At 29.1% G+C, this 63,216-nt stretch overlaps 1 protein-coding gene across 1 annotated transcript; it reads left to right on the top strand.

The window, feature by feature from the left end:
* Positions 1–17,411: 17,411 nt before the first annotated feature.
* On the top strand, positions 17,412–62,413 carry LOC112594015 (semaphorin-5A). The gene is made up of 13 exons (XM_025338604.1): positions 17,412–17,624; positions 30,246–30,353; positions 39,019–39,118; positions 56,675–56,882; positions 57,468–57,767; positions 57,985–58,184; positions 58,688–58,870; positions 59,598–59,868; positions 59,956–60,324; positions 60,920–61,109; positions 61,208–61,561; positions 61,728–61,898; positions 62,076–62,413. Exons 2-13 carry the CDS (start codon positions 30,272–30,274, stop codon positions 62,396–62,398), a joined length of 2,751 nt encoding a protein of 916 aa, XP_025194389.1. The 5' UTR covers positions 17,412–17,624; positions 30,246–30,271; the 3' UTR covers positions 62,399–62,413.
* The last annotated feature ends 803 nt before the right edge of the window (positions 62,414–63,216 follow it).

Below are 63,216 nucleotides of genomic sequence, written 5' to 3'. Positions count from 1 at the left end.
ATATTATACAATTTTGAATCAATAAAATATGCAATAATATTTTTTAAGAAATGTATTAAATAATTTTAGTAAGATGAATGCATCCCCTCTCTCAGACCTCCCTATATAATGCTTGTATGAGGGAGGCCGTTTAAAATTTTGCTTCCAGGTCTAAATTTTAAAGTTACTCCACTGCTGAATACTACCATGAAAAAATTATAAGCGTATTGAAAATGTGTACCTAGTTGAAATATTGCAACAATCCTGATAATAATATTATATTGATATCGTAGATATTTTGCTTTAGTAATCTAGTCCTAACCTAGTTATCTAGTATTATTTGATGATCAAACTATTGTATGTAAAATTGATTAGGTACCAGGATAAGACAGATTTAAGACGTGATTTAGAAAACGGGTTGGACTCCTGGGCTTTTAAAATAGATCTTGTACAGTTGTACATAATGCATTAATACGTCACCGATTCGATTGCCCTCTTGTCGTAGTGTTCTAGAAATTCAAAGTCAGTCGCAGTTTAACAATATGCGAAAACATTGCTTTGACACTTGTCTCCTATTATTGCAATAACACAGTGAACGGTACAGTCGAGCATTAATCAATATCATTGATAATATTATAATACATATTTATTATTTATTATTTTATTCTAATTCAATAATACCTGCAAGGATGCAGTCACGCGTGTACCTTATTCACAAGGTACAATCACGAACAGTGTAGTTATACAATTGCGAGCGATGATGTCGGTTGAAAACATATTTGTAAACAGAGCGGTTGCATTCGTTGGCCGATTTACAATCAAACCGATATTGGACATCAGCCCTCAGCGATATGTCGACGACAATTATTATTCTTATAAATGGCAAAGCAACCGTGTCGTTATAGGGAAACCAGTGCGATTTCACTTGAATATGTCATTGTGCGCCAAACAATAAATTGTTGTATCATACATTATCAATAGGTTGTCTATACAGCGCTACTGTTTTGGCGTGTACAGCTTTGGAGGTTAAACGATTGGACGAAAATGAAAGGTAATTTAACAGTCGGTAGCAGCTATAATTTTCGCGACATGCCGAAGATTTGTTTAATGGGATTCTTTTCATGGTGGTCGGCAACAGCACTTGAGATACCACTAATTAAACTGCAATTAAACGTCGGTTAATATTTCAGTTTTTATTAATAATTGTGCCTGCGAATTTGGGCGGTCTCTTTTAGGTGAAACAATTAATTTAATTTTTTTGTCTAATAAACCAAAGACATATATGTATGCGTCTGCATTTCTAAATTCTCTTGTCATGGAAACCGTTTGTTATTTTGTCAAAAAAAAAAAAAAAAAAATGCAATAACGACCTTACAGCAGTAATATACTGCAGTGTTGAATAGACAGTTAACTAATAAAATTACATTTAACTCGATATAGCTGAAGAAGCCGTGTTATTCCTGTCCGACGAAAAGATTCGACGATTTTTTCATACGCAGCAAATAAACATTATACATTTCTAAACGATTAAAAAAAAATAAAATTATGATCGTTTTCAATACATAAAACGATTGTTTATGATTATTATTATGACGTTATAACATTTTAATAATATTATATTTGGGTATTTATTTATTTATTTTTTGTTAACACCTTAATCAAATTATTTTATTTAAAAAAAAGTGTATGACTATAGACTGTCATTACATTCATTTAATAGTTTGAATAGAAATAATAAATTGACCAGGAGGTTCGAGGAACACACCCAATAAATAATATAAAATGTCAATTGAATGTTATTATGCAAAGTAACTTTACAGAATACATTACGTTTGTGAGGAAAGCATACTGCATTTTACCGTTTAAACATATTTATCATGATTGATGTGCTGTCTAGCTATTCATTTATCCGTGTTAAGTGAGCGATTATTCCGTCTGGACCTAATATATTTTTGTTTTGATCTCTTAAATTTTTAATTTATAAAAATAATAAACTAGAAGTATATTATTTATTTACAACTAATTTTATTATTTAATAGGCTAATTTTGGGATTAAAGATATTTAAAATATTGTCATACTCTATTAGTTCTTAAAACTGAATTTAATAGAAAATATGTCATATAAATTTATTGACCATAAGTATTTATTAGTATAATACTCGTAATACAAATGTTTTAATAAATAATAAATACGAGTATATTATAATTTTAACCATATTCACCATGGTTTTTCTTATGTTGGATAATATTAGGTAGGTATATCATAAAAATATTAAGTTAAATAAACAGATATATTATTATGTCTTGATTGAGAGACGTATGAATTTAAGCCTAAAGGTACATAATTACATTTTAATAATTTATAATTTTATAATTATTATATGGATTTTTTAATATTTGTTTTTTGATTTTGATTTAATAAAAATATTAACTAAAAAAATTAGGTACCTACTTGGCTACTTATATTGGTTTAGTTGGTTGATATAAAACAAATATTTAATTCGATTTATTACTGACAATTTTTATGGTCAATTATATTTTGGTAATCACAAACTATAAAAATATTTAAGTGTTTATAACATACCTATACGTTACATTACACACTACTATTATAATATGACGTATAATATTTTCATCTAAGTCAAAAATTACATTTGTACACATTTAAAAATGATTTAATATATGTATTATTATTTTCCTTGATAATCTTTGAACTTAATTATTGATAAGAAGAATGACTATATTAAAAATACAAATTGGATAGCATTTTATCAATAACTATTATTGAATATAAAATATTATTAATATTACGAACACGAGGCTGCACCTTACGTTTTAAATATAATTCACTCATACTTCTTTAAAATGACAAAATATCAATACATTATTTATTGCAATTTGCAATATACTGTACAACATTTATATACTATATGTATTATATGGATAAATTGTAATCCATTAAATTGAATCAAAATCACTACATACAAATAATAATAATAATGGTAAAAAAAAAACAATTGTGTCGACAATAGTTTTAGAAAATAAAAGTTGGTGGTTTATATGGATAATATTAAATATTAATAATAATAATAATAATACGATTTCTTGTTGAGTTATCACTTTTTAAGATGTTATGACGTTATATCCAGTTATCCAGTTAAAACGCATTAAGTCGTGACATAATACCTGCAAGATGTTAAGCATTTATCACTAAAAATATTTTTAATGGTATGTATATTATGTAATGCGATAGAAATCACAAGATTATCATGCCCTACTTTAGAAGCATCTAGTAAGGACTATAATATAGGTTTTCTGTAAGCAATGCACAATCCGCGTGACAGTTAACAATGCCTCTACGGCTCTACGTCACTAGGTCTTAAAAAAACGTTTATTTTTAGATTTTTCCAGTCAGTAGTCATTAAAATCGTAGAGAAATTCTTCGGTTTAGTTTAAATACATAGGGTTATAAATCGTTGCTCGATGTTTTGGAAATATATTATTTTTAGAATGCAATCATGACGTTCCAATGAATATTTAAATTTATAATAGTCTAGTGATCGAATTAACGACTCAAAATGTTATGTACACTTTATTGTTACTACTACGCCACACACTATTCACATTGCGTCGTGTGTACCGGTCAGCAACTGCAGGATAATGATATAATTCACGAAACAATAATGTTTTTACGAAATCCAGAGGTGGTGTTTTAACACAAATGTATAATAAAATGTACACACGTATAGTTACATTTTATATTATTATGTTGATTTTTAGTGTTCAGATTTACTGCACTAGTGAAACATGTATATTATAATATTAACATCAGTATACGAATATGCGTTTATAGAGTGGTACGTATTATGAATATTGCGCGATTTTATGCCTTAGTGTAATGCCATCGGCGCGGTGTATGACATTTTGGTAGGTAGTACATAGTGTAATAATATAAAGCACGTATACCTACAATATTGTGACATGTGGTGCGCACCACGATGAGGTGTGTCAGGTATGTATGGTTGGCGGTTGCTGACGAGAGTATTATAGCCTTCGTCCTTCCACCGTATTGTGTCAACTAAATTGAAGCCCGTTTGAAATTGCATGCGCGTTGCATAAAACGTAGTGCGTAGGTACTAATCGAATAAAAAAATTTACCGGGCTCCAAATGTCTATTGACTGAACAACTGTAACAACAACAATAATAGAACTATATTTAAAAACAAAAATGGAAGCGGTCGGTTTTTACTATTATTATTATTTTTTTTTTTTGAAGATCTAAACGAGTTGGCTAATATTCTCCGTTTGATCAATTATTGTGAGCGTAAACTTTTGATAATACTTATCAAATAATAAGTTTTAGGACTAAAGGTACAAGTAATAAAATCGTCTAAAACATAATGTGAACGTAAATCAATATCATTATATTTTTCATATTTAATGTAACATTCCTTCCATAAAAAAAAAAAAAAAAATAATTAAAAAATAAAACGGAAGTAAATCCCTACAAGTAAGTACTTAGGTACTCAAAGTAGTTCATTATTTGAATAATTCATTTTTAGGTAACGTTTTAAACAACAACTGTTGTTGATATTTGTTTAACTTGATTTATTTATAGACATTTATTTAAAAGATTTCATAGAAATTTAATTTTGCTTTTTTTAGTTGTTTTTTTTTCTTTTTATAATCTATATAATTATAAAATGATTTCGAATACAAACAATATAAAATAAAAATATCTGTATAATCTGTTTGTAGTCTGTACCTTCATAAATTCGATTAATGTACGATGTTGGTATTAATAATAAATTGATTTCATGTGTAAATTAATGATTATCATCTATATAATATTTATTTAAATAAAATAATGTGTTGCATTATGTATAAAAATTCTTTGTACCTATCACAGATTACCTTTAAAATTATTTTGTCGGCACAAAAACAATAGAAACGATTTTACATCAGCTTTCATTGGTTATACCGATTAATTTTGACATGCCCATGTAGTGCCTTTAATTTTATTAAGTCTTATTATAAATCTTTACTCTTTTATAAAGTTGGTTTACTATAAAATACGCTTAATATAAAAATATACAATAGATGTGATTAATTTGTTCAATTCAATCACTCTTCATATATGTTGTACTAAGTATAAGCCTGATATTGAATGTGAGGTAACTACCTAACCTACCTATAATATACCTACAGTTATTATTTATTACACATATTATTATGTATTTACCATTGTGGTTTGTATCATAAGAATAATATTGATAATAATTGTATATGTTAACTAGACAAATTTTTAGAGCAAATAAAATTATAAAGAATAATTTAGTAGTATAATCATTATACTTATGTTTTTTTTTCCTAAATTATATTAAAATAAGTTTTTTTTTTAAATTTTAATGTATTTATACATTAAGTATCACCGTCGGATAACCTTCTTCGAGAAATTCTAATGTATTTTGTTATATTCTTTAGCTTATACGATTAATTTACTCAATTATGAGAATTTGTAAATTATTAAGAATGAATGCTGAAAAAAACTAAATTATATTAAAAATAAGTATTATAAATATATTTAATACTATATGAAAATATATTTATATTGTTGTTAAGCTCATTTATATTCATTAAAACAAATGTCATATTTGTTACAAGTTATCTAAATCTTTTGTAACACATTTAACCCCCACAATTCGGTCATAATCATATTTGGTTGTCAAGGATAATAATATAACAATAAGGATATTCTAATATAGCGTGACTGTACAGTTGTCTCTCCCCTTTATGTATATCTATTGTCATAAACATCTTTATCTTTCTTCGAGGATTTGCTCGTGTGTCGTTATTTATTTACGACTTATGATGTTTGTATCGAATATCTATAATCTATATTATAGTACTATTTTTGACTACTCGTACTAAACAAGTGAGAGTCAAACATGTCAAATTTTAAATGTATTTAATTATGGTATTAGTATCAGCGTTTACAATTAAAAAAAAAAAAAAAAAAAAAACATTAATAACTGTGAAAAATAATAGCAATAATTCATACTATTTCAATAAAAACAGACGGCTGGAGGCTCATTAAAAAGATAATAAAATAACAACCATAATTGTATTATGCATATTATAATTTATCATAAATCCAATAATAATAACATAATATATAATATAAGTTAATGCGCAGAGTTCTAAATCTTCGTAGAACAACTATTCACTGCAAAGAAAGTTAATTTAAAAAAAATAAATACAACTCCTAAAGCCATTTGCATATGGAATTAATGAAATATTTTGTATTTGATATTTTCATATTAACATTAATTTTGTCATGTCAATTTTTCAGTTTTGAAATAATGAAATCGATTACAATGTACAAAATATACTCAGACAATTTCAACTGACAGTTCAATTTATATTTAAAATGGTAGTCAATGTACAATATGTATAATATAGTTACGCACTTGTCTACACAAACTACGTAATTCAATTAAAGTTGTGCTAATAAATACCTTGTGGTTAGATACACTGATAGGTAGGTCTGTAAAAGAAAATGTCTTCAAATTAGCTTTAAAAATCATTGATGGATGAGTTCACAGTAAAAAAAAATATCAAAAACGCAGTTCTAAAAGTTAAATTTGAGCGAGATCGGTAAACTTTTGAGTGATGATTGAATACTTATACGTACGTACATTATAACAAAATATCATGATAAATTTTACATTTTTTTTCTATAGAAAACTAAAACAGATTGTGTGTATAAAAATAAAAAATAATTTGGGTATAATCATAAAATAAATTTGAAATAAATTTTGTTTAAAAAATGTTTTTTTTTTTTTACATAAAAACTAACGTTGAACATTTATAACAAGGCAAACTAAAAGCACAGTTTTTTAAACGATCCACATGAAACATAAGTCTGAAATATATTTATTTATACATAAAGATGTAATTTTAAGTAATTGATTAACTTCAACAACATTATTTAAACAGTATCTATGTAATTATGTACATCCATTTAAAGACCTTTGAGACTTCAAGGTAAAATTTTTTCACCATGAAAAAGTTAATAATAATATGCTGTATGACGATGTTTCAAATTATAATGAGTATCCAACCATAAATTGTAATCCTTTTGTGAGATGAATATCGAATTATATTCTAGTGACTAATACCTGTCGTATACTATATAGCTACATGCTTGCATACTTACAATTGAAGATTCGTTTGTAATTAATGCGTCATGGTAATCCGTTAAAGTTTGTGTTTTTCTCAGTGATTGGCCGTTATATATACAAATAGATCAAAGGTGAACGCTTTATCGTATCATAGGTACACAGATTAGGTGTACCGTTTGTAAATATTTTGTAGTTACGCAAACCGTGGCTGAAAAACGTGTTTATTACTGGTCTTGTTGTAATAGTTATTGTAATAGGTTATACATATTGTGTATAGAATACATTAAAATATATTTATTTGTTTATTTAAATTGAATAAATGTTTCTACGTTTTTAAGAAAACTAATGATGTGCGTAAAAATCAATTGAATATAATCATGGCTAGGTACATGGATACTTTATTCTTAAAACTATAATTATTACAAGTTAAGTATAATATGACGGCTGGTACGTGGTTACATTTGCGTGTTTTGTTTTAACGCTACAATTATTCAATGATGAAAAACGATCAATTTGTGGCGAGTTTTAAGCGAGGTCTAGCTTGTGTAGATAATTTTGTAGTGTAATTATCCGCATATTTTGGCTCTAAAATAATATATTCAATGTTATTATGCAATTTAACCGATATAAACACCGCCTCTTCATATTATTAATTTGTTGTCGAACCTATTTTGAGTATTATAGCTATTAGGTTAACATTTTATTATATCTGTATTATTGTGCTCAATTATTGTTTTTTTACCTACATATTTACAAGTTATAACCAGAATATTTAAAAATATTATTATTATTATTTTGTATGCATTTAATTTTACCTGAAGTTGAAAATCAGGTAAAATTTTATAATTTAATTACATAGTGATTTAAATATGTATAAAAGTATTATAAATACATTTTGTCTAAGGTCGTACAAATAGCTCAAAGAGATGAGATGTAGGTAAGTGAACTGTAAAATGATTGAGAACAAAATCACATTGCTAACCATAATCTAAAAAAATAAATAATTTACACTTGTGAATAATTTTGAACCACGTAATACTAATTAATTTAGTAATTAAGTCCCCTAAAAATATTGAATAAGAATAACACGAGGCACTCATTCCCTCTACCATCCATCAACTATTTTAAATTTACACAATTTTATATTTATTAGTCTTTTTTTAATCTATTTATATTAATTAAATTAAATAAATAAAATACGCAGTTATAACAAACACAATTTAATCTAGTATGATAAAATATTACACGGTCTGGTCATATTATTATCAAATAATCAACTTTAGGTTACTGCTTTAATATTTATGACTATCTTAGTTCTAAGTTTAGTAAGTTTATTTAGAAGATACTTTTTTATCTCAGTCATACAAGTGTATAATATAGGAATTGCAGTTTAAGTTAAAACTTTGTTATAGTTTTAATATTAGGATGAATAATTGACCTATTATTTATATTTTATAGGTAACTACATGGTCCGTGGGCTTAATTTCGTAGTTACTAATAAGCATTCTTAATTGTATTATTTTAAATACTTAAAACAATTGTAATAGTTAGGTTGTATAATAGGAAAGCTAACAATGTAAGAATTGAATTGCTGAACCTAAATTTGCTAAGTTACCTACTTGTAAAACAAAAATAAAACCTATGGGTGTGACGTAGGCCTTCTTAATAGTTTTATTTAATTAGAATAAACTAAATTTATAAGAGCTAAATAATTGTTTTGATTTTTTGAATACAATTTCATATATTTTTATTAATTACATTAAAAATTTAACAAAGCATTATAAGAGAAATAGACATTTAATTATTTTTTATGATAAAAACCTACATAATAAAATGCAAACATTAAATCCTTCTTTTTTCTAATTAAAATTAATTTCACACACAAAAAAAAAAAACAATAACATATAATTAAATCTGTTAATGAATAGTGAATTCAGTATATAAATTAGTTAACAAAAATTGATTATTCGACTATCAACGTTTTCAAAGAAAAAAAAACTGCCAGAGTAGTTGTCAATCATTAAAATATTGTTTTTATTGTTGATATGATAACATATTAAAATTTTTATTACTTGAAAAAAAAAACTCGATAAACTAAAAAATACATATTTTTGAAATTTTGTTTTATCGACCTGAAATTATTTATAAAAATTATACTTAAAATACAACTATAATATTTTTATATGGTGCACTATTGACTATAAATTATAATGGGTATTATTATTTAGCAAATACTAAATAGTCATATTATGCTTTATTACATTTTACGGTTGCCACGTTTTACACGAATCTAGCGGTTATGTATCATATATGTATCAAGTCCACTGCATAGTAAGTAAGCAATGATAATAGTTTAATACTAATCAATTAAATATTAATACTAATTAATGGTGAACATTTTTTAATTTATCGATATTTTTACACTTTATTTATAATAAAAGTTAAAACTTATTATTATTTTTTACGTTTTTGCTTTGTTGTTTTTCAGCGTTTGTCGTTATAGAAAGACATAATTATTTACAGCGAACTAATTTTTTGTATGGAGTATAAGTTGGTCCAGAGAACGTATGACAAAAAAAAAACTTTTAATTTTCTTGACTCAAGTACCAAGACTGCATCATCAGTCAGATATACAAACTAAAAACAACAGTAGGTGGATTGTCCTCTTATACAACCGCATGACCGCTTTTTTTTTTTTTAATACACATATACGTGGTCGTACATGGAGGTTTTGTAGTCAGGACGAGTGGCAACTAGACATTTGTATTAAACTCAATAACATTGCCTATAACTTCCTTAGACCGTAATCTCGACAAAATGCACGTACATATCCCCCTCATTTCGAGGAGATGAAGTTATTCGTTAGGAGTTGAGTGTAGCTGCTCAGTGTGGTGTTATTGATCAGTATCTTGAGTGGCGTTGTCGGGCGGAGGTCTTGAAACTGCGTTGTTCGTGTCACTACAGGAAAGATAACGTTTGACACTTTTTAATTCGATGAAATCAGCCTTCAATGCGTTTAAGTCCCTTTAAAGCACGATTTAAAAAAATATTTGATATATAGTTATACTTCGTATAATATATTATATACGTATAGATAAACTACTATATTCCGTAATAATTATATATACCTACGTATGTATTCTATTTTGTGATGTCAAAGCTACAATATTTAATAAAATATTAATTAATTAGAACTTACTGATTATTGTAAGCATAATCTTATCTAAATTATTTTTTAAGTATTTTTGCAGTTTTAATTTGTATATATTTTTAAAATATACACTATTTAAATGTCTTAACTATAAAATATGTAAAAAGTGATAAAAAGAAAATATGCGTATATTAATTATCACGTTGGATAATACATACTGTTGATATAAGTACTGATGTAAATTTAATGTATGTAAAGATAGCATACAAATAATTTAATCAAATATAACTCCAATAAGGGTATCTCTGCTTAAAAACATTTTACTACGCAATTTTCAGAATTTATTATAACTTATTTTTTGTAGTGTTTACCACAAATAAACATGCCGGTATATTGTTGTGATATTATTTCATCGGAACTTTGTTTTAATAGATAATACCACTTTGGAGTTGTTCGGAGAGTATATACCGTCATATAACATGGGAATCAAGAATAAAGTTGATATCAGAGATGAATCATAAATAATGTAAATAGCAGAACGACAGGATAGGAAGAATATATCTTTAAAAATCACACACATGTATGGTGATAATTATTAAAAGAAATAACGATTTTAATTTAAACTTCATATGATTATTTCAATAATAAATAATAAATTTAAAGATAATCATAATAAAAAATTACAAATCTTTTATATTTTTTGCTGACTTTAGTCGCAATTATATTTTTTATACTTTCTGTAACTTCCATTATAACTAACCCAGCGTTTGAAATATACCTACATAGTAAAACGCAAGTTCATCAATATACTTAAATATGATAGTTAAAAAATTATAATTTATTAGCTTTAATTAAATTAATAAGTAAAGTTTACTAGTAAACGTATAACGAATATATTCTAGCGTTAATATACGCAAAATAGATTCGCAAGATTGCAAAAACATTAAATAGTTCCCAATTACAATATTAATCATTCTAAAGTAATTCATATACGATATCGCACATTTACACTTTATATTTATTTATAATATGTTGAAAATATTAATTAATTGTTAATACATTATGATTCAGAATAAAAGTTTTATTTTCGTAAGAATTATATTAAATTATACTGCAGTTATTCATAAATCTGCAATACCTACTTGTCTTGTTTACACTTAATAATTGTATTTAACTCCAAAATATAATATATATATATATATATATATGGAATTTCAGATAGGTACTTATTGATGATATCAAACTTTAAATTTTTAGTGAATAATAAATTTTACTCTATAGAAACGATTACTGATAGCCATAATAATGTACATAGGCATTATATAACGACCTATGATATCGCTAAGTATAAACATTTTATTGTTACTTTGTTACACATTACATTACAAATCATTATTTTTTTATACAATAAATATCGTATAAATTATTCAAAACACTATTCATCATAAAATATTTATTACGAAAACTGTATTTATTATGTTATTATTCGATAATTGCGTTTTAATCATAATATCCTCCCTTCTTTCAACAAAATAATTAATAAAATATAAATGTGACCATACACCTATAGATACTTAATATTTTTATATTATATATGCGTAAAATATATTACCTATAATATTTACTTTGATATCATGATTTGAATAAAACGATCAAAGAATAAAAAAGGAGTCAATAATAATATTTACTTTCGCATATTATACGTTTGAAAATGCGAACTACAGGGGACAAAACAACAGTATCTAGATTGGAATCTCCTGGGGGGGTTTCGACATGGTATGGTTGCCACTTGCAGTACAATATTGTAAGGTATATACAAATATATAAGCATTTAATGAAATATCGATTCGCAAACCCGTGTCGTTGCAACACGGAGTTCAGACCACTCATATTTATATAAATCAACTCATACACACGCGTATATATACGGCACACACATGCATACATATGGGAGGTCCGACGACCATATGGCAACACGGTGTATCTTTCAGCGTGCCTCGGAGAAACCGTATGCGAATTCATCACTGCAACTATCAATTACTATATTATGAGCACTTAGTGCTAACTACAGCAGCAGATTTTATAATAATATGTTTTATCGACTACCTACCCATACAGTGCAACACGCAGTCGGAGAGGCATGAAAGTGGCATATATGTAGCGGGTATATATTATATTGACCAATAGTAATATAATAATGACAGCTTCAAACTAGATCGTGTAGGCCGAGCTCGCAAATGTCGAGTGTTATATAGTTTGTACCTTGGGTAGTCAGTCTCGGTGCTCGGAGACAAAAAATTAGTCCCACCTTGAACAACTGATGTATCCGTACGATAACGCACTATGTTTTTTTTCTCGCGCGTTTACGTGTATTTCCTTTTATCGGTCTAATAATATCATGTAAATGGAAAGGAATAATGTTCTAACAAGAATACACAACGAATGTGTTTAAGTATATATAGTACATTTATTAAAAAAAAATTATATCTAGTTGAGAACGATCAATTATTATTCTTTTAAATGGATTAATGTAACAGGTCTCACCCCACGGACCAGTTACACGAAGAGGTAAATGCATTGTGATTTCTTCAACGTATAGGTTAATTTAATTTGAATTATATAAAAAAAATGTTTTATATATAATAGGCTTGAATATATCGTGTAAAAAAAACGTTTCGTGCATTCATATTTTTTAAATATCTGGATGTATACATATTTTATATTTCAATGAAACCGGTTGAAAAATCATGTATTTTAAACAGCGGGGTGAGAAAAGGTTGGAATAATAATATATCATAATTCATAGGTATTAAACAATGTTTGATGTTCAACAGAAAACTGGAAAAATGAGTTTTTATACTAAGTATAATATTATAAGAAAAAAACATATTATGTTTATTAAATGAAGTTACGTCATACATCAAACAAAAACAATTATGGCCTAAGGGATATAATTTTATACATTTTTAGTAAACTCTAATGCACTTATAAATTACATCCTAAATTTTAAGTAACATTGAACAGTTATTGTTGAACGATATTTAACCCTTAAAAAATATATAAAACTATTCATTTATTTATTTTGTATGTTCAAATGCTTTACTTTTAATACTTCACTCAAAAAAAAAAAAATTTTAATTTAAAAATTTTTAGGTTTTGAAACTTTTACGTAAATTATTTTATTTTAAATAGACAATAATATTATACAAATATTTAGAATCAATTTTAGTTATTACCTACTTATACGACAAACATATTATTGGTATTAATAATATAATATACTGTTTTAATAATTAAAAATTAAATGCAATGTTTTAAACAAAAATTAAATTATTTTGTGCATATATAGTACACAAAATCACAAAAAATATTTAAAAAATATAAAAATGTTCTTATTCTATTGTGTGGCAAATGGTAAATATAGGGGACACTTAATACACCCACACCCATACATGCACACACACCAGATTATTTTCAATATTATCTTATTGATTGTTTCATTGTTACCATATTATAATATACATAAGTATATTTTACGTGCTATCTATTTTTCGAATCCCATAACATAATTGGTGGAGTTTTCTGACTACCTGCTTTTTATTATCAATTACACCTGTGTAAAGTTTACACAGTTATATCACAATGATCATAAATTATCGAAATTTAATGTGTTCCTCGATAATACAAGATGCTATTAATGTGACATAAACAGGAATTATTTTCTCACCCAGGCACTGATAACGAAGACGGTAAAAAAGATTTAACTATTTTAATCAAAAGACATTTACAACGTTTGTACGGATTCGGTCGAAAGAACATCCGGTTAATTCTCCGGATTGACCGATAAACACTCTGCTATAATGCAAACACACGTCGTGTATTTTTAAATAAATTCTTTTATTATGGGTAATTTTGTTTGATTTGATCGTAAATCGGAATACAAAAAAGTTACCGAATGAGCTCCACTGTATAATACGCCAATACACGATTAACGTTGTGGAACATTTTTAATTACGATTAATTGTTGTGGGAAAAAAGCGTCCGATGATAAAAATTAATCAGATTCGACGACCGTTTTTTGTACTTTACACGCGTACACTTCTTAATAAGCCTTCACAAACTCGTTTTTAACATCTCGGACGGCTTAATGATAGACTGCAATAGTAAATAAATGCGGCACCGATCGGCAGTGTATAATAATAATATTGTATGTGTTTTGTATGATAATATTGTTTTAAAAATTTTATGGATGTTGACCTCCTCTTATAGGTACAATAATTGCGTTGTACAATAATAATTACCGTCGCAGTGCGTCTTGAGTTGGAGTGTTTTGTGTATTCGAGCAAAAATACTAAATAAATCTCGCCCATAGGTCATATTATGGCCACATGGTATTATGATAAAAAAAACGAACGAACGAACAAACGAAACGTTCCCGTTGTATCAATATCGTCGATCATTCGACAGAAACAATCGATGACGAACATTGTTTTACACAACACGTTCTCGTTTATATTATTATAGAGGTACACGCGCACAATAATAATAATAATAATAATAATACAAATTTAGCGTTTAGCCGTTTACAGCAGCAGCAGCAGCAGCAGTAGCGAATCGACGCGCGTAATCTCGTGCGCCTCGTTTGTTTAAACGACAAATAATATTATATTATTATGCTTCCTTTGTTTCTTGCGCTTCGGTGACTTGGCGGTTTTTATTTTTTATTTTTTATTTTTTTTTTGGTCATAATTTTCCAAACGCGATCTCTCCTCTCGGACGGACGTTATTGCTTGCGTACGTGCTCGACGTTAGAACAAACATGCTGCGCCGCTCGCAAATACGATATTTTAACATTGCTAATGACTAATGAGTATGTATAATATAATACATAATACTGTTATCGCTTTATTATTATATTGATATGATCACGGGCGAGATTTCAGAGGGGCGGGGATACGAGTTCATAACTGTTTCAACTAACATAATATAATATTTTATGATTTATTGTACCTATAGTTATTATTATTATGAAATATGATTTTTAAATTACCTAGTAATTAGATTTAGTCTTTTTTTTTTTTGGACAAAAATTTTTAGCCGGTCACGGATTTGGCATGGTTGATTTACAACTTTAAGTACCGCCAGACTTATATTGAAACCAATGTTCTAATAAAAATACCATAAAATATCGGTACTTATATCTCTTCCAAGTGTAAAAAAATATTATTGTCTCCTGTAGTTGTTAAAACGATAATATGTATTAATGCCTATAATTATATGCTGCAGCCTGCAGGCTTTTGTTTTACAACCATGCGTTTTGTGTTTTTCTAAAAAAATAAAGACTATACCGATATGTTTTGATAAAAGTTTTTCAAAGTACGATCGACTAACTCAATTGACTGAATCTCAGTCAAAATTTATTTAAACACTTTAGTAAATAAAATTGTATGTACTTGTTTTTGTCCTAAACTATTGTTTATATATGTTACGTACCTTACTTAATATTATATACGAATTTATATTATGTTGCATACAAAGTTCGAAATTGTCCACTTTAGGGCGTGTAAAAAAAATGTCGAAGAAAGACAAAGTATTTAATTTTTATAAATGAAAAAAAAAAATTATAAATCATTTTAATCATCATAAAGTTCACAGTACGGACTTTGTACGGAGGTAGAAACACATTTTATATAATATATATATATATATATTTCGTTAGTGAAGTTATAATGGTAACCAAAACACAATTGCTGATTACATGTTTATAATTTTTTTAATTTTTACCGAATTGATTTTAATCGTGGTACCTACTCGTATATTAAATATTAATAACACGATATGGATACGATTCGTTGAGACGAATACAAAATAATTTCAAAACTAATCAAATTTGAATACTTAGATATGTTAGTTTATATTTTATAATGCTGACGTTACGCAGGTATAGGCAGTTAAATTGAATATATAATATATATGCACACAATATTATTGGACTATAATTTATAATATACAATATTATATATATACGGAACGTGGTTATATTTAAATGTTTTTGTCCGTCGTTAAGCGTTTCTATAATTACAACTTAATTGCATTATATACTACAGCGGGATTAATGATTTTCAGGTAAATATCTCCACCTGCAGATATAGTTGTTGTACAATAATAAATAATTATACATAAGAAATTGTGAAATCGCGTGTATACTAAAACAATGTTACTCGCTCTGGTAAAATAAAATTCGTATAACACCATCATCGTCGTCAAACACCACCTACGACGGTAACAGTGGTGCACAAATCCTCAGAAGCGGGGAAGGCGCTTTCCCCGCAAAATAATTTGGTGGTATGTGTGCGCACGGTGGATCCTTGAGTTGGCGGGTGCTGTGGCCGGTAAATTTTCAAGTAAACCACCGCCGCGGACCGCCCTGTCCACAAGCCGAGTGAAATAATAATAATGTATAGTTACAGTGCAATTTTCGTCGTCGGCTGCGAAAATCGGTTGGCACGGACCCTCTGACGAATTATTGGCGTTTAAATCTCGTCCGGCAAAGTATAATATACTAATAAAGTCAGGTACCAAACGTCGCGACAAAGCCCTCGTCGGTCGGTCACCGCAGTCGTAGTAGGTATATACTATTAATAATAGTCTATTATTTTATAGAAGTAGTAGTAGTAGTAGTAGTAGTAGTAGTAATAGTAGTAGTAATAGTAGTAGTAGTAATAGTAGTAGTAGTAGTAGTAGTAGTAGTAGTAATAGTAATAGTAGTCGTCGTCGTCGTGGTCGTTGTGGTCGTATTGTTGTAGTCGTTGGTAGTATTATCGTGGTCCCGACACGCGCGATTTTAATCGTATATACGGATCGCGTTCGGGCGGCGCGTCCCCTAGACCGGTTTTCAGAGATTTCGACGGCCGGGTGTTGTACGCGCGCGGTCGTACAACCACGGCGCGGGGATATCGCCGCCGCTTTGTCGTTGGGGAGTGGTCGCAGGTGTTTTACCCATTGTACGCGGTGGCCGTACGCATCGTGCGTGCGTGCTGCGCGTGCGTACCGCGGTACGCGGGCGACGGCGGCGGCGGAGGCTACGACCATAATAGCGTGGCCTCAGTCTCGTACCGACGTCCGCGCCGATCACTCGTCCTCTGCGTCGCGTGAAACAGTCTTTATTTTACTGCCGCAGATTCTGGTGCGCGCGTCGTCGCCGCGAGTGCATTTTGGTTTTGCCGTCGTGCGTATTCCTCAGTGCATGTACATTTACACACGTTTAGATTTCTGGATTACTGTATGATGTCCGCAAGCCGATAACGCAGGTGAGTCGGGTCAAATAATTAGATTTGCGACAATTATTACGGCCGATAGTCGTCGCGATTGCGACGATAGTGTACGGCAGGCGCGTAAGCGAGACTCGCGGTCGACGTCTGCTCGGCCGGGGGAAAACATTTGAGGGGGTTCAGGGTTCTAATGACCGCATGCACTGCACAACTAGCGGCTTTGCCTCCTCCGCCAACGTTCGACGGTCGCATAATATATTTTTATAAAGGCCGTGTAAAATACGTGCGTGGTACCTACGCATTTTTTAACGTGACAATATTATAAGCACTATCGCGAGTACGTTTATTTCAAAACTGCGTGACGATGTATCTAAGTATCCTAATACTTTTCTCTACTCCCCTCCCCCAATGGCGCCTTTGGATCTGGACACTAGACTCCGGCTTACGCTGCTGTGAAGAGGTTCAGTTGGACATGACAATAAACTTTTGCGTCGCTCCAGAACCACGTCGTAACATGATTCGTAGTAGACCGTGCCGGGTTTTATTTCGCGCGTAATCAATACGTCTATTATCACAGCGTTTTGGTCTTCGCGGTCGTAGGTCTTCAGCGAGAGTGTTCGAAGATGGCTTACTAAGTGGTCGGATAAGTCACCTACTCCCATATACGATAATATCTCACGAAGCGTCTACTATTAATTGTCCATTCTGTCACGGATTGTTTCCGGTTGACGGGCTCGGCGGGACACGGGTGACAGTGGTTACGACGATTGTCGTCTTGGTCGTATAAATTATTATTATTATTATTATATTACAGGGGTTGTTTTTTTGTGCGTGTAATCGAGGGCGTGAGGGTCGTTACACACGAAAACGGCCACTGTTTATATATCATACTTATAAAGATACCACCTACCTACGTAATCTGTATTATGTGCATATACCTATAGAGATCTTTTGGTAAACAAAAAAAAAAGGGAAAAATCATCTTAATAGGTTTTACGGCACGTTTGGCTCGAACACTCCATTATATATTGTGTCTTTCCGTCGTCTTCGAGTCCGTCGTCACCGGGTGGCACCACCATGGGGACATGCGATATAATGCACTTTGTGGCTGTCCGGCGCCTGTACGGACGCGACGGGCCGCAAACGTCCGACGGTGACCGTTTACCTGGTTCATGGCGCCATACGGGTCACGACAATCACGACGAGTTGCGGCGGTAAGAAGGGGGTAGGATGTAGGTGGTAGTAGACCCGACAGATATAGTTTTTATAGCATATATAATATATATTTAATAATGTCGTAGGTATATATTATAATGTTATCACTTGTATATTATTGTGTATTGTACCTGCAGTCGTGTGCGGTTGTCGTGCGCGATATTTGCATTTGCACCTACCCGCGCGTACACAAGTCATTTCCCCCCGTTCTTTCAAAGAGTTCAAGAGTAATATATCGTGGTAAGATCGTGTAGACGGTGTGATTTTAACCTAGGAATCGCCGGCCGCGGAGTGCTCGAGCGCGCGGGTGTGGATTCATGAAACACGTTGAACAGTTCATATAGGTACCGCCTAAATCTACTCACAGGTATATAACTATATTGTTATTAAATTTGTAAGCTGGCTTATTTTATTTTTATACAAAAAGAAATAATATTGTTCTAAAAGAAAAAAAAATAAATAAACCATATAAACCGGTTGCACCCTGCGACATCCAAGAACAATAACCCACTCGCTTATAGGTGTATATATATATATATGTATACATACTCATGACAATAATAATAATATGTATTTTATAATAGTGGTGTACCTATAATAGTATAATGCGTGCGCACGGTTGATTGTTCTGCTGACCTTGATTGACCCTAGGACTGGTGCAGTGTCTCTGTACATTTTTTTTTCTCCGAGAAAACTCTTAGAATTAAGGCACCCCAAACACGTTGGTGTGTATATATGAGTATACATAGATATAATGTTGGTGCATCTTTCAGCTCCCGAGTTCGATAGGGTGTGCGCAGCCAGTATAGTAACAAGTAACAATACTAGTATACAGCAGTGATTTACCGCTCGTACGTTGTATTATTATATTTTATTATAATAGGTACAACAACGGTCAGTGAGTGCGACAAACGTAAAATAAATCTTACTACCGATGTCAAACTAAATATAAAGGTAGTCCACTTTGGATGTTATGAATTCGAAAGAAAGAGTTCGGAGACTTTATCGTTTTATGACGTATTTTATCATGTAGTGCATTCGTGTACGGATAGAGGATGTTCTTTTATGCACTTTACATATTAATAGTCTGTTTTTTCATTTTTAATTGTTTATGATCTCCTGGAATTGCAGTATAAAAATATACGCTTAATATTATTATTTTACTATTTTTTTGAGATTATACACGATCTTCTTCCACCTTTCGATTGACTAGGTTTAGCAATGTTCGTAAATATATGGGTCGTTTTTATATAATATTAAAATATATTATATTATTTTTTTTATAAACTAATCGACTGATAATTTACGTCAATAATTTTTGACAAAACTCATTTGGAATAATAATTATAGAAAAAAAAATACGAGCTATTTGAATTTATTTTATTTACTCGTTTTAACCAAATACTTCGGGATATTCTATTACAATAATCGTAAAATGTTAACTCATTAATTTATATAATCTTTTTTCTTGGTCATAATGTAGATAATATATACTATTTTGAAATTATTAATTGGATATAATAAAATGTGAATTATGATCTTCAATTATATTTTATTATTTTTAGTTTATGATCACCGAACCTAACATATATGTTTAATATCTATACTCTGTAGGTAGCCAGTTGATATGTATAGATATCTAAATATCTACTTATACAGTTTGAATTTTTAAAACCATTACAGAATATTATAATATTTTAACACTTAAAATTAATTCAATAAATTCTTAATACCAATCATGTATAAAAACTTGTGAAACAGTTTATTCTTACGACAAACCTGTGAATGATATAGTGGTGATTTTGTGCATCCTGATTTGACGGGGGCCGATCGGTACGTACGTAATCCTCGGTAAATGGGCAGTACATGTCTTCGAACTGGAGGTGATTAAGACTTGTTTCTTCAAAACACATTATAAGTAATACATATACTTAGTGGATACGTAAATGATGGTTGGTTATAGAAATCGAATTTTGTTTCACTGAACGATGCTTTAATATGTAAATACACACGAACTCACTTACACATAAAAAGCAAAAAAAAAAAAAAAATGACGCGAAAGTGATGAACCGTAAGTGAATCGAACAGTGGAGATGCAGAGAAAATTAGCCAGAATAACCATTTTTTAAGAACTGCAAGGACTAACAGAAAATATCTCTGTTTAGGTTCACCGCGAGTATACTAAAACAGTACCAATAATAGATATGTGGTTATCGGTCTCCTCATCGTGTTTACTGCGATCAGACCACAGATAGTATTATAGAACCTCATCGTATTTCGGCAATAAATTTTCGACTGCGTTTGTTTACAAACTCGAAAAGGGAGTTTTATATTATAAACTCGCAGACAATTAGATTTTACCACAGTAACCACGGTCCAACAACCGATGGTAATATTATTTACGGTATACTCATGGTAAGTCGGTAAGTGGTAACTGTGACATTTTCTGTTGGTCATCATTCTTGCTAACACCGGTTGCTGCCGTTCATATATTTCACATCAGTCTTTTCGTGCCGTTTGTTGATTAGTAATTTTGATCAAATAATTTTCTTGTCTTCGTCCGTGAAATACACAGTGTGCATTGCACTAGAGTATATCTTTAAATTTATAGCCAGTATTTTGAAGTGTGATGACATTTTGGCGAATTAATGAGTTTTCAAAGAGTCTTTGTATTATCTTTTTTTTTCCGTTTAAATCGACAGCAGAGGAGGATCTGATCATCTTTGAATTACATTAAGATGCACGTTTAGTTACATGTAATATTATTCACAGGTTTGTTACAATTACATCAGTAGATTGAATACATCTTTATGAAATTTATTTGAAATCTACTTTACGTATAATTGTATATCAATTTTAGTTTGTAAATTGTCGAAAATCCAAGTAAAATATTTGTAAAACTTTGGTGTGACGTATTTATGAGTTAATTGTACAATATCGTTGCTCTGTATTATCTGTAATATTTAGTCATATGGATTATGTTTACTACTAGATCTGTAGCGTTATTTAATTATTGTTGGCTGTAGCCAACTGCAACGGTATTAATTTGTAGGATGTGAATTTGGCGAGAGACAAAAGACAAGTGTCCCGAATATAGGACGTACTAATTTTTAAATAACGGTGCATCGAGTATATATATATATAAACATATAAATACATCCAATATAATTTACTTTAAAAGTGTAACATCGATCGGGCATAGTTTTTTTATTTTTATTGATTGTGATAAAATATTTTTGACGTTTGTGCTTTACTGCAAGTAAATACTGTATAACAATAGTAATACGCAAATCATAGTAAGATTACTTGAGTTACTTTAACTGAAAATATTACGAAAGATTAGTAAGACTTTGAGTCTTGTGAGTAGAGACGATAAATAACAAAATACATGATAGACAATGTAGCTATAAAATAAAAAAAATTATTTTAAGTTTAAATTTAAACCTAAAATATTAAGAAACAAACAAAAATATACGTTTATACATAATAACAATATATTCTCTAATAAATCTCGTAAAAAAAAAAAAAAAAACGTTCATTGATTACTACGTTATCTTTTTTTGGTTTTTTCATTTCTTTATCATAATCAACTAAATAGTTTTAATGTTTAATATTCATGAGCCTATACTTCGTCAGGGTTTTGTAGTCCATTATAAAGCCGTTTAATATATAATTCAAGTATTAATTAAGGATACCAACACTTGAAAATACCATATGTTAATAGTTACTTCCTTAAATCGTTAAAGATTTGTAGTGGAATGTTTTTAAAACTATTTTTATTATAGTCATTTAAATCGTTAAATAATTATTTTATATCTAAACCTATTTAAAATATATTTATGAGCGTCCGCCACTGTATTTATTTAATTTTACCTTTGACACTATGGCGTTATGTAGTAGATTTGTTTGTATTTATAAGAAATATTGTATTGAATAAATCCGTTTAATTATTTGGACAATAAAATGTCAGACATTTAAACTGTATGTATTATAATCAAATTATTTTAATTATTCTTTTAAAGAATTTTTAACTTAACGTATTGAAATCTTTCAGGTAAATTATCAGTGTTATATTATATAGAGACTGGTATTGTTTACTATTTTGAATATTTTAGTTAATTTCATTAATAGTTTTAAATAGGTAAGGTTTGGTAGCGGTTTAGATGGTTATATTACACGTTTTATTAAAATAAAAAAAGGTCGATAATAATGTTTTTTATTGATTAATATAACACAACATTAACACATTATTTTGATGACCTATATTATATTGTAGTCTTTTTTCAATTATTATAATTATTATATTTTAATGAAAATACATTGTTACTGAAAACATTTAATTTATTCAAAAGTCTCGGTTAAAAAAATTATAAATTGAATTTCATTATACGATTATTGTTTTAAATTTACGAGGAAAAATAATATTTTCACGATATTTAATAATTTTTTTTAGTTTACGTTTAAAAATGTATTAATTGTTATTCTCTTTATTTTTGATTTTATATTCTCTTTAGAATTTATTGCAATCATGGAATTATGGTGATATGTGAATATAATACCCAGATTTGCAAACCTAAAAGTGTTTTGAATCTCTATTCTCGTAAATAATTGTTGACCACAGTGAAAAATCCTATCTCTGGTACTATGGTTATTATGTGGTTAAATACTACAGCATTGACTATTATCTCCGATTTCACTGGTCATGAGTGTGTAAAGTGTAAGTATCTACTCACTTGAATACAACCATATTATAATAAGTATACACTATACACACCTGTACGCTTTTAGGTTTTAGAAAACATGATATTATAATCTTCATTATCGATACACTTAATGTTTAACACAATAGTTTCCGCACACGCATTTAAAAATAATGGAAATCGTTTCTTTTCTGGCTGTACGCAGTGTATATTTTCTTTAACAACACAATGCTTACTGACAATGATAGATGAACCACGTTGTACCGTGTACATAGCACGTGCTGCGCAGGTTTCGGAAAAAGTAGACGAAAAAAAATTAGACCCATTGCTTGAAAAAGAAAAAAAAAGAAAAGATAGTTATATATAAATATATAATTTATATACTTTATACCTATGTATAATATAATAATAATACTATATATAAAAACCGGTACCATCTGTGGCGGCTTCGGGGACAGCGGCGTGCATCTTCTGCGCCTGCTATACGGCCAGTATAGGACCCGATGGCATACAATGGATTATCCGTAAAACATGTGTGCCTTCTATGGTCAATTTTAATTACGAGTCTTCTTCCACATTATAGTCTATTATATTTTAAATATATATATGTTTGTATATGTTGGTTGTTATGTGTGTGAGTGTACCTATATAATGTAATATTTAAATGCACCCGCCATGTTGGATATTATCTTGTGTCAACATTTTAGGGCACATTATTCATCAGCCGTCGCCGCGGTTTTCTTTTCTTTTTAAATTACTATGGTAATCTGCTCGCGGGCGTACCTACAAGACGCTGCTGCCATGTTTTTTGCTGGGTATACCCTTCTTGGCGGTATCAATGCTATACAGGTGTGGTACCTGTAGCAAATTCAAATATTATTATCTACGAGTTGTGTAAGCCAAAATTAATGTTTTCATCATAAATATTATTCATAAAATCTTATTATATTTCTTTTATTAGGTATATCGCAATAATACACAATAAATAATAACATATGTATATATTTTTATCACAAGTGTTATTTCATATGTATTGGTAGTTATGATTTAGTTTTTATGTCATGATTACTTGATCAAGTGTATGCTATGATATAGAGTAACAATAATAAACCGGTGCAGCATGTACCTATAATCAGCAAAGTTGTTGTCGAATTATCAGTAAATCAATAAAATAATTATCGTTATTAACATAATGATAATATGTTAGTAATTTTAAACTAGTTTATTAATTTGTGTATACTTATTTGTATTTGCTTAAAATGAATAATATGTTTCCGAGAGTTATGAAAAAAATAATTTCTGATAAAGCATTAGTCATTGTAAAATATTATAATCCGTAGTTATATGATTTTCTCTTGAATCATTATAATGCAATGATTATAATATCAAATATCACCAACGGTTTCCGGTAACTACTGGAAATATTAAATTTTTATTTAATTACTTGCACATAATATAGAAGTTAAGTAGAATAATTTATTATGGCATGTCTTTTTTGATAATTTTATCAGGTTGGTTATAAACAAATATAATTATATATAACAGATTGCATTTAGTTTAATTTACTTAAAAGTTAATAGATTTTTCTTTGAATCGTGATGAAATTAAGATAAATTGTATTTTAAAACGATTTTATTGATTGTTCTTCTATTTAATCCTGTTAAAGTAGTTTTGAAATGTTTTTTACACGTATAATGATTTTACAAACCAGTTTTTGGTTTATACAAATGTGTTTCATATCTAACCAAACTACTAATGTCTTCTTACACGAAAAAGTAACCCGATTAAATGGAGATAAAATCGAAAGTTGTAATGTAGTAAATCTATAGGATAAAAATCGAATAAATAGATAGTTGCTGTATACAAATTTGAAATTATGGTTAAATTATGTAAAACTTAAATAGAATAACCATGCGTGAGGGATAGATATTTTTATTTCATCTAAATCTCCAATAATAATGCTTAATACTTTAATAGCGAATAATATACTTGGGTATTTAACAGTTTTATAAAATATATCTATTAGTCTGAATTTCGACTTACGTTAGTATTTAATTAATTCATTTTAAATATAAATATTATGCTAGAAAATATTTATTTTTTTTTTAAATCTTGAACAAAAAGTAATTTTGTGCTTATTTTATAATATTTCATTTATTCATGATTGTATTTTTTTTTCAATGCCAATAATCTTATTTTTAATTTTTGATGACTTTTCTGAAAATTTGTCGATTTCTCTTTATAATGAAAAAAAAGGTTATTTTTCAATTATAATATATTAAGCTGGTTCTTGTTTCCTTTATTAAACTTTAAACAATTGTATTTTAGCCTCTTTAGCAATTAAACCTGATACTAATATATAATATATTATGAGATAGGTACATTGTATATCGTATTGCAATGTTTTTGTATGTTTTATTAATTTGCTACCTCTGAAACGATTTTTTGCATAAATTATAAAGGCCTATTTTATTTGACACCGTATAATAGTGTTATTGAAATGTGAGTGTGTTAATTAGCATATATTTTATCATTCAATGAAATTAATGGCCCACGTCAATGGACACCGCCCGTTGTTGGAAGTCATTCAAATCAAAACGATGTGATAAAATTTGAACATACTATAGCTGTTAGTTGATCAACAATATTAATGTACTTAAATGTATAATAATAGTCTGTATTATTATGTTCATTACTTAGTTATGGAAAAAACAATAAATTTCGTATTAAAAAAAAATTATATTTTCAATTTTTCTAATCATAAAATAATTTTTAAAAACTTAATATTAAAACTTTAGGTCATTAAAATTAAACAAAATATTAAAGACCAAAATAAACGGCCAATGTTAATTTTAAAATTAAAATAAATAATTATTTTTATAGAATCTGAACTAAGCGAGAAATATAATATTATTATAATGATGTTTAATTTATTTCAGTTAAAAGAGTAAGTCACCTTTTACACAGAGATTTTATGTATAGAATATTTGTTTTAAAATCATGTTAGTATTGCACTTTATAGTATAAGTATATATATATATAGGTATATAATAAGTATTTTTTAATGATATTATTAAAATGATTTTATTTTAAAATTTAAAAAGGAATTTTCTATATTACTATGAGATTTTTTTCGTTTCAAAAATAATTTAACACAATATAGTACAGTCCATATAATCATATAGTATTTATACACGAGACAAGGATTGCTTTTCTAATTTGTAAACATCTATTTATTATTTACTTAATAAAATTAATTATAATTTTTATTAACAAATATTTCGCTTATATGCATTCGTTTGTAGGTCCCATATAGATGTAATTAGAGTTTGTTAAATTGTAATAACTATAGTATAAAAAAGGAACTTTTTGTAGTTTTTTAATCATGATTATGAATTAAAAACATTTTTTTATTAAATACTCGTATATGTATCTATGATGAATTTTATTTTATTTTAGTAATAAAAATTTATATTTAGCTAATCTAAATTATTTAAGCTACGTATTTTTCAATACAGATTTTATTTATTTTTGTGCAATATAATATGTTAGTAAGCTTATATTATATTAACGGCTGTATAATTACCGATAAATTAATTACATTGTATTTAATTATTTGTCGACAGTAGTATTAACTAGTCAATATTCTTTGATCTTTTATCAAATGTATATTAATGTATACTGTATAGTGTGTCAGCAAAAAAAAAAAAAAATGTTGTCGTTCTTAAAATGATGCTTACAAGTTAATTTAATTATAATATATAGAACCACGATATCCAATCATATTATAGTTAATTCATTGTTATCATTTTTGTTCTTACAAAGATTTATTTTTGAAACATATTTTAAGTTTAATCGATAATATTTGATTGTAATATATTAAGATTCATCATATCATACATAATTTATTACAATAAATTTAGAAATAAATATGTGGTTAAATCAAAATATATATATATAGATAATATTATTGATGTTATATTATTACATTAAAAGTTATAACTAAAATAGGAACAAAATTTTAGTTCTAAGAACTATAGCACTATAGCATTATTGTATCCACTGACCGTTTGTTGTAATTTGTATTCATTGCGGATATGTTTGTAAGAGTACTTTTTTTTGTTAAAAATAAAACGGTAGCCACACAAGGAGGTATTATACACCAACCGGATGCGTGCGCGTGTACGTGTCTACTCAAGACGCGGTAGGTTTAAAATAAAAACGAGTATCGAAATCATTTTTTCCTCTTTCATTCTTATAGTGTATTCAGTTAAGTTCAAGAGAAATCTTATTAGGCTTGAAATGACTATCTACCTACAGTCCGTTTTTGTGTTTAGTTTGAGCTATATATTCCCTCTAAACAATAACTGTGGTCAAAAAAAAAAAAAAAAGAACTATATATATACATATATATTATAAAACTATCCATTGTGAAAATCATGCTTCGTTAGCATTTAAATAAAATATACGTTGAATGTATATATTAATCCACTAAAATATACCTTAATATACCTAATATCTATCATAATATTTTGAATAATAATGACGTTTCAAAAAATAATAAAGTGATATAGAAATAAAAAACGATAATAGATATTATACCTGCATTACTTTAAATTAACTATTAAGTAATAATAACAATTCAATTAAAATAACACAGTTACTTACAGTGGCGTGGTGAACTAAAAATATTTTAGAAGCAAAGAAAAATATACTAAAGACTTTCTCACTACTAAAGATCCAAAAATGGTGGAAGGGTAGCTAACATAAATTTATATTATAAATGCATAATAATATAATACAACTAATTAAATTTCAGATTAGTATTTACTTTCTATTGAGTATTATTATTATATTACATTTATAATTGAGAGATCCACCGATCACCACTTAAGTTAGGTTAGGCAATTCCCTTTAAAATTATCGTTTACTACACCACTGGTTAATTATTTGTTATTTGTGTTTGTAATCTATACATTTTATCTGGTCAGATATATAACATTTGACTAGTAATTTATTTGCTTATAAACTGATATTAGGACTTATACCTATTATGTACTATGATATAACTACATTATCAAATTTTATTTGGATTTAGTATCAATACCTATTTGGTATTTGTTCTAATAAAGGTCACGTACATAATTAGTAGTGTAATATTATGATACAGTAATCTGAAAACTTACAGAATTTGAATTACAAAGTATAATTTATATAATATCTACTTTTATTTGCAAATTTATGTATTTATATAATACATATGGCATGCCAGTGAGCCACTGACCACTGCGTAAGTAAGAATTATTATCAAAATGTTTATAAATTATTACAACATATTATAACGTTTTAAATACTTTAAAATGAATTTTACACCGTATAATTGAATTGTTTTTGATTATTATAAAAATTGTAAGGTAGTAATTTTATTATTTTAAATAAAAATAAAAGTTATATAAATTGCTTTTACTGGTTTGGAATATTAATATATATATCTATATAATATATTTACTCTAATTAAATGTTGAGAAAAAGTTATTAGACAGTGTATAATTTATGAAAGTAAACATGTATGTGCATAAAGCTTCTTGTTAAAAATATAATTACAGTTTAAATTAGGTTCATTTGCCTGAAGTGATCATTATTTATTATAAAAATTGTAATAATAATAATTATTATTTTTATTCACAAGAATTTCGGCCATTTAGAATATTAGTTTATAATTTAATAGAATCGAATTAACTATCGAACTTTCTATACAACATAATTACTTTTGGAGTACAATAAAAACGTACTAAAATTAATTTTAAACTAACGATTTTCTATTTTGTATTGTTCATTTTATAATTTCATCAAATTAGTTTAACTTCATTTTATTTTAAGCATAAACATTAACATATTATTGATGATTTTATTTTACTTTTTAATATTTTGTTAGGTATTTATGTCAATTAACATAATACTTGCATTTTAAATTGGTGTCAAAATAAAAATAAAAATTTTTTATAAATGTGAATCGTAATTTAATTTTTATTATTGATATTATTAAACATAAACTATGGTGGTTTATAAGAACATTTATTTTTTTGAATTCGTAATTCTTTGAAATATTCAATACTATAATTTTTTAGAAAAAAATTGTCTATAACGAATGTCTATTACCAATACAATTCGTCAAATAAATGTATACTATAATTATATTATTATAAGATGATATTGAAAATAATTATCATCTTTCTGATCATTACATTATATTTTTGTTAAAGCGGGCTAAAATAATTATTCCTTTTCATTGAAATCAAATTGGTCTACTGCAGGATTCTATGGTCACACGGTTCTAATAAACGACAGTCGGTGCACAGCGGGTAATCTATCACGCTGAACAAGCATAAAGTAGATATTATAATATAGTAATATAATAATTTTGTATTGGGTACCCTATACTGATCTACCATCCTCTCTCCCACGTTTCTAATAGAGTTTTAAGTATGCATAATAAACGATATTGATTTAAGTAAGGTTAGGGTCGACCGTTGCTCACAATTCATTTCACATGGGTCTTTAATGACACTTGAACGATTGTTGGTCATTAATCTGGAGTTTGATAGTTGAAAAAGTGATTACTATTGGTAATATTTTGAGGCATTTGACAACTATGTACGTGTGACATATATTATAATGTACCCGACTAAATAATTTACTTTACCTGCATGTTACATTGTTTGATTGATTGGTTTTTTATTTTCAGGGCTTATTAAAAGACAAAACGCAATTATGATGTTCCTCATATTTTTGGTGGTAGCGTGCGTTAAAGGTCACCAAATCGAACCAGGACACCATGTTATACCATATAAAGGTAAATATCATGTTAGAAATAATTTCGTTCCTATTATTATTTGGTTAGGAGTAAACATTTTCTTTTTTTTTTTAAATGTTATAAATGGAATATAATTAGAAAATTGTCCAGAGTGCACAAAACTGCCTTGAACTGTCGTGAAGTTTATAATATTACTCGGCGGCGAAAGTACTACTAAATCATATGATGTGTCACGACAGCTTAAAGTATCTTAACAACGAGACTTATTCTGATGCTTAGATAGTTATACTTCTAGGTAAAGGGTATTATGATTGCATGACTAAGTTTAGTGTTAAAAGTATGCACGCATTGTTAGTTGTATAATAAATCAACCCCAACATGACAGATTTATCTATATTATCTTTCGTCCATTAAAATTACCTTTAAAAAAATTAATATTTTATTCTAGATTCCAAGTATAACGATTCAATTGTAATCTCTGTCAAAAAGATTAACTGTTAATAATAAAATACCTACATTTTTATTTTTGCTAACAATACAATATGATATGCTACTCATTACTAGATATTTACCTAATTAATGCATCCATATAAATTTAACTAATTAATACTTTTATAGTGATTCTATTACAAATTATATTTATATGTAAATTAAATTTATTTATTATGCTCTGATGGTATATCTTATTCACGATAATTCTAAATCAATTAATTGAATCATTTATTTTACTAATTCTAATACAGGTAGTTGACCTAGGAGATTTTTATTATTATTATTTTTTTTTCATTGATCAAAAATATCGGTATCACAGGCTATTAATTACAAAATATATTTTAAATTATGAAATAATGAATTCATAATAAACAATTTTTTTTTTTAATACAGTTTTAAAAATTAGTTTGTTTGAGAAAATTGATTAAGTCTAAATTATGTTTATAAATTGGACCAAGTGCGGTATCAATATTGTGAGATATGTCATGATCGATCCAGTCTTGATTGTATTTTATACAGTCTGCGATAATGTGTTTAACAAAGAATTTAGTTTTACAGACTTAGCGTATGGGGGTAGTTCATCTCTGGCTATCATAAAACCGTGAGTAAATCTGGTGTGACCAATAGGTAGTATATTAAAAACACTATCTTCTTTGCGATTTGAATTTAAATTTATTTATTGATTAACATCACTTTTAATCTAGTTTAATTTGATGTTTTGTTTGTTCTAAAAACTTTGCCATTTGTTTTTAGTGGTAATGTTGATAATTTTATTTAAGTCATCGTATGACATTTGTTTAATTAAAGAAGTTTAATTATTGATAGTGAAAATTGAGGATTTTTTGTCGGTTATTTCATCATTACTTCAGGAAAATTACTTTTTATAATTTGAATAATTTTAGTTTGTAGGTAATCTAGGTATAAATATAAATGTGAAATACAATATTAAACATAAACGTTTATAATAAACTCTTTTTAATAAAATCAAATCTATAAATCATCATTAAAAATTATGACGATACAATACAGTCATACATATTTTTATAAAAATTATCTAGTTAGTTAAAAGAAATACTTAAACTAAAAAATAAGTAAATGATATATTATTGAAGCGATACTATAATATTATGATTGAACAGATTACATGTACGACGTATATTCACTGCATATATCTGCTGTTACAGTATGATAACGTATTTAATATGTAATGTACTTAAGACTGTGTATCACGTACGTCTGTTTATACATATAGTATACATATATAGAACAATAGAATTAAATTAATAGATGTGTATAGGTATGTTTTTTAACAAAAACATTTGTTGACTGTGTATACCGTTCGGCATAATTTAATAACCTGCACTGATAATAAGTTATGTTATATGTTCGTATAAAACAGTGCATGTAGTCCTTACAATACTGTTATCCGAACTATTTTTCTTTGTAGACGCAGGACGTAGGTATACGTGTATGGAGGTCCTTGCCGTCGGGGTTTTATTTTTTCGCACTCGTGACCTTCGTTGCGGACGTCCGGATCTGGCGACGAACACGGCAGGCGGAGCGGACGTTTTCTCGTTAATGAAGACGTGCCCGTTTAGGCTGTACAAATCATCCGTTATAGACCAGAAGCTCGGGCCGGTATATAGAAAAGAATGCTGTATTGTCCTTATACAGTACCGGACCCGAGCAGAGTTTTTTTCTCTATTTTTTTTTTTTTTACCACTCAATTGCCTCGGAGATTTCACATCCACGGCCTAAATTTTAAAAATCAACACACAAGTATCAGGGCTGATTTTTTTTTAATTGGCCGCCGTGATAGCACACTTCCTTAGGCGTGTGTTTGGGGCGCTGGTAACAAAACAATACCGGAGTTTGCATAATGTCAACAGTGACTTGACGGAAAGTCATTGTTTCCCACACAACCATCTTTATGTATGAATATAATAAATATAATACATAACATTTTCTCTCGTTAATAATAATTGTTATGAATATCAGAGGTCAAAGGATCTTTGAGAAAACTTGTCGATCGGTATTGTAGTAGTAGACATAAGTGTATTATAAGTCATTACGTAGTGTATCTAAATCGAATCGAACATAATCGCGATAGCTGCAATCAGTGCAATCAAACATCTAGTTTATTATCGAGTGTTTTGTGAATAATATTTTCCCAGAAATAAAAGATCACTGCGAATACAAATAGTTAAGATAAACCATGTTTTTCTTTTATTCTATAGCGGGATGATTCGTTGACTATTTTATATCGTACTATAGTTTTCGTTAAACATACTTTAGTAGTGAAATTGTATTGTTAACTAATTATGAATACCTATTAAATGAGTTCAATAAATTAAAAAAAAAAGACAAATACTAAATATTTTAATAAAAATTAATTTTTTCTGTAAGTAAAATACATTTTATTTGATTAATTTATGATTTAATTTTGTACATTTCTATACATTCGTGGATTATTTGAGAAACTCAACTATTTCCACTATATTATGTATTGTATTCAGTAATAATATAGAACTTTCTCTTTATTCTATTAAACAACTAAAGATGGATCAGTTTTACTCTTTTATTACGATATTTAACTTTTAATTTGTTTTTACAATGAATTTTTTACATTTGATATTAAATGTACTTGCTATGTTTTCGAAAGTAAATGAAATAAAATAATAATCGTCCATACACCTTAATTTTAAATGAAATTAATAATTATATCCAATTTACCAACTCTTATCTTGCCAATATTTAAATTACTACGAGTAATTACTAAATCATCGAATGTATTAATCTCTTTCGAGAAAAAATACTCATCATTCTAGGTGTTACCATAAACTCATTATACAAAGTAGTATGTGCTAATTCTGATATGCCTGAAGTAACAACTGATTTCAAAGAAAAAAATATAAGCCAATCTATGGGATCAAATTATAATTGCCAAGTAAATAATTAGTTTAGAATATTCAGACTAGGTTATTGCTTTATTTTACATGATGTAGAGTAGTAAAATTTAAAAGTAACTGAGTACTAATATTATTTTGTGTAGAACAATAAAAAACGGTCATAATTATTTAATTTTTATAATAATTAATAAATATATTTTTATAGGAATTAATGTCAAAAAAGTACCAAGTAAAAGAAAATATAGGTGCAATATTTTATATTTAAAGTATTAAAAGAAAGTAGAAAGTATTTAGGGGTTATGAAATTATAATTTTGCTTATAAAGAATTATTTAAATTTATCTTAAAATGTTGAATAATATTTAATCGTTTTAGCCAATTAGTTTAATTAGACTATTAAATTATGCGTAACAATTAAAAGAGATTCATTTATAATTATTATTGGAAAACTTTATTTATGATAATAATATTATGACTTAAAATAAGTATTTGTAATTGTATGTTTATGTAATATAAAATACGAGAGCTTTAAGTGAAATATCAAAACATTTATATCATCTGGTGTTCTGTAAGAACGTAAATTAATTTATTGAAGAAGCTATGATAATTATAGACTACCTATAACTAAGATATATAGTTTAATAATATTATTAACGTACAGTTAAAAATATTATAAAACTTGTTATTACATAAATAAAATATCAAAAACATTGAAAAGACTCATATTTTTGCTATAAAACGTATTAAAATTAATTAAATAATATATATTAAATATATATTTACTGTCTAATAAATACTTATCGTAGTTTTTTTATATTTTACTTTCGAAATTATTTTCTACATGAAATACGTTTTTTATTTCAAATACCTACCTCGGTGATACTTTGTGTTTCATAAGAATTTAGTTTATTTTCATCTTGGAAAATATCTTATGGCAATGAACCCTACAACCGATTGGACCCCAAAAACGCTCCACGGGCACCTAGTCCACTTGGTTCTTTATCGGTTTCGTCGATCGAATGGCGAACCACTACTACACGAAATCGCCGTCAGAACGACCTTGACGTCGGTAGATGATAATATTATTATTATACATATATATATATATTTTATACAGTTCGTTTCGACAACGAGAAGGCATTTGGACATAGCGGGCGGCCGCTGTCATAATTATTATACTTATAATAATATACCTAAGTATTAAGCAGGCCGCGTAGACGTACGGAATGGTTATGGCCGCAGGCATACGCACCAGTTAAGAAAGACGGAGATATAGAGATATAACGAGAGAGGTAGTGGTAGGGAGACATGCATACGATTTGCGTGTACTCACGTCGTTTAGAGTTGTTCTCCAGGATCGCTAGTGGGTGTCATCTCTCGATATCTTTGAGCGCGACACACACACCCCCGTCTGTATTTATATTTTATTATATATATATACAAAATATAAATAATAATAATATATCTGCGCGGACGAGGTTCGTTTGCGTCGCACATGGGGTCCCAGCAGTTTCTTTTTCGTCGAGTAATATCCAATATAAACATATGGTCGCACGTCAGGATGTAGGCGACGGCCACGGAGACTTCGTTTTATTCTTCTTCTTCTTCTTCGCACATCTGGTCACCCCGATATCGAAAACCCTAACGTTCAGGTCAAAAATTGCCATTTTACTTTACGACGATCGTAGGAGGTCGTTATATAAAACCTAAACGTTTTCTATGCACCTACACTATAGTATAAAATAACGAGTCTTCAGTTTATCTTTATATTTCCATTTAATTTCCACTGTTTCTGTTTGAAGTATGTATAATAAAATGCGTTAAATTATGTCATATTTTACTCTTGTTTACTGATCTTGCAGCACTCTGGTTTATTGAATTGAGTTTACACACAACACAATTAAGATTCCTTATTTCCATTATTTAAAACAATTAACATTACGTTTTACTAAAAGAATACATTGCTTATATGATTAAAACTTAAATTTTTTTTTAACGAGAGTTTCATTCAATATATCATACTACATTTTGTATTGTTTTTGAAATTTTTAATGACTGCTCAGAACGTAAAATGATATTATTATAATGCACACAACATAAAAAGCTTTGAACAAAATATAAGACTATATAACATAACAGTTATTTATTTTACAGAAATCGTATCAAATACTGATAGAGTATAAATTATGGTTAGAAATATTCAGGTTTAGTAAATATTTATAATCAATACTATTAAATTAATTAGTTTTATGTTTGTTTATACGTTTATGTTATGTATTGATATAATATATCTAGTGACTTTTGTATTCGTAGTTATATTACGACGTTAGATAAATGAAAATTATCATTATTATTTTTTATTTATTAAGTATTTTAGAGCATTTAAATTCGTATTAAAATACACAAATCATCTTTGATTTGCAAGATTTAATAAATATTCATTTTTAATAAAAAATATCTTAACATTTTTAATGAAACACTTAAAACAATTGTGTTTTTCCCTAAATAAAATCTCATGTAACGTATTTTCATCTCATAAATCTTGTAATTATTATAAATGTTCATTTTGTGGTAGATTTTGATTATGATACCTATATAATTTATTATTTTTAAATCATTAGAATTAGATATAAGCCACTATAATGATAAGTATCTTTTTGTTGTCGTGATGTATCCAAAAATGTATTCAACAAAGAAATCCGTGATATAGCGATTTTATCCGACAAATATGCATTAAGTATGGTTAAAAATGTTTAATGCTGATAAAAGTATTTGAAAGGTGATTGTTAGTTATAATTAGTCAAATTTAGCAACATAAACCTGTTTTGCCAATTTAAACGTGATCAGGTGTTGTTTCCGAATTATTGAGGTATCTATTAAATTAGTACAAACTATTCAATATTATTTTCTATTTAGTATAATTATATGCCTATACTAAACATTTAAATAATGGCGATGTATATGCGTAGCTACTAGCTATAAAATAATTGAATACATTTTTTCAGTAAAATTATTATTATACAAATGTTTTATAAAATCCTCAAAATGTTAATTGTTCAATATCACTTAAAAAGCTATATATCCATTAGTTGGTAATTTTTAAATAGTATTATTATTTTATTTCTGTAAATAAAAGTGACGAATATTAGTAAATTTCACACCCGTAGTAGATGTAAATACCATTCATTTAAAAAATAAATTTAAGTAATTTACGTTAACATAAATTAATATAATTTAAATAACTCTAATAAAATAATAAAATGTAAAAATATTATAATTTTCTTATTCGTGACTACAGTGGTGGAAGATAAAACTGTAATTTCCATTTTGGCATTATGTTCTTCAGATATACCCATATTATTGTTGTATGATATCTAATATAACTTAGATTCGATTACTATTTGTCTCGTATTGATCATATACCTAGTGAAGTTATACATAAATATTTTTATTATGATTTAATGATACCACATAATATGGTTCTAAAATTAAGTTATTAAAAATTATATTATAATATGTACCTATAATGTTTCGTTTTAATTTATAAATTTAGGTTTTTGTCAATTATTCTATATGCTTTCGTTGTATATTTTAATTTTAGTACCATATTACTATGATATATAAATCCGAATCTGTTTTGATTTATTTTCATTGATTTCGTAATATTTATAAAAAATAGTAGATTTATTATATTTATATTGAACAGTTGATAAAATTATTAAAATATATTTTAATATTTTTGTATTGGTGTTTATATATTTTTTGTTAATTTATATTTGTGTTATACATAATATATTCCATAACAGTACTGTAAGTATCAATAGTAACTTACTTGATTGTAGTGACTAACAACAGTATATGGCATATCGATTTTGGGTAATCATATAGTGTGAGTTAAATATTTTTGTTAAGTTAACTAATTAAAACAAAAATATACATAAATTATAATAATATACATATTGTATAAACAAAGCAAATTGCTAATTATACATAGAAATTAATATATTAAGATTTAACACCTTTTTAAATACAAAAAAAAAAAAAAATAATAAGTAGGTAGTCAATATTAAAACAATTGTATTTATATTATAATAAAATACACAAAAGCTAAATCATAAATAGAAAATATATTATATAGCTTGGGCGGTATTTGTAGGTAGAATGTAATAGGTATATAGTAATATTTATAGGTAGGTATACACAACTCAAAATAAGCATATTTATATTTAAATGTATTTATGAGTTTAATCTATTATCTATTGTGCATTTAAATTCTAGCAAACCATACACATTTTGATATAAACATTAAAAAAAATATCTTTAATGTTTATTATTTTACCTTCAATAATTATTAATTTTTGCTATTGGGGAATTTTAATTGTTAGAATGTATAGTATGTACATTTATAGTTTAAATAAAATACTTAAAAAATATTACATGACTAAATATTATTAATGCTTGCAATATGTTTTAAAAATGAATACTACTTATGTAAAAAATAATAATTCTCGATAAGTTTTTCTAATAACAATCTGTAGCAATACTCGTATAAATAATAATATGTGTTAAAAAAATCGTGAGATTCTGTGTGATGTTTAATGAATAAATATAAACGTCGTGTCTTTACAGTGGTTATACATCATAAACGCATAAACGCGTACAATGAGTAATTTTACTACAAACGACAATCGAATGATACTTGACCGAAATGGACTTGAATGCAATCAAATCGTGAACTACAATAATAATTGTAAGGTTCAAAAAAAAAAAAATAATAAAAAATGAAAAATTGTTTTTGCGTTGAATAAAATTAAAATAAACCTTTTATGTTTAATTGATCACTTTGTCAGTTATCATTTTTTTTTTTGCATTTGTTTCTTTATGGACGTCTACTCGTGCGCTATAGGTACTCGCGTTTAGGACCGGTTGGGTGTTGTACAGCATGTACGTGCGTCTCAATAAATTAAATCACCTTTTCCCTTACCATTTAAAATGCGTCCATATGGTCGTTACTCGTTCGCCAACAACAACAAAAAAAAGAAAGATTATGTATATAATAAGTATACAAACCGAATAACAATAATACTACGAGAGAATGATATCGATGCCCTGAGGCGGTATAACGTATTCTGCATGAAAAAAAATACATACAAAACAGGTTGATAAAAATTAAAACATAAAAATATAAAATGAAACGAAATCAGTTGAAAACGTATAAAAAATGATCTCCGAAAAATATTAAGACCCGTTTGCTTTAGGTTATTTTGATGTGTGAATAATTTTGATTATTTGGTTTTTTCGTAGATGTAATGTCAACGGCCAACACGTTTTCGGAAGATGGAGTGACATCGTACTCACAGCTGTTATTCGACATAGCCAGAAAACAAGTGGTAGTCGGTGCGAGGTATGTGTATCATTTACTTTGTACAATAAATAGATATTTATAGGTATACCTAAACATAGTCTTAATAATATTATACTGTCCCAGAAGCCAATAATATAGTAGATACAATATATATATATATATGAAACTGTACGGTGTGTATAATGTATTTTGCTCAAGTGACGTGTGAATTTGACAGTATAATAACGTTGTTATATGGGTATCGAATAACCTAACCTGGTGTCGTGTAACGTACTCACGTTATGTAGTGACTATGTCCTATACCTACCTACTTTCGAAATAAATATATTTCCTCCCCTGTTCGATTATTGGTTTGCTGAAAACAATTTTGTTTTTTGTTGTTATTTTCTTTATCGTACTAATATTCAATAAAATTGATGGTGATAATAATAATACCACAACAATACGTCTTTCATATATTTTTTCTATAGGAGTGTTTTGTTCACTTAGCAATATTATTATTGAATGTTTAAATTATTTGCTGACGGCTAAATATCAAAAACAACTACGAAAATATTTACTATTTGCTTTTTAAATTTATTGCTTTTACAAACGTTTAGAATTTTACGAATTAATGTTGGAGAAAAACACTCCCAAAACTCTTTTAAATTAATTCAAATTATATGTTATTAAAAATGTTTATGTTTGTTCTATATGTATATATTTTTATTTATTTTTAATCGATATAATATTATCTCGGATACAAACACGTTTTTTTTATGGGTGTTTTTTAATGTTTTTATTATCATGCATCTGAGTTTCCCTGTATGTCTATATACTTATGTTAAATATATCCAACTTGAATTCAAAATAATAAAATCGAATTAAACTAAATATATTCTGAATTACCAAATTATTACTATTTGGATAGTCTTTCGTGTTTATAGTGATATTATTTTACAAAAGACATTAACAGAGTCTATTAAGATGGTTATCAGTCGTTATAAGACACGTTGCAAGTCCGAGTGTAGTAATTTATATACATAAAATAATAAAAATGAAGTATTAGAACACTATATCTTACAAATGTAAACTTATTTCATTTCTTATAATTAAAGCTCACTTTTAGCAAAAATCATCAATATGTTGTAATTGTTTTTATACAAATATATATAATATTAAATATATATTTGTAAAATGCATTTATATAATAATTTAATACGCCTCTGTTTAAATTAAATTAACATTTATATTTTATATTTTTGGTTTATTAAATAAGTACCTTCTGTCGTGTGTGCGCGTTTATAAAAACTTTGATTTATGCACCCACCTTTTGATGCACGACAATTCAATATTGAACATTATTTATTGACACTGAATCCATTATTTGAGTTTATGTACATATACAGTTGTCGATCCTTCAGATTTTTAAATTTTTTTTGTATAGGTATTTTTATCAGCACATTTATTAATATTTTTATTATTACTATATAAATTCGTATAGCTATGTCATTGTTTTCATATTGTACATACTACTTAAAATAAAATAAACAAGTATTATATGTTCTTCTCGTACACCTCTAACTGTGTACACTCAGTCAAAAATTCGTATTATGAGATACAGTAGCATTCACTATTGCCGAATCTTATGTGTTTAACATAATAGGTACAGAAATAGGTAATAGAATTTAAAATTAGATAGACTTCAATAGATACACAATTTAATGATTTTATTTCCTTTTTTGTAAAAATGCATTTTAGAAAGAATAGTTTATAATTAAAAGTATACATTAATATCATAATAATATAAACACCGTATGAACTATAAAGTATTTGATTGATGTACTCGTAATCATTGATATAACATACATAAATTATTTGGATAAAATGTAAAACAAAACAAAAGTATAAAAATAACTATGCTTTATTAAAATGATAAAATTAAACGTTTGCGTTTATTTTACAAAGAAAAAATAAATTCATGTAGATTTTTAAAGCTTTCACATTTTTTCAAAGCCCACATATTCTGCCTGTTAATAAAATAAACATTATCACAATAGTCGTGGACCCACGATTGAGTACGCGTCACTTTCGTTTTGATTCAGCAAAAATGTATATGTTATACGTGTGATTAGGGCCTACTTGGATAATTACTAGGGTTTCTGGGGTTTTGAATTATAAAATCATTACGAGTGTACACATTAGCAGTTGTATGTACAAATGGAAACTTCAACATACGAGCACATCATATATTATCATATATTAAACAAAAATTTTACTTCCTCAAAAGTGGTTTTTTAATAAATATTTGTAATTGTAAATAATAAAACTATAATTATGTTATTATCTTCAGTGTATAATAAAATAAATAAAATATTATAAAGTTTTGATTGTTGCTTGTTGTATTTCATAAATATTTTTAAAAATGTATGAATAAGGAAATTATACAAAAAGTTTAATATATATTATTTTTAAATAAATCATAATACATTCAATGTTTTTTTAATTACAAAATTAGTAAAATGTATTTAATATAAACGTATCAATAATATTTTTTTCTTATATTTTCATTATACATATTTTTCAAACTATATTGTCTAAAGTGTATGGATGATTAAATTTACCATAATGTTACATTTGTTCTGCATACGTGTTTTATCAACTTTTCTCGTCAAACCATTTATTTAAATGTAATGCTATAATCATAATAGTTTATAAATTAGTTATACACTCGAATACTTCAATGATTTCGTAAAAACTTTTGACAGAATCATGATGATAACCCTATTTATTAGTTTTACAATTAATAGTGACGTACATTTATTTGATTACCAAGTAGCAGTCCTCACGTATTCATTTCCATTTTTAGAGTATCTTAAATAGAAAACAATTTATACTGTACAAATACGAAAATATATGCCATGCGAGCATTAATATAAATTTATTTTTATTTGTCATCATGTATAATATTTATTAATATTTTAAACTGTAGTCAATAGTTTGACTGTATGAGAACAAAATAAACAATTGGCTCTATTGACCTTCGACAGTATAATAAATAATAATGTTTTTTAGTAAGTGTAGATAAGAAAATTTAGTAGGCTAAAACATACAAATTATATATACATCATATATACACATATTATAGCGTTAATCATAAAATTATTATAAAGATTAAACACCAAAATTGAATTTGATACAATCGTTATATTTCATGTATAGTATAATTATAAAACTTTCATAAATTAGAATCAACTACTCTACATCGACGGTTATAAATAATAGTAATAATAGTTTTTTAATAATTAATACAGTATATTTTAATGTAATAATAATATATTTTTTTTTTATTGCAAAGCTATTTTACATAATTATATGAACAATTTAATAATAATAACAAAAAAGAAATCAATTACTATTTGTTTGCATATATTGGTATATACCCCTTAGAAATGATATTGCTAGTTAGCATTCTGGTCTGATTGTTTCGTGGAGTTGATAATTATTAATTTAATTTTCAACTATAGAAAAAATAAGGTACTTTCTTTCAATATAATTTTAAATAACCGTACAGTTTTTATCTTAAATCACAGGTATACTTTAAGTATATATTTTACAAGTATACTTGTACATGTACGTTTAATATAAATTCAAAAACATTGCTTTGATTAGCTCATTTAATTACCTATACGCTTCAAAACTAGGACGATCGTTATACATTTTGATATTTACACAAAATTAAAAAAAATATTACATATTTAGTTATTTGTTATTAGTAATTTAACAGTGACATTTTGAAAGTATAAAATTTTAATTTTTTGACTTTTTATTTTTCCGAAATGTTGTGAGCATAAACGTAAACATTTACGAAGAAGAAACACAATAAATATATTTTATATTTTTAAATATGTGGTATCTAGCTGATATCTTAGTATTTTTAATAATTTAAATCGATATAATAAATAACATACATTATATGTTAATACTGGTTTAATTAGTTAAGTCATATATTGTTAACAGTTTTGGAAGTTAAGATATTTTTTATTAATAAATAAATACTAAAAAGTTAATAGCCATGAATCTTTTTTTTTATAATAGAAGAATAAATATGAATTTTGAATATCAACTTTATCTGTTGTAATACAAGTACATATTACTTATTTAATTATACATTGTAAATAAAAGTGATGTACAAATTGTATTTATTTTAGTATAGTTTTCCACATTTTTTTTTTTTTTTTTTGTATGAATGAATGAATATTATTCTTAAATTATTTAAAACCACTTTTTATATTTTTAATTTTAAGTAATTATTATAATTATTAATATTTCTAATAATGTTATGGTCAGTATAATTTTGATTTCTAAAATATTGTTGCTCTAAAATATGCTGAAACAGTTAACAGTTAAAAAGGTTTAACATTAATATTCTTTTTTTTATTTAAAATAAAATAATCAAAACATCACAATACTTCGAACCGATATTAATAAAAAATTTGTTCATGTTAACACTGCTTTAGTAATTATTTAAATTATTAAAATACATACTTCTAATTTGACAATAATAGAAATTCGTGTGTTTAGTATACATATTGTATCATATTAATCCTTTCATTATGTTAGTAAATAGTAATAATTTTTATTAATATCATTTTATATTACTTCTTGAATAAATATTTTTAATTTCTATGCACCATGATATATTAAACAACTATGAATACTTAAACACAAAATAATTATTGATTTTTGGTACATAGTTAGTGTTTAATATGACAGTACATCACTGCAATATTTAATGAACTTAAAGTGATTATGAGAATAGTGTTTTAATATCTATTCACTAAAATATATATTTTACACCCAGGTACTTAAGCATGATAATTTTATAATTCCACTGCATTTATAATTAGTTTTGTTTATCTTTTAATAGTCAGATATAGTTTTGTGCCCAGTATAATAATATTTTATTAATATTCAACAGTTGAATAAAATAAAAAAAATAATCACTTACACATGGCTCCATAATATGCCTAATGATATTATTAATTATTATTTATTATTATAAATGGTTATAGTAGTTATACTCAACTACACTACTTTGAACTACACATTTTAAAACAGATTTTTGAATGATTTCCGGTTCCTCGGCTTGAAGCTTGAGCAACCCTAAGTTTCAGTTTCCGTAAATGTTAATTATAACACCAATGCTTCATGAACCTCTTCAATGTTTTTAAAAATATTTTTAGATATTTTTGGATCTTCTTAAGAAGTATAATAATAATAATCTTGTCATCGCTACATAATCAAACCACACATAGCGTCAAATATTTTTAATTATCTACGAGTAACATGATATTAAACGTGTCATCTTTGTGTTAAATAAAAGTCATGATATTGAAGTTATCATTCAAATAAAGTTTGTAAGACAAATTAATCTTCTGACATATTCGTAAGATTAATCTTTTGTATCACCCGTATAGTTGATGGTTGACAATGTTCTTCTATATGAGCTGAAAATCTAAAAATAAACATTAACCCTACACTTAGTAGTTAGTACTGCTTGGATGATATATTCTAATAACCATTATGTTTAAAATTTTTTTAATGTAATATTTGTTTTATATAATATATTTTTACTAATATTTGAGAACTATTGATAATTATTAGCTATGAAAGTATACAGTTACATAGTTAACTATTTTAAATATTTACTGTTATAATTATTATTATAATATTATTCTAACTTCTTAATGTAGTACATATGGTGAATTGTTGTTGGTTAAAATGTTTAAGTTACAAAAATTTCCATAAAAAAATTGTCTTACCTCTTATTTTTAACACTAGATTTTTATTTTTCTATGTGGTTCTATCCTGATTACAGTTTCAATATTATTATTTGTCAAACTCGTAGTCAAAGAAATATCCAATGTGGTAAAAATTGATTTTCTATAATTTTCTCGTTAGATATTTGTCACTATTTTCAATTTATCGATTAAATCCATATTATATACAATATTTCTTTATTTATCAAAGCGTAGAAAACTAAAATCTACTTATTTATCGAATATCTCTACTCACACTTATTATTTTTCAATAGGATAAAAACATATTTAAATTTATTGTAACTGTGCCGCCATCGACGACAGTCCAACACCTGACCGTGACGACCGAGGCACGCGGTCAACACGGAACGATAGATAATCATCATTCGTGCATTCGTCGCATAAATTTTATATATATATTTATATATTTGTATGTGTGTGTACGAGTGTGTGAGAGTTAGTATATATGAGAGTAGTGGTGTTGACAGGAGTGTCGTCGTATGCCCGAGGCTAATTATTAAAGAAAAAAAAAAAATGTTCGGTTCATACTTTTCTGTCACTGCGGTGGACAGCGGCATTCAACGTCGTTGTTCTATACTCACAAGTGCAGAGACGTGTGATGTTGTAATACTGCAACGAAAAGAAATCAGTTCAAAACGGCGGTACCTATTCGACGAACTTGATTGTTTATCGTCGAATAGATTATATTTAAATATTTGACTTGTTTCGACGTTATAATATTAGAGTATCTCGGATAACGATAAAAATGTATAAATTTACATCTAACCACTGCTTTATCAATTATTATACACTAGATACCTATACACATAGTGCATACTATTATAATATAGCTGTGGTCAAAACATTTCAAGGTTTTATATTGTCAGTAAATCTTTATTGACTTATGGGTGGTACTGGTACGTGTATACGTGTATACTCTTTAATAGTTTATCGTGATCGATTGTTTTTAATTTCGAATTAACACGTCCGTGTTGTAATTGATTTTATTTTCTATAGAAAGATAATTGTAACAAGTGTTAAACATAAATAAATATTAGGTTTGAATCGGTTCAAAATGTATTCTCAACATTATGGTTTTAATAAAATTAAAATTAAAATACAACTACATATGAAAGGAATTTAATTATTCAACCATACTTTAATAATCCTATATTGACACGTACTAATATGTAGGCATGAGTTATAATTATTCATTATTCATTAACATATTTTATCTGGTATGATATGAAAAAAAAAAAAAAAAATTAGCGCCAATAAATATTTTAATGATCTGTGTATATGATATTAAATATACATAAATAAAGTCATGTATAGAAAGTCAACTCAAAAAAATAATATTCCAAACAAAGTGTAATATCTTTATAATATGTTTAGTGTTTTTTTTTTTTTTGCACGAACATATAATATTATATTGTATTAAAAAGCATATAAAAAAAAAAAAACAATCATAAAAATATCACTATCCGATAAATTTGTTTTGTACGGTAAAATAATTTACGAATCCAGTCTACAGCCCACTTGAACAGCGTGCGTGTATTTATACAATAATATATAATGTATAACATCTAGTCCAGCTGGTTTTTTTCTTCTTAAAATGTGAACACTTATAAAAAGAAAAAAAGTTACTCAACAAACTGAACAGTTATGGCGCACCCGCCGTTTTTTATTTTATATACTTAAAAAATGTTTCGTTCATATTATTGAGTGTATATTATATATACCTATATAGTTTAATATGGAAATGACAAAAGCAGCGGGTATTTTGTTATAGGTATACGTATACTCGTCGCGTTTCCCATAGCGTTTGTTTTAATATATTATAATACGAAATATAAGATAGTTGGACCAGCCAAGTTAATACCTCTCTTATACGGAACTAGGAATACTCACATGTCACACACTCGGCACGCGATACTCAAATTATCAAAATACTTTTTTTTGTAGTGATAATTATTATTTTTTTTTTTAATTAAATGTTTTTTTAACTTATTCAGATATCATGAACGGCTTTGGTGAGGTGCTCTTGTAACTATTTTATTAATTCTTCGATTTCCGAGTTCTATAGATCATAATATCTGGAAATATTATCATATAAACGAGTTATTTAAAAATACCATAATTGTTTTTTGCCGTGTTAATCGTGTTATCGTTTTACGATCGTGTTAAGACAGGATCGGTACACGCGAAGATATAACATCATCTATACACATACCGCCAGGTATCTGTGTACTGTCATCTCGAGCGATAAATTTGTACATAGGTAATGAGGAGAGGGTGAAAAGGTTCTGAATTTTTCGCCGCGGGTATTTTGACATCTGTTCGCCGCCACTGGATCGTAAGAAGACGTCGACGCGTGCAAAGAGAACCTAGAGAAGACTTAGGTATCGGTATTTATTATGTATAAGAGACAGTCGTTGTGCCCGGAGGACGGTCTCATAACGCGTCGTCTGGCGCGGGCAACAACGACCGATACAGCTCCCCGCGAGAAACGAATACGAGCAAAGGATAAGAAAATAATAACCTCTAACGTTTTGATAGTTTCATATTATATTATACGCGATTGTACCGGTTTAGGTGGTGTGTGTATGTGTGTGTTGCTTTGCACATATATGGCCAATGCCTTTTACGGGGATCGCCGTCGTCGTCGCCACTGCCGCGAGCCGTTCGTCGGAGTCGCGTACAAAATAGTCGTCGTACCTCGGCGACCTCCTTACCGTTGCTTCGGTCGATCCCGCACGTACGAGTGCAACCGGGTCTTATACTATACTTTTTGAGTAGCTGGACGACGCGTGTAGGTTAGGCTAGGCTCGGGTTAGGCAGGTATGCGCAAAATGAGACAGAGAAAAAATATATATAATAAAAATAAAATCACGTATATGGAATCGATATATTATCATAGGTATATGTGCAATAATATACGACATATCCGGCGTACTGCACGTTTGACGAGAACCGTATTCCGCGACAGAGATCCTATGGCGGGGTCATTGTGCGCTGTACATTTCTCGGAAAGAAAACGGACGTTGCATGCTGTTCCTAGTGTACTTACCTTTTATTATTGTGGCGCGTAATGTATGCCCGAATGCGTTATCGGATGAAATTAGACATGTATCCATTCATTTTGCAGTACCTACAGTATTTTCAAAAATAATTTGTTATTTCGATATGTAGTTTATTATTATTATTATTATTATTATTACTATTAGACGTGTGGTCATCACAATAATATTATGATACATGCCAAGAAATAATATAATGTGGTATACAGTATAATGTAGATCGATTTATGACGAGAAGACGCGTGTTGCTATCAAGGTGAACATTTTTTTTTTTTTTTAACTACAGACATTCTGACGAGAAATCGATCAAATACTGTTCATAAATCGTTTATTATAGGTATCCCATTATTATGCAGTTAACCATTAATATACTGTTTGTATGTCTTGCGCGCGCACAATGCGTTACTGCTGCAGCAGAGGACATCGATCGAACGGCTGTCACAATTCGCCTCGGTCATGTTCGTATAATAGCATATAAATACGCGTCCGAGGTTTGGTTGTCGTTATTTTTTTTTAGCAATACAAATTTTTTGCGTGGTTGACCGAACGAGAACGCCATCAAGTATAGGAAAACGTGTTCCTTTTCGTCCTGAAGTGTTAATAATATACGGTGACGTTTATCTTGCAGTAGGTACCGTCGGTGGCCCAGAAATGAATGGTTTGAAAAGTACTCAACTGCAAATCTAATGCGCCTCTTGGTTTACGGTTTTTACAGTTTTTAGAAACTTTAGACGATTAGTATCGGATTTCAGCAGTCAGTTCGTGTCATAACAATAACGCCATTTATTATTAATTCGTTAAAATTACCTATACTCATGTTTAAAATATAAATAATATTATTGAAGTATTATTGAATAGGTCGGTACATCGTACCTTATTTATATTATGTATTATATTATGTTTATGCGTATATTTGTTCTTTTATTTTGTCACTGAGTGCGTTAAAACGAATAATGATATAATACATTTTAACAGTGAATACCTACATACAATATGGTACACATGTGGTGCGTGCTACTCGTTTTCATCGAGGAGCAAATATGTATAATTATTGTTATTATGTCTCGACCTACGTATATTTTTTAAAAACTTATTTTAAGGTTTAAAAATATTATTTAAATTTACAATATTTTGTCGTATCTATATAATATGATCGTTTGATTAATTGAATAACATCGTAAAATTTATTATCCTCATGAATATTTTTTTTTCCCAATCAACTGCAATATATGTTTGTAATATATATGTAATTTTTACCCGTTACTTTATATATATATATATATATAAACACTCAAGAATTCAGTATGATAAATATTTATTTATTATTATTTTTTTTTATTTTATCAATTTCGTCACGGTTCTCTCGTTTATATGACTCAGCAAAGTTCAAAATCAACTGGAGGCTCTCGACATCGTCAATAAACATACTAGATCATTCAATTCCTTACTGTAGGTACATATTGTATCAACAAGCAGAGAAAAAAAATATAAGACCGTTAAAATGATTATAAAACTTAACTCGTGAATCGTAGTAAACACCAAAAAATTACACGCATTCCACCAAGTCAACAATAATTATTTTGACATTTATTATCTATTAGACATAATGTGTGTTGTATTTAAGAAGTATATAATTAGTGTAAAACCATTAAAAGTGGGTAAATGGGTAAAAGAAAAATAAAACAAAACTCAATTGAAACAAAATACCTTTATATATATATTTATATAATATCATAAAGATTCATATTATTCATAATATTTGAGTGGTTATTATAAAAATCTGCGGTGTGTAAAATGACACGATTTTATCGATCTATTGCAGCACGCATGTATAACAAAAAAATAAATTATGGTATGTTGTACAGGTAATTTAAAATATTCGGCTCGTTCGATATTGTCGAGTTTCTAATTAATATCGTGTTTGACTTAACACCGCTAAACTTCCGCATCCGTGTACATTACAGCCGTGTCTATTAACTAAATCACGTGTCGATATTACTATAATTACAATAATATTATGTGTATCTAAACAGTGACGATGGGCCTTAAGACATATTCCTTCCGATCAGTAATTCTACAACACAATATTACGTGCAATATGTACTCCGCGGCGGAATCTATAACGTAATTATTTTATCTTGACGTTTATTATACTCGAAACTCGTGTAAGCGCTAAGCACACATTATATCATGCACGGTATGTGCGACGATTGATTATAATATATTGTGATAGGTAATATTATCATGTATACAGAGTGTTTATCGAGTCTACCTACCATGGCGGTCGACGAATCCGACGACGTCCCATTGCGGCACAGCGTGCGTGCGAGCAGCTATATATCGACGAATAGGTGTTAAAAAAAACATAACCCTTGTTCATAATGACGAGAGAGAAAGAAAAAGAGAGAAAAAGAGAGATACCTTGAGTGAAATTCGTGCGTTTGTAATGGAATTTCAATGTTGTTTTTTTCTTCTCTCGCCGGTTATCTGATGCTGCGTATTCGGCGATGCCTATTGTTGTGGAATATATATGCGCGGTCTCTCCGCGGACAAGTGCCAGTGATCGGGTGGGCCGAAAACCCTATACTTATACATAATACTCGATGACTCCCACTCGGCGTAGCCGGTCGTACATTGAAAACGATTATATTATTTTTTTTTTATTATTTATTTCTAGTGATCGATCGACCACTTGTTCGATATAAAATAACACTACCCGCATGTATATAATATATATATATATATATATATATAATTGTATATTGTATGTACATAAACACGTATCTATAATATACGAAGACGACACTCACGATGTTTATCATTGTCCGGCGCGTAAACGCAATATTATTCTTCACTGGGAAAAGCGATCGATTAAACAATACGCTATTTCTACGCCTATCATCTGCACATGAATCTTTTATTATTGTTGTTGTTGTATCATGATAAATCCCACCTGTTACCGAAGCGTACAGTTATCATAACGGGTGTCACTACTACTGGTCGTAGGTGTATATTACATTTAATATTATAGTGGTTTAAAGTATTATAGGCTATAGCTTAATATACGTAGGATATTTGTATACATTTATTATAACATTTTGATGTACAGTAAAATATTCATTTTTTGTGGGGCCCATTTCAGAGGGTCGTTTTAACGGTATCAAATCTTCTGCCAGCTCGACGGTATTGTTTAAATTATGGATGTATATTATTTTACGATACACGTCTAGTGTATATTGTATGTAGATAATAATATGCATTATATAGTAGTTATTATTATTACTGCGGCGCGCACTCTATAAACCATGTTTCACGTTGAAAAATTATTAAATAATAGGTGCGTATAGGTTATACATAGTGATATATACCTATAGAAAAGAAATTAACGATGCACCGACGGTGACGCTTGAAAGCCGAATATTATATTATTATAATTAAACATGTACACCCGAAGACAAAACTCGAAATTATACATGCACTTCACTTACCTACCAAGAATAATGTTTATAATAGGTACGCGTTCGAAAACGATATCCATTGTATTGTTTTTGTTTTTTTTTTTTTGAATTGTCGTACATACGCGTCACGTAACTATCGTGTATAATATGCATTTCGTGTGGGCAATCGCCAACCATAGACGATTGACGATTGAGTAATTTACTTTATAATATCATTATATTGTCATTTCGTACACAATCTGGCGCGTACCAATTATTTCCAGATGTTTAGGTTTTATTATGAGAGTAGGTATAGTGTATACTATGTATAATCTGTTATATAGTGCGCACTGAAGCCGGTCATTACGTCGCGGCAGGTCTCCGATATATTTTATTTTATACGAAGACGATTCATCCAGGCCGACATGCTGCGTCGGACAAGAGATTATTTCATAGTTTTATGCCTTTATGGTATACATTTTGAATTATATTTGTCATTTGTACGGATTATCGGATTTCACGTTTCGTCGTCATAAACGCTGTTGGCGCCAGTTTAGCGTCGTTTTTGTTGTCTCGTGCTGCTCTTTTTTTCTCCAAATGTTTAATGTGTGTAGAACTGAGGACACTATTGGCTCCGTATAATTTTACAATAAAGCAAGTTAATATACCTACTATTGTAAGTGAAGTGTCTTAAAATCATATTATGTATATACAAAGGAACAACAGTATACATTCATACGAACACGTTGCTTTGAAGTTTGAACTCATTAGCGATTATACTTTCCAAGAACTGATTTTTTGGTGTACGAGTAAACAATTTTAAATTGATTAATTTAATTATTTTGTTTGCTTTTGTATTTCAACTGATGAAATATAAGGTACCTAATGTTTATATATTTTCAATCATTTAATGAAAAGTAAAAGTAAGTACACACATATACTAAAATGTTTTAAATAGTGATATAAAAAGTCACAAGGATTTAGGAATTTAATTTGATACTTTGGAACAATTATGGCTATGTGAATTGTTACATACAAGATACTACATAGGTACACGTACTACATATTGTACGTCAGTATAGGTTTGAGTTAATATAATTCAATTCAAAACACTTGTTGTTAATATTAAAACATGAATATAATTTAATTTACATTTTGAAAGTAGAATATGAAGTTTATTATAAATTTTAAGAAAAATTAAGCAAATTATCTTATCTGAAGGTTAAGACTAGTTGTTGAGTATTTAGGGATAGACTTGAACAAGCGGCGATGCTACTACACGGAGCAATGATTTACAGAAATGTTATAAGTGGTATGCTAGTCTACATATGCCAGATCAAGTCGATTCTATAGGCTTGCTTATCCGTATTTATAAATAATGATATGATCATAGATTTAGGCTTACTTTGATTATGAACAGAGGTCGTCCGTTTATAGAAGTATAGATGTTGATTAAAAAAATGTATCTAATTATGTATATTGCAATGCACTATTTTATAAACTATAGGTAATATAAAAAATATACCTATTACACACTAGCTCACATACATACAATATACGTTTATTTCAATAATAGTTTTACATTAACTAAATTTAATATATTATTTACCACAGAAAAAACCTATATATTGGTATATATATATATATGTATATATATATATATACATATAGCGATGCATGTAGGTTTACTACAATATTATACGGTTGTAGGTAGTATGTTGTTCATACACCGAGCGACACAACGTGTGACAAAGATATAGAGAGATTTCTTTCACGGGTGTGATCGTCAGCAAAACATTAAATGTTTTCATCGGTCAGTTTCAATATTTTGTCATTGTTGAATTGTAGTCAACTTCATAACTATATTTTATTTACATTATTAGTTTTAATTGTTTGTTAAATATAGTGAAACTATATGAATATACAACACCGTAGGCTTTGTAATATGCGTATATATATACAAGAAAATGTGAATTTTTGGGAAATAAACGATGAAATTCCTAAAATTATTCGGGGTTAAACGTGGATATAAATGTTTCAAAGTATTAATCGTTTAATTCCGTCCGGACACATGGTTAATCTAATACTATAAATAATTATTACTACAGCCTGTGGGTCATATTGGAATGTGTTATATTATTACGTTCTTTTCGAGTTCCGACTGAGTTGTAGGGCTGATGAAGACAGAATTACGTCGATACGAATAAAGCGTGGTCGCATCATCATCATTATTCGTACTGGTAGATTCCTACAACACATATATACTAGTCAATTAAAATAGTATGTTTAGTGGTCCAACGTGCACCTGGTTTGCACGTATCGTCGTAACATAATACAGTGATATACATTTTATACGGTCGATCGTTGTTTTATTGATATGTCACTCTATGTTTAAGGTTGGCCAGAGAGAGAGAGAGAGAGAGAGAGAGAGAAGGAAAAAGAAAGAAAATTATATAAAACAAATGCCGTCTTCAAAATGTAAGATAAAATTAAAAGAGAAAAAAAAAGGCACAATAATTATATTATACTTTACAGACTGGAAACAATGGTGCGACGCAGACGTAAAACATCTACAATAATAATAGATGCCATCTGCAATGGTATATAGTAGGCAGGTACCTATATATAGGCAGTACGTGTGTGTATATTTTATTCTTCGCATATTCCGACGCACAACACTGGTGCGGTCACGGGCATAGATACATGATGATATATGATCTCTACCGTCGTAAATGTCAATTACTATAATATTATTATTTTACGTGTGTGTAATAATACGCACATGTAGTTATAACACTGCGGAAAAATTTAAAAGCCACGTATGATCTGCCGCGCGGCAGTCGGCGTACCTGGATCAGGTCGGAACTGAATTATCACAGGTTTTCCAACGCTTTTTAGCCGTTTAAGATTTTTTGAAGACCGGTTATTTTACACAATCAAACGCCGATTTATTGTGTGACTTATGTGTTTTTGAAACCAGTTTTCTATAATTATTGCGCTAGACCGTCAAATTTATCGTATCAATAAAATCGTTATTTATTTGGCTTACGTTCGACATCATATATTATTTATATAAATGTTGTAAATTCGAAAAATAAAACATCGCTGGTCGTCGTAACACAAATAAAGACACGTCTCGACGTTCATAGAATAAATACTTAATTATTGAACATCTGGTTGGGCGTTTTATTATATTGTTCTTGAATATAAACTTAATTTCTCATTGTCTCAATGTTATATTATGTACCTCTTAGCGTTATAATAATATATAGGTACTAAACATAATAATACTCGGTGTATACTGTTATGAAATGTTTAAATAATTCACACGCATTGTGCCACACGTTCAATTCATCCGAAAAATACATTGATTATCTTCGAAGTATAATGTTATATCATTCGAGATTTATAAAAATATTGTTTATACAACTTCCGACTTCAGATTCACTCAATATTACATATTTATATCAACAAATCATCATCGATTCAATAATGCGTGTAATTATTATATTATGATGACTTGTGTTATTGCGACGAATAGTCCAAATGATTTATCACTGTGATAAACGATGATCTGTATAGTTGCAATTGTTATAAACATACTAACTGCTGACAAGAATCGTGAGACGAATGTATTTGTACTGTAAACGGAAATTATAGTTTACAATATTATTATAATACGAGTAAATATAGGCATTAGACGTCATACTGTGTGAAAATCGTAGTGTGAAACATTGAAAACTATCTATATCGGAACGAGCATTATACTGTATTACAAGTAGTCGTATCCTCTGTTTATTATTTATGGTATAAAATATAAATCAGAAGTCACAGTGAATGCGATCATCACGACATTTCGTGTCGTCGTAATTACTATTACTCAGCCAACTGTTAAAAGATTTCGTATTAATTTAGCCATCTGTACAGATTTTCCGTTCACTTTTAAATCGTTCAAACACAGACTCGTATATTGTGTGTAATGACTATGTATAAAGGAAATCGTGTAGGTTAAAAAACCTACATAAAATTCTATAGGTGTTTGTCTTGCGATAATTCCGTTTTTATAGTCTTTACGAAAACGCCACTATAAAATTTATTAGTTTATAACTAAATAAACGTAGATATTATATTATAATTTTTAGACTATATTACTGTGTTATGTTTATAGGATTAGAATAATTTTAGTTCATATTTAATACGAAACGCGCACTTCAATAATTAAACGAATATGATTTAAAAATTCAAGTACTCGTTTAAGTACTTTAAATCATATATTAATAAAAAAACATCTTAACTATAAAATATTAGTTTGGCGTTGTTTGTATTTTTGTGTTATGTAAATGCTATTTGATTATCTAATATATATATAGGTATAAAGTAAATTATAATTTTTTTATCAGTGTTATTTTTATTTTATGTATAATATTATTCAAGATGTTTAAATAAAAAATAGTTTTTTACTTCATACGTTATTATATTATCATCAATATAATAACGTCGCAAAATATTTTTTTTCCTGCAAGTATTAGTATTTTAATGTCCGTGGTCCGAACAGGTGAGGTTTTATACCCACGCCTGTTATTAGGTCCAATTTTGAATTCATTAATAAACAACGCGATGAAAAAAAAAAAAAATTCTGCCTACGTAGCAATTACCGTATGGCGGCCGAGGCTGCGGTGGCGACTGTTTTATGTCGTCCCTGTCACACGCATCTGGACCTTAACGGCAGAGAATTATGAGCCGTCGAAAGGTGAAGGATCTAACTTTAGATTGTAACGGAAAAAAGGGAAACGAAATATATTTACATGAAAATTATATCGCGCTAGTTTTTTTTTTTTTTTATGTAATAATGATAAATTAAATTGTTTGTCGATAGTACACCTATACGTATATAATATTGTAAACCAGTTTCTTTTTTTTTCTTATTGAAAGCGCCCACACGGCGCCTGGTGCGTCGGTTGTAATTCGTGCTGGCGCCTCGAGGAATTTTCCCAATTTCCATTGCGCCACGACCCCGGGAGTCGAAATTTTTGACGGACTATCCGTTTTGTCACAAATCCAATTCCGGGCCCCGGGTTCGAAGTCGCCATTCCAAAACTCGACATGTTTCGCTGATATTTGCAAACATGTGTTCGAGACTCGTATTGCGTCCTTATATGCGTTGCAGCCGTTCCCATACGGTGTCTCGTCGTTTAATCATTAGAAAAAAACATCAACAACAAAGAGGTCAAGACTTTATTTTAATTTTTAACATCTTTTTTTTTTTTTTACCAACAGAGACAACATATACCGTCTAGACTTGGACGATTTAAAAAAGATCGAGGCTGCCCGATGGCCGGCTGCTGAGGAAAAAGTGCAACTGTGTCTGGTAAAAGGTCAGAGTGTTGACGACTGTCACAACTACGTCAAAGTACTTCTGTCCACTGGAAAACGGCTTTTCGCGTGCGGAACCGGAGCTTTTTCACCACAATGCACGTGGAGAGAGGTAATTAGAAATTATTAAATAATTTCGGTTTTTGAGTTCTAGGTTGGCTACTTATAACGTACATTCGAATTATTAATAATTATTCTTAAGTTTCTTGCTAATTCAGAGAGAAGTTTTAAAAAATGACACATGAACTTTACTATAGTTGTATGTCGTATATACTTATCAAATTATTCTTATATACATTCTACTTTGAAAATAATTGCATCGATTTTTAAACAAACGCATTTATACTTATACATACATTCTAATAAAACTTGAAGAGAATAAAAAATGTATGAACGCAGTAATTTAAATTTTCAACAGTCGGTCATTATAAAAATTGATAACGTTTATTTATGTAATTTTGAAACCGCCCTCGGCTGTCCGCCCGGATTGGATCTATGATGATTAGAGCTAGTTTATAATAGTATTATACTATTATTATTCCCATCTGAGAATGCATTTAGCCAATTATAATACATCAATGTCAACGAGCGCGGCGAAAGTGTGTCATCGTTTTTGGTTGAGGAGTGTGTATGGGGTGGGGGATCTTTTAATTTTTTATACACGGACTAATTGTACAACGTTTCTGTGTGCCAATAGATGGAAAATGCCAACAGCGTGACCGACACCGTACGTGGGGTGGGCAAGTGTCCGTACAGTCCGTTGTCTAACATCACAGCCATGATCACGCTCAACGGCCAGTACTTTGCCGGTAGCCCGATGGACTTTTCTGGTGCAGACTCGGCCATCGTTCGGGACTTAGGAGCTTCGTACTTGCGAACGAAGAACTACGATGCCAAATGGCTAAACGAGCCTCAGTTCGTTGGATCGTTCGAGACTGACGCCTATGTGTACTTTTTGTTCAGAGAAAGTGCGGTGGAGTACATAAATTGTGGCAAGGTACGTCTTTAGTTGTTGTGTATTAACTTGTGAAATAAACTGAAAACAGTTAGGTTCGGAAATGTAACTGTTTAGGAGGTATATACGTACGTATATCTTTATATGCTTATATCACTATTGATAAAAGTTTTTAATTTTATTATTTCGAAAATAATTACGAAATAGCGTTATAGTTTTCATTATACGCACAATATTTAACATTAAAATTATGTTACAGAGGGTGTACTCGAGAATTTCAAGAATGTGCAAAAACGACGTGGGTGGACAAACTATGCTTCGAGATAATTGGACCACGTTTATTAAGGCTCGTTTAAACTGTTCTTTACCCGGTGACTATCCATTTTATTTTGATGAAATACAAGGTATGACATATCTACCGGACGAAGGATTGGTGTACGCTACATTTACTACACCTAGGTAATATATTATTGTGATTTTTTTTTTTTTAATAGCTTGTCCGATTCCTGCAGGCAGAAATCTCTTTTCATAGGTTCTTTCTAATCTCATCATTCAGACAATTAATTTTAAAACGTATTTTAAACACGTGTACTCAAATACAAATTAACATTTATTTCTATTTAAAATAATATGTAAAAAAGCATTTATATCATAATGTAGAATATAACATTATTGTATTCAGACGATTATATAAAGCTTTTTTTACAACATTTTAAGTCTGTTTCTCATACATTCTAACATATAATATTCTATAGAGCGTATCTTCACGTGAGTGGTGACTGTAGCATTTTATTTTAAAATAAATTCAATCATCATATAATTTAGTTATTACTTTTTCAACTACCTACATCGAGGTGTTGTTATTATTAATATTACTATTACTATATTAGGTACTACATATTGACTAATGTGAGAACTTATATATATACCTAAATTAAAACGTGTAATGTTATTCTGTACAGCAATGGTATAGCTGGATCGGCAGTATGCAGTTTTAATCTTACCGCTATTAACGCAGCGTTTAACGGACCGTTCAAACACCAAGCCAGCGTTGGTTCGGAGTGGGTAAGATATAATCCACCACATCAACTCAACCACGGACACTGCCAAAGACAGGATCCAAATCAGATACTTGACTCGTCGAGGTATTTAATTTATTATCATTGTTATTATTAATAGTACTTACTTAATATAAGTACCTATTGTACTAGAGTTTCTGAGTTTATACGATGTATATATTATATCTTATAGTTTAAATACGGAATAATAAAATATAGAATATAACTCCGATGGTGGTCGAATTGTTTGTTTACCCGTTACTGTTATTATTATTTTTTTTTTTTTTATGTAAATTTGCTAATTCATATTAAATTATTCTTTTATTCTTTCAATTTTTTATATTCATTTTCTATGAACGTTAAATATTAAAAAACAATACTATACACTATTTTCATAAGTCTTAATTATATTGAAATCTAACTTAACGATATAGAAAACTTCAGAAACATGTATCATGTGAGTTATTTATGATCGAGTTGGGTGTCATATAAGGGTTATAATTGCATTTAACATTCGTCTAAACAAGTTTTATTTTTTAAATTATTGTTGTACCTACCTATCTATATATTAAGTTATATTTTATCGTAATAGATAACTGAGAATAAAAGCGGTTTTGGATGTGTTAAATATTATTAAATATAATTCACCTAAACTATGTATACATTTTTGATTTACGTTCATATTTTCTGTATATAATATATTATGCTTCGGACAAAGTTGTCTAGTATAGCAATAATAATAATATATCTGTCATTATTAGTGGATTAACCGTTTATGTTTTATACTCAAGTTCTATGTTTCATATCTTTATAGATACCAATTGATGGACAACGCAGTACAGCCCACCACAATGGACCCACTATATTATAAGCCATTAGAAATTCTAACTCACATTGCTGTCGACGTCGTACCGACCAAACCGCATGGATCTTTAAAAGTCTTATACGTGGCCACGACTGAAGGAACGGTGAAAAAGATTACTATTCTACCGAAGTCTTCGGTCACGTGCACACTGGAAGAATGGAAAATATTTCCTGAGGGTTCCGGTTCCCAAATCATGGCGTTGCATTATTTGAAAGTCACGGTACGTCGTAATAACTAATGTTTATTATATGCGGTCAATTACAAAATTATGTATTTATTCGGTATCCTGTATTTATTGGTCGCGCAGGATTCGATATACGTAGGCACTCGTGATCGGGTGTTGAAAATACCGGCCCAGCACTGTGGCCGGCACCGGAGCAAGGAAGCGTGCATGAACGCGATGGACCCCTATTGCGGTTGGAACGAGCATGTCGACAAGTGTCAACCACCGACAAACGGTAATATCATGGAACATAATTGGCGACAGGACGTTACCAAGTGTCCGGACCGGTCTAGGCCGATCGACGGTGGTTGGTCCAGCTGGTCGACATGGAGTGCGTGTACGCAAAACGTTAACGGCAAAGAGTCCACCGACCAATGCTTGTGTTCGAGCAGAACATGCACGAACCCCGAACCCAAGTACAACGGAGCTGATTGCCAAGGTCCTACCATACAGGTGTGACATGCAACCAGTTTATATTATATTACCTAGATGTACACTAATTAAACCGACTGTCGGACTGGCTATTAACTATTTATTTTTTTATCAAGATGCTTTACCCTTAACGACAATTGTCGTAAATAATTTTTATTGTCTGACTTCTATTATTTTCCGTTTTCCATAGATAATACGCATTAGTTCATTATAATAGTGTATTTTGATTTTTTTTCACATAAACAATATTCCTCTAAATTGGTTTTATATGCTAATATTTTAGTACAACGTGCAGTTATCATAAAGATACCAGTTCTTTATACTCTTTTTTAAACTCGAGTAAAAAATGTTACACACCCATGTAATGAGAAAAAACTTCTATTGAACATTTATTAGAGTAGGTATACATGTATATATGTGGTACGTGAATACCTACATTTATTTTAAGATCATATAGATAAATTAGTTGTACTACTGGGAAATTATAATATCCTACGCACCCATTTATTATATATAAATATATAATATATATTTATACACGTATTAACATGATTACACGTTAAATAACAACATCATTGACGCGCATAAATTAACTCTCGTTTTTTTTCTCTCTTAGGTGACTAATTGCACTGTACACGGACAATGGTCTAGTTGGTCCGACTGGTCAGCGTGTACGCAAAGTTGTGGTTCTGCTGTGAAAGTCAGAAAAAGGACTTGTGGAAATCCGGCGCCAGCGTTTGGCGGTCGCGTGTGTGTAGGGCGCGATACTGATGAAATGTTTTGCCATTCGAATCCACCTTGTCCAGGTATGGATAACTAGCAGTGTTCATCTCGATAACGTTCGACGCCATCGTTTGATATTTTTGTTATTAACTGTTATATTTTTTTTCCTAACCTATCACAGTTTCACCACCTGTCGTAAAAGAACCAGGTTGGAGTGCCTGGGGTACGTGGAGCAAATGCTCGGCTAAGTGTGGTGGAGGCATTCGGCAAAGGTCGCGGTACTGTAACAACCCGCCGCCACAGGAAGGACAGGATTGTATCGGGTGTTCCGAAGAGTACGAACTATGTAACCAGAAACCGTGCACGGATAGTATAAAAAAGATATCAGCTTGGACACCTTGGGTATCCGTAGGCAACGACACTCATAAAAGATACAGGTTCTCGTGTAGAACGCAGCCAGACATTTCGGGATTAAGCATTATGCAGGACAAAGAAGAAAGTAGATTGTGCCAAGATGGTTCGTGTCACAGACTTGGTGAGTTACCTATTACAATTACCTGTAATACTAAGTGCATTCTATCTATAATTGAGTTTATATTATGGTACCTATATTAAACGTTTAAACAATTAAACTTCTGGTACGAGCTTTAGTATTTTTTTAAATGATTTCAAAATGTTTATTTGTGTGCTTTTTTTATTAGATCAACCATCTGATTCAGAAGACTCGTGGTCAGAATGGTCATCGTGGTCCGCTTGTTCTGCTGATTGCGGTGGTGGTGTACAAATCAGGACTCGAACCTGTGAAGGTCCTTTAGATAATTGTGAGGGACAAAACACACACACCAGGCCTTGTAATACACATCAATGCAAAGGTAATTGAATATTTTTACCGGCAATATTTATGCCAATATTGTTACTACATATTTTATACTCTATTTCTATTTATGTGGCATTGTTATTTATAATAGTTAAATTATTCCTTAAATAGATAATAACTATAAACTTTCACTTTTTCATTGTAACTCTAAAATTTTATATTGATGCTTTAGGAGAATGGAGTTGTTGGACGGACTTTGGTGAATGTTCTGTGACTTGTGGTGAAGGCGTCAGAACTCGCACGCGAACTTGCATGATGAAGGGTATGTCTACCGAAGGATGCGAAGGGCCTTCTGAAAGCCAAGAACCGTGTTACATGCCTTGTCATGACATGGATATGGGCTGGGGAGACTGGTCAGAGTGGTCGGTTTGCGATAAGGAAAACCAAAAACATCGGACGCGAAAATGTACTTTTGACCATTGCTTCGGGCCCGACATTGAATCTATTCCTTGCTTTGAGAAAAACGAGATCGGTAAGCATAATATCGGCACTTAAAATAAATATGTACCAAATTGCTAAACAGTTGCAATAGAAAACCCGAGATGAATGCAGTTCTAGCACGGTGGTCGCGCAGGTACGGGCTGCTGGGCACTTCGGCTTCGGCGTATGCCGCGAAGCGCGGCGCCCCACCAGGGCGCCGGTCAGGAAGGACAGCAATTGGCACGAGTGTGGAGCCGCTGAACTCCTGCGTATGATGTACCAGAACGAACGGAAATAAAAGATGATACGATGGACCGTTTAATGGGTTGGCGGTGAATGGGGAGAGGGGTGCTGGCGGCCTGTTACGCAGGTTGTACGCGCGGTGGTGTACAAGCGCTGAACGCCCATTCCTCGCCAACTCTGCTTCGGTCATCGACCATTTCCGTTACCTGTCGTGCCAGCATCACCGCCTCTCAAGCCGCCTGCTAATCACTTCTGACCAGCGCCCTGACAACAGCGCCACGTTCTACGCGTGGCGCCTACCTGTAAGGCGTGTACGATCGCGCCGCGAGCTGCTGGCTCGTGCTCGTAATGCGACTGGTTGTTTCTCATCAGCAATTGCTCGGCCACCGCTGGGCTGAAAAGGCACTGTTGATCGCCCTATCTGCGTAATGCTCAATATGTCTGCTGTCGTATTCGTCATGCCCAGCAACGTTACTACGGCTGGTGATCGCGTGCCTACAACTTCGCCGTCGTCAACGGTGCCGCACGATTCTTGCGTCCTGGAGCCCGCGGCTGTTTCTGTTAAGCTTCCGTCATCATCGTGTGACCGGGCAAGTCGCCGTTCGGTATAGACCGGTCTACTCGTCATCATTTATTTTCAGTCTGAATAT

This window comes from Melanaphis sacchari, unplaced genomic scaffold (assembly GCF_002803265.2).
Source record: "Melanaphis sacchari strain LSU unplaced genomic scaffold, SCAv2.0 Contig21_pilon_pilon, whole genome shotgun sequence".
In the NCBI taxonomy this organism is placed as follows: Eukaryota; Metazoa; Arthropoda; class Insecta; order Hemiptera; family Aphididae; genus Melanaphis; species Melanaphis sacchari.
This window is presented reverse-complemented; position numbering and strand designations above follow the sequence as displayed.

Bases quoted from the DNA above. Each gene is read 5' to 3' on its own strand.
- LOC112594015 (XM_025338604.1), top strand. From the start codon at position 30,272: ATGATGTTCCTCATATTTTTGGTGGTAGCGTGCGTTAAAGGTCACCAA. The intron at 58,871-59,597 runs GTATTTAATTTA...ATATCTTTATAG, and splicing joins CAGATACTTGACTCGTCGAG to ATACCAATTGATGGACAACG. The intron at 61,899-62,075 runs GTAATTGAATAT...TTGATGCTTTAG, and splicing joins TAATACACATCAATGCAAAG to GAGAATGGAGTTGTTGGACG.